This window comes from Tubulanus polymorphus, chromosome 4, assembly GCF_964204645.1.
Source record: "Tubulanus polymorphus chromosome 4, tnTubPoly1.2, whole genome shotgun sequence".
Lineage (NCBI taxonomy): Eukaryota > Metazoa > Nemertea > Palaeonemertea > Tubulaniformes > Tubulanidae > Tubulanus > Tubulanus polymorphus.
The window spans coordinates 19,365,786-19,437,874 of NC_134028.1; the positions used below are offsets into that span (position 1 = coordinate 19,365,786).

General features: G+C 36.4%; 4 protein-coding genes across 5 annotated transcripts; 3 read left to right on the forward strand and 1 right to left on the reverse strand.

Moving 5' to 3' along the window:
* Nucleotides 1-22,383: 22,383 nt before the first annotated feature.
* On the forward strand, nucleotides 22,384-26,891 carry LOC141904368 (equilibrative nucleobase transporter 1-like). The gene is made up of 10 exons (XM_074792953.1): nucleotides 22,384-22,487; nucleotides 23,234-23,280; nucleotides 23,391-23,467; nucleotides 25,185-25,277; nucleotides 25,421-25,673; nucleotides 25,770-25,952; nucleotides 26,031-26,132; nucleotides 26,211-26,400; nucleotides 26,475-26,595; nucleotides 26,681-26,891. The coding sequence occupies exons 1-10, from the start codon at nucleotides 22,384-22,386 to the stop codon at nucleotides 26,786-26,788; spliced, it is 1,278 nt and encodes a 425-aa protein (XP_074649054.1). The 3' UTR covers nucleotides 26,789-26,891.
* A 7,429-nt stretch (nucleotides 26,892-34,320) lies between these two features.
* Nucleotides 34,321-54,557, reverse strand: LOC141903810 (thioredoxin, mitochondrial-like). Of its 2 annotated transcripts, none has more exons than XM_074792134.1 (4): nucleotides 54,308-54,557; nucleotides 43,764-43,985; nucleotides 42,800-42,923; nucleotides 34,321-36,389 (listed from the first exon to the last, which is right to left on the reverse strand). In XM_074792134.1, the coding sequence occupies exons 2-4, from the start codon at nucleotides 43,973-43,975 to the stop codon at nucleotides 36,279-36,281; spliced, it is 447 nt and encodes a 148-aa protein (XP_074648235.1). In that variant the 5' UTR covers nucleotides 43,976-43,985; nucleotides 54,308-54,557; the 3' UTR covers nucleotides 34,321-36,278. The 2 variants fall into 2 exon arrangements, with proteins under 2 accessions (XP_074648235.1, XP_074648237.1); XM_074792136.1 differs by having other exon boundaries at nucleotides 54,268-54,324.
* LOC141904369 (uncharacterized) lies at nucleotides 46,137-46,913 on the forward strand. The gene has a single exon (XM_074792955.1). It carries the CDS (start codon nucleotides 46,137-46,139, stop codon nucleotides 46,911-46,913), a length of 777 nt encoding a protein of 258 aa, XP_074649056.1.
* On the forward strand, nucleotides 47,226-49,408 carry LOC141904370 (uncharacterized). Its single transcript, XM_074792956.1, has 2 exons — nucleotides 47,226-48,664; nucleotides 48,898-49,408. The coding sequence occupies exons 1-2, from the start codon at nucleotides 47,226-47,228 to the stop codon at nucleotides 49,406-49,408; spliced, it is 1,950 nt and encodes a 649-aa protein (XP_074649057.1).
* Nucleotides 54,558-72,089: the final 17,532 nt, after the last annotated feature.

Here is a 72,089-nt window from a genome sequence, read left to right on the forward strand (position 1 = left end):
TAAATTAGAACTCAATGGATTGATAGCAAAAAGTTTGATAGATTATAAATATGCAATAATGATTAATATTTTATATCTTAGCGATGTCATTGTTTTATAAAAATATCTGTACGAAAAGCACAAGTTAAGAAGAATATATGAACGTTGTTTAAATTTTTAAGTAGAATTCCTTCATTTCATGTCGACAGCGCAAAATGATTACGATGATTGAAACCGAATTCGCGAGAAATTATGTTTAGTGAAGATGGGTCTAGACAGGATGAACTAGACCCCATTAAGAGATCTTTACGAGAAAGTACCGTCAGTGAAGAGGGGCAAAGACAGGATGATCTTGTCCCATTTGAGGTATCTTCACGAGGATTGCGGGTAGTGGAAATAAGTATAGACAGGATGATCTAGAACCCGTTACGAGATCTTCACAAGTAATGTAAATAATTGATTAAGTTTAGGGAATGTCGGCTTAGATTTTAGATGCATATATATGTAGATATAGTATTAGAAAACTAGTTAAATAATGCAAAATGTTCTTAAAGGCAAGATCGATGAGAATTAATGGTAACGTAAAATAATTCATGAGACGAAAAGTAAATTAGATATGACTTGTAAGTAAGAATAAGATGAGTGCAGCCTATCTGGGCTCAATTATGTATTTAGTTCATCAGGTTAAATTCATGTGTATCTTCTCGATGTATCAGTAGTTTAATAGTGTCCTGTCACCTTTTGGCCGGGGCAGTGTCGGGTTCGCCAAACCGATAGCGTGAGATTGTTTGTTTCATCTTTCTCAGGTCAGTAGATAATAAGACACATGTGTAAGAGTGGTGAGCACGACCCCCATGTAGTAGGTCGAATGCAATTATGAGAGAGAATAAAATTCAGTTCATCTTATAGTAACCATCAGTGTTGGACGTGCTGTTGGATCTGCCCCCATCACGACGAGAGATGACTCCGGTGTACCCTGGCTCCCTAAATACTCTAGACGGTTTTGACATTTTAATTCATTGAGGTCCATCAATCGACATATTACGAAATCCTTTATATACATGGTCCTCCTCATAACCGTCCTCGCGGAAATGTGTGCGGATGCACGAAACGACACAAGCAGGCAAATTTCTCCTATTCTCCTTGCCCAAATATCCCCAACACCACCCAACAAATGATCTGTACGCTCTATGTCGTAATTTCGCATTTGCTGGCCCTTCAAAACTTTTCTGTCCATACTGCCGTTTAAATTCCGTCCACATCAGCTGCAGGACCCAAGGGTTCGAACAGATTGAAGCGAAATCGTATCGAATGCCGTATCCGTCATGCAGGTCTCTTCATTTTGTCCAGACTCCTCCCAAACCCATTCCAGTCTTTTATTCACGACGTCAATCTCCATACAGCACACACACTCCTGTCTCTAAGATCTGACAATGTCCACTGTAGCGTTTGTACAATTGTTATTATTAAAATGTATTGTATTGTATTGAATTGAATATTTAGAGGGGGGGTTAGGCATGTTATATGTAAATCTATTTACTGTTGTTTAATTTAAGATGTTTACTGTTTAAAGATATTGTGTATTGATATGTTGTATAGATGGGGGGGTGGGATCACTTACTTAAATTCGTATTTTCAACCGGTTAAATATCCGTTGATTTCATTCATGCTGGTAGTGTCCGTAGCACGCGAGTGGCGGCGCTATCAGCTGGTGTTGGTTTGTTGTCATGCTAGTTGTTGGGCTAGCGGGGTGGGTTGCTAGGCTGAGCTGCCCGTTGTCATGCTGGGATGCTGGGGTCAACCGTTTATCATTATTTAACGATATTAACTGTTTTACCGGTCGTGTTGACTCCCATCATCTCAGTTTGACAATTGACAGACAGACCTGGTTAGCATTAGTTGGTTTGTCGGTCAGCTCCGGTCTTTGGCCGATAATCGTGATCGACAGCTTGCTCTGCTGATATATTTATTAAGATCTTAGTCCCTTAGTTATACGTGGTAGTAAAAGACGTATCGTCGTACCTCAGTCGTACGTTTCTCTTTATTTTTAAAGACAGGATATTTAGACGGTTTAACACTACGCTACTAAAAAGAAACGAATTTTGAATAGAGCGATATTTTATTAGGAATAATGTAGATTTGTAAATATATAAATATTGTGTACTCTCATTATTAGAGTATTTTAAATCTTTAATAATAATTTCATACAGTATTTCATATGCAGCTTTAGACTAATCTATTAGTGATTGTCAGAATCTAACAAGGACTGAGGAATTATTCTTTTCGTATCAGGCCGTTTTAAGATAGATTTATATCTATCAGTGGTAAAATGCCACGGTGGAGACGAATAGCAGAGGACTATTTAGTAGGGACTAAGAGCCTACAGCCCATGAGGAAGGAGAATCTATGGTAGAATTTTGGACTGCCATTAGTATGAAGGGAGGGTTACGAGATTATTCTAAAGACCGGTCGAATGTAGGGTAGATCCAGGTATAATTCGGGGTGGCCAACCCGATTATATGCTGTGGGCCTTACGGGCATGTAAGAGACATGTTGCAGAGAATAAGCATATACCGGAAAATAGGTTATTCATGCTCGGTGTGCACGATCTGTATACACTAGATTAGAATTTTCATATCGCGGCTATTTTTATATATTTATCTCTCTCGGTTTCTCACGAGGATCATCCCTTGCGGCGAGATATTAGTAATTTCCCTTTTTGATTTCAATATCAGAAATCATTCGACATCAGCGAACTCCGTAGCAGGCTTAGAAGATAAGATTTTTACCTATTTAGACATCCGGACAAATTAGATGGTTGCCGATTATATCAACGAATTTATGAGACGAGCAGAAGAACGACCGCCATATTCGAAGAGAGAGGGCAGCACCGCCTTGCCCCCCTTTTCCACTATAATTGGTGTCAACAAGAGGGGGCGGGTAGTCCGAAAGCCACGCCGCTGGATAACCGAAATGTGATTTTATATTTTTTAGCTTAAAGAAAATGGCTCCTACTTTCGAGAAATTATGGAAATGCTCGTACTGCACGCGGTCGTTATCGGAAGGTACGAACAAGCGAAGGCATCTAAGAAACTGTAGAAATAAATCATCTAGGATGGAAAATACATGTATACCCAAAAACAGAGTATTCCAGTGCAAGCTGTGTGAATTCAATTCACACAGAGTGAGCCTGCTAAAAATTCACCCAAAAGATCTGAATGCAGTCAAAGGAAATTCAGGCAGATTTATACGCACAGTAGAACCGACGGAACAATATGATGGCGAATTATTACCATCAATTCCTCGTTCGATAATACAAAAAGTACCAACAGACGCTAAAATAACTCAACCGGAATCCGTTATAGAAGTACCAGAAATCTCAATCGACGAACTTTTAGAGATAACCGGAAACTGGCAGGAAGAAAGATCAGTCGTAACACCAAGTGTGAGTCCTTTTAACAGCCCAAAGAAGACCATTAGAAAAGAAAATTTACAACCAAAAACTTCAAATCAAGACGCAAGGCCATGGACGATTCCATTGATACCGGTAGATGTTACGTCCGACGGACCCGAGAAGGAAGATGGTTGAGCATCGGCACGTTTGAGAGATGTTTGGGGGGGAATTTGTATTAGTTTATCCGGTTGGAAGCAAGGTAGAATGTGAATTTTGTACCATTTTGAAGAAGTTTAAATTAAATTGTCATATAATGTAATCATTTTCTGGACGAGGACGTCCAGAGCTGGAGGGGGGTAGTGTAGCATTTGTACAATTGTTATTATTAAAATGTATTGTATTGTATTGAATTGAATATTTAGAGGGGGGTGGGCTAGGCATGTTATATGTAAATCTTTTTACTGCTGTTTAATTTAGTATGTTTACTGTATAAAGATATTGTGTATTGATATGTTGTATAGATGGGGGGTGGGATCACTTACTTAAATTCGTATTTTCGACCGGTTAAATATCCGTTGATTTCATTCATGCTGGTAGTGTCCGTAGCACACGAGTGGCGGCGCTATCAGCTGGTGTTGGTTTGTTGTCATGCTAGTTGTTGGGCTAGCAGGGTGGGTCGCTAGGCTGAGCTGCCCGTTGTCATGCTGGGATGCTGGGGTCAACCGTTTATCATTATTTAACGATATTAACTGTTTTACCGGTCGTGTTGACTCCCATCATCTCAGTTTGACAATTGACAGCCAGACCTGGTAAGCATTAGTTGGTTTGTCAGTCAGCTCCGGTCTTTGGCCATTTACACCATCCTACAGAGACACTCAGAAACCGTATATGAAATACAGGACGTGCCGAACTATGCCCCTAAAATAGTACATTACGACCGACTTAAACCATACGTGGGAACTGAATACCTGGGTCTGAATCATGACGCGACCGAGCTTATTGTAGTGGACGCCCCTACTACTCGGAGGAGGAGTTCACGTGTTCCTTCGCAACCACGGAACGACTCATTTTTGTATCTGTAGGCTAGAAAGGGAACCTGTTATAAAACCAAACCAACCAAACCCCATTTTCTTTTCTTGCAGGACACGACAGAAGTGCCACGGTTGTCACGATTATTTCGCAGACTTATCGTTGCACCAGGAGAAATGCGACTGCATTCCCCGGGAGGGGGTTTTGTACAAATTCGGCGCCACGCTCGTCGAGACCACAATGATGGACGGCGACACACCATGGTGAAGGTCGTCGAGGTTCCGATTCGTGATCGAACGCCCGATAGACACCAGAGTACCGGGGAGCCGTCGACGAAGAAGCGGAAGACCAGAGATGAGAGTGAGAGAAAGAAGGAAAGCGAGAAGAAGGGGAGCAGAGAGAAAGTGAGGGAGAAGAGAGAGGAGAGCAAAGAGAAGAAGAGAAAAGAGAGCAAAGAGAAGAAAAGCAAGGAGAGCCAGGAGAAGTGTGAGAAGAAGAAAGAAGAGAAGATAGTTGAAGAGCTGGAGAGCGTTTAAGTGGAGCTGTTGGAAGAGAGAACAGATGATGAAGTAATGAATAGCGAAGATACAGAGAAAGAGGAAGTGAAGACTGGTGAGAGCGTGGAGAGAGCAGGCCCGGGAGAGTGTGTCAGCGTGGAAGGCGGTGCGAGTGAAGCGGGGAAGTTCATAGAGGAGATGACGATAGTGAGCGAGGAGGTGGTGGATGTGTGGACGGTGGGCGAGAAGAAAACGGCGGAAGCAGAGACGAGAAGGAGGGAAAAAGAAACTTGGGGTCAGCGGGCTGCACGGATCGCAGCAGCCAGTTGGGAGCGGCGGAATACGTTGAACACCGGCGGGAAGTGGTAGAGGAGAGGGATAAGCAGCGGGAGCGAAGGAGGAAGCTGGAGAAAGAGGAGAGGATGAAAAGAGAGAGAGGAGTAGATTAGAAAACAAGCGGAAGCAGGAACGGGAGAGGCTGGAGAAGCAGGAACGGGAGAGGCTGGAGAAGCCGGAGCGGGAGAAATTGGCGAGGCGGGAGGAGAGAAGAGATGGAGGCGAGGTGTCGGCGTATTCGCCACAGAATGGTGGGGAAACACGACACCCACGTATGTACCCACTGCTATACATACCACCACACCTTCCCCAGTACGTCCAGTCGAGACCATGGACAACGCGACAGTAGAATCGGTGCCCAGCGGAGTGGCCTCAGCACCACGGGCGAAAACATTACTTCATAGGCATCCGACAGGTTATGGGCGGCCTGCCACTTTCCGGGGAACACCCGGCACCCCTGTACAGTGCCCGTTTTGTAGGAAGATGGCTCGAGCGGCCGGCATAGAGTGGACCCCCCGACGAGAACATCAGGAACCAACTTCGGCGAGATGCACGCACACCCGTTGCAACACGGCGACCTAGTCTTGTTTGGGTTCGACGAGACCCAGTTTTATTGTATCGCCTGCGAGATTGAGGGACTAGACGAGTGAATCTGTGCATCTATAGTGTAAGAGTATGTAGTCGAGCCTCGTTGGTGGGATCTGGTTTTCTCCGGAAGCCTCAGTAATACGATGGGTTAAGAGATTCGGGTAATCTTTCAGGTAGTAATTTTCTATAGAAGTGTTTGCTTAGTACGATCACGTTAATACGGGATTCGCTGGGTGTAGCGATTCCTTTTATTTCCTTTTTAGTATCGTGCTAGCGGGGTTCGACTATTTTATCACTTTTTGATCCTTTTTTCTTTTTCCTCACGCGGGACGCGTGAAAGTTGGGAGGGGGTGGTGTAGCGGAAATTCCCTTGTGATTGCTCCGAGGGCGCCAAATTCAAAATCAATTTCCTTTAATCCCCATAGATAGCATCACGAAATAATCGCCACAGATAGCGTCATAATGTCATAATGTTATAACTACTTTATCAAACCTTAATCATCCGTCTTGTTCCTTTATGGCTGTAATATATCCGGGCCAAATTTCCAGTTTATGCTGCGGCACGAACTCGCGTCCGGTCGAGTTGTGTTCGGTTAAGGATTTCACCCAGACTATGTTCTTACCGAGTTTTAAACTATCCGGGGAATCACTTTACCGCAGTTGTTAAACCGCGAGGAATAGAATCCTTATTTCTTGAATCTTCTTATACTAGACCATTTTAGTCGTCAAATTATATTGTGAAATAGAATTACGATCTGAAGGCCGAGTCGCCCATATTTTCGGGCCGGTTCAATTCGGCACTCCATGGTGCGGTCCGTTTGGGTGCTCCCTCTTCTGGCGGTTATTTTTCAACTATTCGAACGATAAATCCTTTCACGGGTAATAAATCCCTCCTTTTTTAAGGTTTAATGCTCGGTTCAGGCCGGAATTCTTATTAACTAATTTATTATGGAAAAGTTAGATCGAGCGTCGTTGTTGACAAACTTTATCACGTGTGATCGTGACGTCACGTGTTCCTCGTGACCTCTAACCAATGAGGCGCGTCGGGGACAAAGAATTCTGACCAGTGGAGGGCATCGGGGACAAAAACTTCCATCCAATCAAACGTCGGGGACTGGGAGCCCTATATAAGGCGCGCAGAACTCTAGTTCCGGATTCATTTTCGATTGGCAATCGCCGCGGAAAAAAAAACAATACACACAGTTATATAACAAGCGACTCTCGAGCGACAAGTATACGTGACACGATCTAAGCGCTACCTTTCACGTCCCGATAGGGACCCCCCCGTCTTAGGGGATGTGATCTTGTTACTACAGTTAAGATAGTTGATATATTATTATTATTGCCTTGCAGCGGCATTGATTGCCCGGTTTTTGCGGTTACCGCCATGTTCTTTTATCCAAATTCCTTATCCTAATCTATCATTATTAGAATAACTTATCAAGGGTTGCTCCCAATGACGGAAGTGAAATTACTGTCCCGGGTGGGTGGATTTCGGCGACGGTGGCTGGTGTTCGGTAGATGTCCTCACAGTATCGGTTTGCCTTCAGCCGATGGTACTAGATGGAAGACAATGGCTACTGGTGTGGATGGTACAGCCGCCCTGAGGGACTTGCCGGTGTAAGATGAGGTTTGGTGTGGAAGATTCAACCGCTGACGGGAATGGTTCATTGGTCCTTGGAACGACGAAGAATGAAGCAGACCTACGCTATCCACCCAATGATGTCCGACGAGATTCTGCAGATTCTGCAGGCTGGCCGGGTACCGACCCTGTCGCTAGATCCATTCCCCCTCTTACCTTAATCCTTCCTTTGTTATTCGGGGCTTATCCGTCCTATATCTCATATAGTATTATCGATCGACGATCGACCGTTTTAGTATTAAATTGCAAAGTATTAAGTATTATTATTGAGTCGCCACATCATTGTGATGCTGGGACTGGGACACGGCGAGGGTTATCCCTTTCCCTCTCCCAGTCGCTCATATTCCGAGCTAGTCTAGTTCAAACTTGTGACAGCCAGGCAGTTAGCCGTCTGACCGTTAGTATTATGAACCTGCGGGATCTAACCGTTCAGGCTACCTCTCGCGTAAATCCGCGTATATATCATATGGGTAGAATTAACCCCTTATTATTTTAGTCGGGTGGCGTCAATGGCCTTAGTGCATTTATACCCGCAAGCAAAGCTGCGTGCGGTATTTTTTCTAGCTATTAATAGAGAAAGGTGTGAGAGTACTCTTCCAAATGCATTACAATTCGTTGGTTTAACTAAACCTCTTGAGTCTCGGAATTTGTTGGGTGACGATTAGCCATTCTGCCAGTGGTAGTCCAGGTCGAAACCAAGTCTTCCCTTGATGTGTTACTTCCTAAGAGGACCGGAGATGAGTGTCCCGAAGAAAGAATGGAGGGCCAGGGAACTGATCAGTCCCTGCGTCGGACCACCAGTGAAGGCGAATTCCAACCAAGATAAATAATCCCTGTAGTGGTAGTTCAAGAGGAGGTGTTATCGAGTTGACCCTGGGGCCGGGTTCAGATATTGCGATCTGTCTATCATCACTGACATTTCAGACTCACCGCTTCTGACTCAAGCCTTTTATTTATTTAATTTCATAGTTGCACCTCTCACCCCTCTCTCCCCCTAGATGTTCTTTCATAGCGTGAGTTAACCACATTTCGTACGAAATATTAGTTGAACATGATTAGGCTGACGAGCCGTCATCGAGTGAGATATTGTGACCTTATCCTAGGGGTCTACTAGTATTACAAGTATTAAGAGTATTACAAGTATTAAAGGTATTACGAGTATTAAAAGTATTACAAGTATAAAAGGTATTACTATGAATGAGCACTACGAGTAGCGAGCAACATTCCATTTATAAATTTTGCGTTGTTGAGGCAATAAACATGTCAACGTTACGTTTTACGAATAACGGTCTTATGTCTTTATTGAGTGGATTTCTGAGTCCGAGTCAGTTCAACCAGTTTCGGGGACAACTCTGGAACCGATAAGGACGCGCTACCCAGAACGAAGGAGTCCGAGTTGTTGTTGGTCGCCTTCAGGTTAAGGACGATTGGACCCGAAGACCCACCTAGAATCGATAGGAGGCACGACGTGTAGAGGGGATCCCCGACGAAGTTATTTGGCCCGGCCCGTGCGTCAGGGAGGCCAAGCTGTAGACCAGTACATAGCGGCAGTATATTGTCTGGCGCAGCCGTTGTGGAAAATCTGGCCAGGAGAGCCAGTCGGTTACTGTGCCCGGCCTATTCGGTTACAATAATCTATATAATAATAGATATTCCTAGATAAATTTAGGGCAAACATAAACTATTGATAACTAGTTATTCTATCCCCCCTACATCATAAGTTTTGATAAAACATTGATATTTTCATTATTTTACCATTTTTCGGCTGGTTTCCATGGAAACCATAGGCATTTGGGATCTGTCAGATAAAAATTTTGGGTCTCTCAACTGTCACCTGAAAGTGCTATGAGTGTATAGCATTTTAAATTTCTAGTCTACCTCTTTTAGTTTAAGAGATATTGAAGTTTGTTTACATGAAATATTGCCTTCTTAGATCACAGTTTTTGCGTATTGAAACATGAAGTCACTTTTCGCTCAAATTTTCAAACTTCAATTTGCGATATCTCGAAAACTACTGAAAATTTTAAAAGCATATTGTTATTTGAGCCCGCTTTCTTTCAGTATTATTGGAGCTATTTGAATTTTTTATGGATATAGCTACCTGTGGTACAGACTACCTAAGTCTTCGGTTCAGTGATATCCACTGTACAGTATATCTGTGACTCGAAAAACGGCTTCCCTGATGGGGTATCCCCCTTTGAAATGCTCTGATTGGCTTATTTTTGAGGATTCCTACAGGGTTATCCCAATATGATGTCATCAACATCCGGGTCAGCAGCCATGTTGTTGAAATTTTTAATTAGGTGGAAGTTCGCCAAAGTTAGCCGATTTTGAAGTTTTACCTGTTTTTCAGACGATTATAATATATTGAAGGTAAGTCGGTAGCCTTTTAAAACCATAATAGAAGTAAAGAATAATATGTTTTCTTAATGTTTATGAAGTTTGAAGTTGATCTGACCATCAGAACATTGTTATTTCTATTCCGGAATGGGACATGTCGCCAGGTTTGGAGCGGCCATTTTGTTGAAGATTTCGAATTTCGTCGAAGTTTAGTGATCAAAATAGAACCATTTAAAATACTTATGATATCCTATAAATTCAATCATTCAATTAAGAAATGTATTAGAAATGTAATGTGTGTATTAATTTAGTGTTTAATAATGATTTCATCCACAAATTTTGATATCAAAAGTTGTTTACGTTCGCCGAACCAGCGGTCACGTGACTTGAAAACGTAAACAAAAGCACGTGGTTTGAAGAATCAATGAGTCAAAACACAGAAAAATACATTTATCTTAAATATTTTTTTAAGTTTAATTGATGATAACTATAATTACGAACATATTCATTCATTGACAGCTTTTTATTTTTAGATTTTAAGAAAAATGTCAACATCAGGACAGGATGAAGACGCACCGTCATCCGGGTTGACAAAAAATAAGAAAGGTGTTGCACGGGAGTATCTTGACAGTAACTGCAAAGATATGCCAGAAGTTACTACCAGCATTAAAAATGGACACATCTTCCGATTGTTTCTGGACAATAAGAGAAGCATCGCGAAAACAATCAAACTGCTAAAAGAAAAATATATAACAGACAATATCGATGCATACCAAACGAAAAAACTGATCATGTCGAAGTATGACAAACTGTAAAAGCTGACAAATACCAACGAGTTTGACAAATTTATCTGCCTGTCAAGTGAGAAATTCAATTTTCAGCCTACCAGTAGTGTAGCAAATAGTAACGCTTTACCAATACCTGCAGTGGAGCAAGTTATAGCAACAACGTCTGTTGAGAAACACCCCCAGTCTGGAAAACACTGCAGGAAATGTGTATCACTTAAGTTACTGCGTTACAAGTTGAAAATGAAAAAATGCACACGCGTGCTTCAACAATCAGTTAAGCGAAAAACCAATCTAATCAACAAAGCAAAAAAGAAATACACCGAAACTGAAGCCTATGCACAACTAACGGAAGCTAGGAGACAAATTCGAAGTCTGAAACGTAAAAGAACTAGGCTAGAAGATGATTGGGAAGAGCAACCTGAAGTCAAAAGACTGAAAGCAACCATTGATTCTCAGAATAGTGAAATTGAAAATCTCCATTTACAATTAGATATTTCACAGAAGGAAGTGTCTGATGACTTCAGTAGAGAGAATAAGAACATGAAGATTCCCATCTCAACTAGATTGTTTGTGTACGAATGTCTAATTAATCAGGTCCCTACTGCAAACACTAGGAATCTTTTGAAAAAGTCTGCAGCCATCTTCGGCATGAAACTTAGTGAAAATGATCTCCCACATCAAACAACTGTATCTCAAATGTGTCGCGAGTTGGGGGTCATAACCGACATCCAGGCTGTAAGTCAGATCCTGAAACACAAAATTTAACGATGGGATTCAATGCTACCACACAGGATGGTGATCATGTAAATGTAATTCACCTAACATTTGCAAAGGACCAATGCCAGGTAGTCGCTGTTGATAAAGTACCGGGAAGTACAGCAGCTGATTACTGTACACACACTGTTAATTCATTTGATAATCTTGCTAGAACTTATAGTGCGTATAAAAAAATTGATTTTTACGATTGTCGAAAGGATATTATCAGTAGGATTAGCAACAGCATGACAGATCGTCTAGTTACAAACCATGCCACAATACTGAATAAAGCTTGGGATACATGTCTTACAGAGCTGAACTGCCATCTTCATCCTCTGGACACTATTGCGTCATCTGTTCGTGAGATCCTGAAAAAAACGGAGTCAACAAAGGGAAAATTGTTTGGTACGGACTGTTTATCTGGCAATGTTGTGCTTCAGATGAACAAATCTCGTTATGTTGATGGAAAAGGTGACCCTAGAGGTTTTAAGAATATGCTGCTAAAGAATAACTTGCCTTCAGGTTACTTATCTCGTTATCGTGGAAATCGTCTTCACATATATTTTAATATATGTGGAAAACTCTTCTGCAATTATAAATTGTTCGAAGAGTTTCTGTCGTCAGGAACTGACTGTGGTGGGCTACGCACTGCTCTGCTTGCAGATTTCAAACTAACGTCAACCATTACTCAACTCCAGGTAGTTGGCTACTTTGGAAAATTACTTACCGGTCCCTGGATGATCAAAAAAAATGAGATCAAACATCTTGCAGGGATTAGTGTCGTTAGAAATGTTATTGCAGCAATTAAAGCGCAACGAGATGACGCGAATTCTTGTATTCTTTCAAGAACAACAGATTTCTTTGGCGATCCATTGACACGTTCTGCTAGTGCCACTGGTGATTCGAGTAACGAACGCGAATTGAGGCGTAAAGATGAAATTCTTCATTCTTTAAAAAGAAAGCCCATTGACCCTGTATTGTTTGTCAACTACATGAATGCCTGTCTAGATAAAGTTGTGATAGTTCTAGAGAGACAGTATGCACGATATTTCAGTCTTGCCATCACGCCAGATCTAATTGTTGAGACTGAGTCTGCAAGCTCACACAATATTGATTCGGAGGAGTTAATGGGAATGTTTAGTGCTGCCAAAAAGAAAGCACCAAATGCAACAATGGCTTTTCTCTCGTCTAAGCTGAGATCCCAGAAAAATGGTGTTTCGGATTTTCTAGATAATTTGGAGATGTCTGAGCGCAGTGAAATGATAAAGTTTGCTATTACTTGGGCAAGAAAGTCAAATACCGAGAGTCGTAAGAATGCTAAGAAACTTTTAGATGAAATATCAGTGCGGCAGGGTCGTAAGACTCAAAAGCGTCTTATGTCAGATCGGAAAAAATTACAAAAAAAAGTACGTGACACCCCATTAGACGAATTGGAATCTGAATTCAGTGATTTGGACTGTGACCAACTTTCCGATCTAATAAGTGTGCTATCTGGTGACTGCGTTGGAAAAGATGTTTGGCATGACACTGACAAAAACACAAAAGTTATATATCACGGAAAGATGGAGAAATTTAAAACGAGAAAAAGACAGGGCATTGAAATTGATATTTACGTTGTGTGTTACTGGGGGGAGGGAGAGAATTATGAAGATGATGGAGAAGACTTTGATCTGACCAAATACAAATTGGCAGTTGATTTAATCTTGGGAGATCTTGTTATGTTGTAACTATATGTGGAAGTGATAGAAACTAGAATTTTAATCTTTTATAAGTGAATATCTGAATTAAAATCATCGAATTAAGCGTGTTATACTGTATCCATGTATTAATATAACTACAAATCTTGTGTTATCTTTCAAAGTATCTTTACAGCTATCTCCTTGCAAGATTTTATGTAAAAATATCAAGTATTTCCAAAGTTATGGAAGTTTATATATTCTAGTCCAGCCGAGTGATAAATTTTTAATTAATATATCTTAATTGATCTGTATTACATGTATATATCTGTATCTCTAAAATTCTTGTATAATCCTTTTAAGTATCTTTACAGCTATCTCCTTGCAAAATTTTATATAAAAATATCAAGTATTTCCAAAGTTATGGAAGTTTATATATTCTGCTCCAGCCGAGTGATAAATTTTTAATTAATATATCTTAATTAATTGATCTGTACTACATGTATATATCTGTATCTCTACAAATCTTGTATAATCCTTTTATGTATCTTCACAGCTATCTCCTTGCAAAATTTTATGTAAAAATATCAAGTATTTCCAAAGTTATGGCAGTTTATGTATTCTGTTTCGGCCGAGTGATAAAATTTTAATTAATGTATAGTAATTAATTAATCAATTACAAAGACAGAAGTAATTATGATATCCAGATAATAATTATATATTCTTATAAAGCATGTTCTTAACTATTATCACTGTAAATTTTGTGCAGAAATATTAAATAGTTTAGAAGTAATGAAACTTTTGCCTTGCGTTTTACACGGTTTTATCAGTTTTCGATCACGCTTACCCTTCTGTTTATCAGTTAACAAACGGGTAAGATTTTCGACCGTTTTTCAATCTTCAAATTTACATAATTTCTTTCATACTTGAGCTACAGGGATGAACCAGATAGCTCTTTCCAGCTGTATAGGATTCAATTCAATTGGACCAATTTGAAATTTTCTGCCACATACCTAAAAGTTTAAGGGGCTGTCTCAAAAATTCAACACGTCATCCTATTCGAATAACCCGCGGAATGGGGGAGGGGGTTTAAAGCTCACCGCGGATACTGTGATTAATTGGAAGTGACGATCCACTCATCAGCGGGATTCGAACGCACAGCTGTTTTTCAAATGCGGAAGTAAAACAAATCAGTGTATATTCATTGCCAATAACGAGAGCCAGGTGCGCATGCTTACTGAGAGGCTATCGTAGCTCAATGGGCGTTCCGCAAAAGGTAGAAAGTTTCTTTTGTCCAATGTCGTATAGCGCCGCCGCGGTCGAAAATCGAACTAATCTGTCAAGTCGATAATTTTCTAAGTGAGAAGACGCCGCGTTCAGTTCGCGGTACACTGTACGTACAGTTTTTCGATACACTGCTGTTCAACAAATTTGTTTTGAAGTTGAAGTTCACAGCGCGCTATTCAGTTTTCAGAAGTAGAGGGCTAAAACAACATCATTCGTAAGATCTCAGATTGAATATTTTCATCAGATTCAGAGCTCAGTTCATTGTATAAAATGTGTTATTTCATGTTTTAGACAGTTACTTCTATTACTCTGACAGGAGTTTTTATGTCATAATTTTTTTTACCTCATGTGTAACTCAATTATAGCAGAGTTGATAGTTTAATTATCAATCATTAATTTATAAATAAATTAGTATTATTAATCTAATTATTGGATTGATTATTATTAAGAGATATGACATTATAAACATATATATAATGCACAGATATGGATGTTATATATAATGCACAGATATGGATGTTATAATGATAATGTATTTCTACTCGCATAGAAATGAGACTAAAGTTTTCCTGTTTGGATATTCTAAAAGCTTATAAGTCCTTTGCCAAGGATATGAATGGTTTGTGATGATATTATGTTAACTAAATTCATTTGTTGGTTGAATGATTTCAATTAATATCGCAATATTTAGCATTCGTGATATAATTAATATGATAGAGATATGGCCATTTGTCTATTGTTTATGTTAGCAAAAGATTGCATTTGATATAGAAGGCTTTAAAATGTTTTGATGTATGGTTGAGATTTTCAAAATAAATGTTATGCTTACATGAGATAATTGGAACTAGATGTTTTATTTCATTTTTATCAAGTATCGATGGATGAGAAGTCTTTCGACGATGTGCAGTTAGCCCATTAGAGTTTGCCTTAAAATACTTTACTCTCAGTCTAAGCTGAATTTAATTCATACCGCCGTTACAGTACCATAAAATTCACACAAAATCTTTAGCATCATTGGAATAGGACGTCCCCTGTTTCACATCCGGCAGGTGTGTTGATGGTGGGTAAGTTTAATAAGGTACATCAAATCTATTAAAACGATCGCTATTTTAAAATCAAATGATCCCGAAGAAATTGGGGATTCGAACCTATCGGATATATTCTGGTACTCGGCGTCTTTCCACTTAACAAAACATCGTCAATAACATTAGTTCTTATTATTGCTAAGTAGCGGCGCTACCGGTACTGTCGATCGGACATTAGAAACTTTCTACCTTTTGCGTGATTGAATAGTATTCATCGCCTGTATAAAAATGCCTGTGCAGGTTAATATTTTTGGCCGTCCCGTTAAAAGACATAAACTACAGTGTGTTTACACAAATCCGACAACTCCCTACGAGAAATATATCGAAGCATATCTTCAAGCGTAGGAGAATGGAGAAACATTCGCAAATAGCCGGCAATCAACAAGGCAACAGGTATGCTTTTTTTACTGATATCCAATTCAATCAAAACAAAATATATTGTGACTGTAGGCCCAATTCAATTTTTTTTGTGTGATTCCTTTCTAGTTAGTGTTTTTTTATAGGCACTATACTATGGTAGTTTTTACAAATTGAGACACAATGTACTAGCTGTATTTAAGAGTCAAATAGGTATGAAACTTAAAGTATTCAAATTTGAAATTGGTACAAAGATAGTGGAAAATCCATAAAATATGCCCAAATAGTACTGGTTTTTAATAGAATTTAGGACAAAGGAATTATATCTGATTTTAGTGCAATGAGTCTCAAGGCCTATGGGATCATTGTAATATTTCTGGTAATTTAGCCTATCAAGTGAAGTAGTCTTATCCTAACCCCTGTACGCCCACTTTCTCTTTTTAGATTGTGTCAAATGCACAAGCAGAATGGAGGAAAATTAAGAATAATCCAGATGCAAGGGATAGTTTTATTGTTCTCCATCTACCACCCGATCATCTAGGCCTGCAAGCTCAACCCGAGAAATCCAACGATGCTGAAGCACCCACTACATCGGTGAAAGAGGGATTTTTTTACAAGTCAACTGCAGCTGTGAACCCATGCATAGAGTCCTCACTTTTCCAGAACCGAGATGACGAGATTCACACTCACGGTGAGTACCAAGTATCTTATTCTTTATTCTATGATTTTCTTTTCAGAGAAGAATATTGTTGTGGCAATTATTCATTCCAAGAAAATCTCATGTTGGCCTTGGTTGGGCCATGCACTATTTATGCCAACGCTTTTGAAGAAACATTTTCCCTATTTTGCAGGACCTTCTCCAAAAGCGGCATGTCCAGAGCAAACATCTTCCAGTAATATTAGTGAGATGTTGACTCGACTGTTTCATGTTGATGAGAAATCTTTACTCAGTGACGACGTGACCAATAAACTAACATTCATGGCAGCTCTCAACGACTCTTCAGCAGTTTGGTGCATGTATGATGGAAAAGTAAGCGATTATTTTAGGCTTAAAAAGCGTTCATGGAAGAAATCACAAATTCAGGATGGATTCAACAGTATTACCAATCTAGTTAGTGAGATATCTGATGAACTTTCTTCAATAGCATGCATACATGTGACAATTTCTGAAGTGCTCAGCCTATCTGGGGCAAAGAAACTAAGTTCAAAAAATGAAAAACTTTCGTCTGTTACGGTGAAATGGACTCAATTAAAATATCTTATGGAAACCCAGATAGATAGACTTGTCAATCGTATAAGACAGTGTCTGAATTATAGTAAAAGCAAAGTAGACCCAAATAAAGTATTTTTGAAATCGAAGAATGGCACAGGTATCATGTGGAATGATGCATTTGAACGGCTGAATGATGCTATTATCACTTCAGGTGAATTTACATCCAGCAAGGAGATTTTGTCACTCGAGGAAATTGTAGAAATTGGACATGAGATTTTAGAAAAGAACACTGTTCTTTTGTCTAGTGTTTTGCCCAGTACTGCTCAGAAATACCCAATAGCTGCCTGCAATCTGCTTCTTGATTGGTTTCCACTCATGGTTGCCCAACAAGGTAATATCAGAGTCCTTATTAATTGTTCAGAGTTTAATGTGGATGCTGATATAAACAAATTTTCTGAGCTTCTGTTGTTGGATAAGACATGCTCCCCTGAAATAAATGATACATGTTCAATTGATCCTCCAAGTTCTTCACATGAATTTGAGGAATTTAATGAAAAACCCCGTGGCAGACCTTCAAAGAATGTTGCTTACCCACAAATTGTAGAAGATGCCATGTCATTCATACAAAATCATGGATTTGCAGCACAAGAAAAGCGCCGGTCAGATACATGTAACAGCTCAGGTGTTTCTTTGGCACAGCTACAAAAACATCTACTTGAAAATGTAGAAGGCCTGAAGCAGAAAGGAGGAATCAGCAGGGACACTGTTCACCGGTTGATGCAGCCCCCAAGAAATAAAACAGTGGCCAGTCGTTACTATAAAAGTTTAATTAAGGCTAGTGTCCCAGCAAAAAATAACACAGGCCTATACAAAAACCATCAAGATAGGCAATTTTGTGCCAGCCTAGTTAAGGGGTTGGCTGAGTTTGGTAGGGAATTCAGTACCGAAGTTTGTTCTGTAAGTGCTGACAACATGAACGAAGTTCATACTGGCACACTGGCAGTTTCCAGATACCACCAAATTTTTCCTTACATCAGATCAACCAATTTACAAGGATCATGTTTTTCCAAAATCAAATGCAAAAATTTCTCCAGCTGGCTATCTTGTTCTCAAAGATTCTGAGAGTACGCCTAGTACAACTTCAAGAAGATCCCGTTCTCTCAGCCCGTGCAAAGTTTCTGTGGTGAAAAAACGTTATAGAAGTTTGTCACCAATCCCAAAGGAAAAACAAGGAAATGCTACATTCTACAAAGATAAATTGGGAAGGTTGCACTACAAATATGTTCGTTCTGGGCAAATTCATGTTTACCCCCGTGTGTGCAAGTATGCCAAAATAGATGCTCAAACGCATTGTAACGACATGTGCCAGCTCCTTAAACAGGAAGGAAAACCTGGTGCCTTGTTTATTGTAGATGGCGGACCAGACTATTCGCCTAAATCTGCCTTGGTGATGCATAACATGGGAAGGGTCTGGAAAGGATGCAAGTTAGATTTCCTCCTCTGCACTTGCTATGCACCTGGTGATTCTGCGAGGAACCCTATTGAACATGCCTGGTCACCTCTTTCAAAAATGTTGGCGGGTGTGACTCTACCTAATGCCTCTGGCTCAGATGAAGAAATAGAGGCGTTTGATGAGGCCAATAAAATCTTGGCGTCATACTGGCAAGGAAAATCATTCACTGGGTATCCAATACAGGTGACTCCAATCCCTTGCAATGATGTTTCAGGAAAATTCTTGGATAGTGATGACTTATTGGGTTTCTTTAAAGCAAGTAGTAAGAAAATATCCGAGTTTGATTCTTTTAAAAAGCTTCAGAATGAAGCAAAGTTTCTCAATAAACACTGAATCAGACTCAGGTACTTGCTTATTTTTGTCAAGTGTGAAGATAAGACCTGTGTTCACTGCTCAAAAAATCCTGTAAGGGCATTAGGAGCAATAAAACGAATTAGAGAAACAAACATGCTCCCATTTCTTCCAATCCCAAGTCAAAAAAACTGCACTCATTTCATGAGCTATTTGGAATATGTCACTGCAACTCCGAACCTTAAAAAGAAATTCACAATAAAGGACTTCAAAAAATATTGTCCTTCCCTGGAGCTGGTATTGGATTCTACAGCCTTCTGCAAATTGGGCTGCAAACTGATGGTACACTCCAAGCTTGATTAAAACCTGTCACAACCGTATCATTCATGGCCGCCCGACTGTAGGTAAAAATCTTAGAGGTGTGCAGCTCTGCCTCCATAAATGTACTTACCAGTCTTGTGGGAAAATATTCCGCACAAGGTATCAGTTGTGGCAACACAAGACAACAGTTGGTGTTGGGCATGTGTTATCACAAGGTACAAAAAAGAAAGTTTCTAAATAATTATCTACCTGGTATGCAATATGTGGTTGTGCAATAACCATATGTACATGGACTCATACAATCAACAATGTTGCGAAATGGTTACACTAATTCTAGATTTTATGATGGCAATTTTATAAAAATGTTTTAGGCCTACATGTATTTTAAAATGTCGTTTCAATTTAGTTGAATATTTTATTTTAGGTTTGTAGTTCATTAGTTAGTTTAAGTTCTTTAAATAAAAGCAGAAAATCAAACAGAATGAATGCCTTCATCTAGCTTCTTTTTTGGGTATGAAAATCATCACTTCCAATTTGCCACAGATTCAAATAGGCCATGGGGGAGGGGGTTGAAATCTATCAGAGGGTTATTCAAATAGGATGAAGTGTTGAATTTTTGAGACGGCCCCTAACTTCCCTCCTGCTCTGCTGACCTGAAGGAATTCTCCAAAAGCTGTGTGCTTCACCGATTAGTTTCGACTTAACCATATAATTACTTCACCCAGCACTGGCAGTGGTTGTCTCCACCAGTGATCTCCGTCGCTCTACGATCCTAGTGTAACCAACCACCCAGACGCGTGCATTCAAATTCGCTGTACAGTTGCCGACCAGAATTTGGTCGGCATTTTTTTCCGTGTTCAAACTGCGATAATATCTCAGCAACTAAACAACCGATTTTGATAAATAAACTATCTACACTAACCTTATGATGTCTTACGTTTGTTCATTATATCATTTCAGATGATAAATCTGATTTTAGTACGATTAAATTTAAGATACAAAAATGATGCGCTGTTTAGCGATAAGACACGCATCCCTCAATTTGTCTTGTTGCTAACGAACTAGTGTTACAATACGTAGTTTCAAAGTGAAAAAATGGTGTCATTTTTGCTATAGGCCTATCTGTATCTTTATCGCATCAAGCACAGACTATGATGAAGGTAGTCAGTAACCTGTCTGTGGTTTAGTTTCACAATCGGATATTTTCACAAACCACAGTCAGGAATGGGAAGGTCATTTTTGTATGAAATCTTCGTCAGCCAATTTGACTGACGTGTAATTTGCCTGGCATTTCATTGTCTCTTAAGATATCCGTCTATTTTTTGTTGTAATCGACGCACAACAGATTCGTAGTTTGTCTGATACCTATAACACCTCACCTGACGATCTTAATCCATGTGCAAATCGGCCGTAAAGTGAGAGTAAATTTCCGTCGGGTCAACAGCTGCCATTTTGAAAATTACTGGAGGTGCTGGCACCTGTGGACTGAGGCGAGGACAACAGCACAAACTAACGAAGCGAAACGACGAAATTGAAAAAAATTAAGAAATCAACACTTATTCACATTTTTCTTTTACCAGAATTTATTATTTCATTATTTATTATGGAAAACACGAAGATTTGAAATATAAGTTGGAAAACCATCAAAAATAAAAATTGTCGTTTCGTCTCGGAAGTTTTATATAAATCCTTGTAGGTCCCCTTGTCTTATCATGCCACATGTGCAATACAGAGAAATGGCGGCCAATGGCGAAATTGGTGGAGAAATTAATTAATTTCTCAAAATAATGTTGATTAACCACTCGAAACATACATAAAATTGGATTATTTCGAAAGGTACCTGTGTTAGTTTGTGAATTAAGCCATTAATTGTGGACTGAAGTGAATAGAAAGTATACTTTTGAAGTGTTACTTTTTTCAACCGTGTTTTGGTCCTTGTCATCCCTAACGTTGGTATAAGCCCATCCGATTATAAAAAGCTTACCACCAACGATTAGGTAACTAACTATGATGAAGGAACCTCCGAATGAATATAATAATAAGAAAACTGAATGTTTGAGGTTTGTAAAGAGAGTTTATTTTTCAAAATCGGTTTAGTGCAACTGGATTTCTGGTGGTTTAAAGTCACAGTGATTTATTTAAGAGTATTGAGAAAATGTCATTCGCATCTTATTCTTAGTGTCTGTGGTACATCAGACACTAAGATTCTTGGTGAAATAATTACTACATACCTGATAAGGTCTTATGACCAACAAAGATGGGCAGCTGAACTAAATGTTCATCCAAAAAAAGATCGCTCCAGTTCGGCCTAAAGCCATACGGCCCGAATCCAAAACAGGGCATCCAAATCGACACTGATTCCGCATGTTCCCGGGGTTTCATGACAGAGACAACTGTGAACATTGCATATTTTCGGAGTTATCCGGTAATAGATATATCAATTCACTTCGGTATTTATTTGAAAGAAAAGTAGCAACGTGTACATGTGAGGTTAATCTCTAATAACAAAATATTAGGCCTACAGGTTTATTTACACTTTGAAATATAGCATGTAGTAGGCAATAAATGATACTACATGAAACAAAATATCAAAGATTAATAAAATTATTATGAATGACGGCAACCAGTCTAATTATAATTCGAACGACGGACATCGGGCAAATGATGATTTTGAGAGTGCCACAGCTCTGGATAGGCCTAGCCTAGAGGGGAAAGGAAAGGGGAGACATTCTCAGTGCACCGGTTGTAAATCATAAAAAGTAAATCGAAGTCTACAGGCATTGATTTTAGTCTAATGTTTGTTACACGAACAAGGCATTTGAATTTTGTTCACTGATTACGATATTCTCGGAGCTACCCCTATTGCAATCTAAGCCCATGCGTTTTTAAGGTTGATGCGGAGACTCAATTCAATTTAATTAAATTCCCTCTATCGTGTACACCGAGGCGTCTGAGATGTCCATGACAAGAAGAGAACGAGTTTTTCGACTGATAACATTTCTATTCGGATGGTTTGAGTGCCTAGTGTTTGCAGGCTGTCTTTACGGTTGGGTGGCGTTAGTTTTCGTTTTAAAACAAGATGGAATATACAGTCATTTATGTGATGAACCTAGTACTAGTAGTAGTAGCAGTCGTCAAAGTGACGTTGACTTTTCCTTAAATACTACCTCGTCAGAGAGGTATAACACGACCTCACCCGACTCCTCGGAGAGGTATAACACTGTCAACACCTCTTCCTCTGAAGGAAGCCTGGTGTTATACAAAACATGCACTCGACAGAATGATAAATTGATGCTCGCTTTTACTGTCGGCATTTTTAGTTTAACCGGTTCAACTGTTTTCGTTGGATGGATTTTTGATCGTTTCGGAACTAGAATAACTCGAATTATATCCATGTAAGTTTGTTCCCTCAGCTCTCCTAGTCTGAATACTCGTCTCGCCCGCACTTCAATATACTCGAATATCATATAGTCACTAAGCATTGCTCTCTCCCATCATTGCTGTTTTGGCTTGAGAGCGCAGCAGTTGGCCTACCTCAGTCAGTTTTGAGGGTTGGTACATACCTGATAAAAGTCTTATTAGGACCAGAAAGGACTGGCAGTTGAACTGAAACATTGTATTGAAGGATATCTTGATCCTACTAGGCCTAATGTTTATGTTAAGTTAACTTTGCTTGAGATGATCGATGTCAAGTCAGATGGCCCAACGAGCAATTATTCTAATCTTTTTCATACTTTATACCTGATAGGACTCAAAAGATCCAGTACAAATGGACAGCTGAACTTAAACATCATGTTGATAGAAATTCAAATTATGGGGTCATTTTTCTCTTTCAACCCCATTTTCAACCACTTTATGGCAGATCTTCAATATACAGTGCGAAATGGATTAAAAATCAATGTTTCAGTTCAGCTACCCACCTGTGCTGTCCCTATTAAGGCCTTTATCAGGTACATGTATGTACTATTAAACAAAACTGACTGAGCTAGGCCATCTGATGTGCTCTCAAGTCAAGTCGAAATAGACATTAGTCGTACAAAACTGACTAAACTAAGCCACACCTGATGTGCTCTCAAGTCAAGTCGAAATAGACATTAGTCGTACTGTTGACATAAAATGAATGTATTTCTATCTATTTCAGGATCTTATTTTCAAGTGGAAGTTTAATGTTGGGTTTTGCTAATTCAGGTAGTTGTCAATAGATTAAAAAACGTGTCATAGCAAACTATTGGGCCTTATGTGTTTTGAATTCGTTGGCCTGTCCGTATTTCTCATTATTAGCTTTACCCATGTTTCAGATATTCCTGTGCTGATATTTCCTGGTTTGTGTTGCTTTGGAATTGGTGGAATAATGTTACTTGTTACAAACATGCAGGTAAAAATATCACCCCTGTGACCCCAGTCCTACACCTCTGGCAGGTCCTTGCCCCTTCTTTGAGGACTGAAGGACCCCCTTACCCCTCTGGTGTGTAGGAGTGAAATCCATAACTATGTAGTTTGCAGGAGATGGAGACCAGTGAATACACCAGTGAAGGGGAAGGGACCCCTTACCCTCTGGGGTGTAGGTCTCTTACCCTCTAGTTACCTGGGTCACTACTTGCACATAGGGATGTTTTCGGAGACAATTTTGTAAAATCAGGTGCACCCTGAGCACTTTCCTGGTAGAAATTAAGAATGAAATACGGTCGACTGCGCTTTATTTGGAGCCGATGTATTTTCACATATTTCATAGATTTTTGCTAGTCTTCAATGCATAATTCATTTTTAGCCCACTTGGGACTTAGGTAAGTTCACTTTTCGTCGGTTCGTCTTTAGATGGAATCCCGTTATTTTGGGAAGTTTTGAAGACGCTTCAATGTAATGCCCTTATATTTGGGTTACATGTGTATCTATCCTAGACACATCTTCAGCCCAAAAACTGGCCCTTTCAGATTCAACATGGCCGACTGAGAGCCATTATTGTTCGCCAAATGAGCACTTTTCACACATTTCAAGTTTTCAAGGGAAATTTTGAAGACGCTTTGATCAATTATCTTGATCTTTCATATGTATTTGTATCCCCAATGGTTTATCAGCATGAGAAAAATTGGGTCGATCGGACACAAGATGGCCATCCTGTGACCGTTTTTGTGCCCAAAAATGTTAATTTTGGCCAAAATTCTGAGTCCTGTAGCTACTGGTTTGCGATTTTTCATTGAAATTCGTGGCGGCTATTCTATGGAAAGGGATCTTCAATAGCTGAGACAGGGTAATTTTTTATCAGCCAATTATCACGCAATTGGTGGCCATTTTGAACTCAGTATCAGTACTCATTCATAGGTGGAAAAAAGTTTTTCCACATTATATTGATACCTAACCATATTTTGTAACCACAATCAATTGGAAAGTTGTCGCTCATAACATGTTCTATGGTTGTAGTGAGTTTCAAGGTCATTGACTTTTGTATCTGGCCACCAGGAGGCGTTGAATAATACAATAAATCAGTATATTCGATATATATGATATTCATACCTATGCATATTTTGTTACCACAATCAATTGCAAAGTTGTTGCTCATGACGTGGTCTATGATGGTGGTGAGTTTCAAGGTCATAAGTTATTCTATATGGTCACCAGGGGGCGTTGACTTGAAGAATAACTTAGTATTTCTTTATTATATTGGTACCTAGGCATATTTTTTTACCATAATCAATTGCTAAATTGTAGCTCATCACATATTCATCACATATATATGAGTTTCAAGGTCATCGGGTTTAGTATATGATCACCAGGGGGCGTTAATTAGTAGAATAACTTAGTATTTCCTTATTATATTGGCACGGAGGTATATAGCCCTATTGTTATCACAACCAATTGCAAAATTGTGGCTGCTGACATGTTCTACGAATAACAAGAATGTTCAATGAATGTGGTGAGTTTCAAGGTCATTGGTTTTTGAATATTGAAAATGTTAGATTGTTGAGCATTTGAAACCACTTTCCAAGTGGTCACGGTGTCCCTGAACGGTATCCCCTTAATATCCTTCAGTGTGTAGTGGAGACGCTTACCTGATGTGTATGATATTGTAGGCCTATATTGCATACGTTTTTCAGATCGGTAATTATTTCAACGTGGCTCGTTTAACAGTCGTGACTTTATACAACGCTACATTTGACACTTCATCATCAATGCTGTTGATGATAAAGGTACTGTATACATCACTCACCGTCAAACCATACTACAGTCAACCCTACATGTGAGCAGGATATCGGGGGTTGACTGTATACCATCATACCACACCATTGTACCATACCAGATCAACATGATTAAACTTGAGTATCATTTACAGGTGCTGCATGCAGCTGGTGTCAAGAGATTACATTGTTTTATAACTCTGTGCATATTGAATGTGGTTATTGTATCAATCAGCACATTCGCTTTACTTCCAAAATTCAAAGTTTTCCCGAAAGATCGAAAAGATAAAAGGAACAAAGTTCTAGTCGAGTTGATTCCGAATGAAGACGACACCACAGATGGAATCAAAATGGGGAAATTATCAGAAATATCAGAAACGGTGAAAGAAAAAGATTCATTGACACCAGGTACAATTTTAGATAGAGCAGATGATAGTTTAAATACTGCAAAGACAGTGCTTGAACTCTAGTTAAATCCATCTCATTGTACTATTTTTAATAAAGTTGATGTCGAGATGGAGCCACTTCCCACCATGATGACAGTAAAAGGGTTAAAGGATTATCTCGTCAGTAGAGTGTATCTATTTGAATTGATGTGGCACGCGATCATTCAACTACAATTCAATTATTACATGGGAACCTTAAATACAATGATTACTGACATCACTAACAATGACACTTATAAAGGTATACTTCTCACGCTTAACATTCATTTTATTTGCAAACGATATCTTACTCATGATGTTTACATTTTATTTCCTATAGTGAGTTTTCTGACTAATGTATTTTCCTATATTCTGATGTGCGGTATATTTTTCGGACCTCTGGAAGGATTATTTTTACATTTAGAAAAGAAGCGACTCCAGCGTAAGTACATGGGAGGGGATGGGTCTCTCAGAGTATTGATATTTCTAATAGGCCTATGTATCTTTATGTATTTTCTAGGTGATAATCCTAGTTATTACGATCAACTGAGACCTGCCGCTCTACCTCAAGCACTTTGTAGCACTCTTTGTCTATTATTATCAGTATTGGTTTTAATACCCGTTGAAAAACTACTGTATCTGCAGTTCATTAGTTTAACGATATTCAGAGCATTTCTTTATGGAATGAATTCGGCATTCCTCTTCATGGCGTAAGTTATTCATTCAACCCATCTTGTAATTGCCTTTTTCAGAAATTGTTCCAATAATTGCTGAATATTTGCAGATTCCCAGTTGAACATTTCGGTCGATTGTTTGGTGTATTGATGACGGTTAACGGTATTATTGGAGCTTTACAATATCCATTGTTTAAGTGGGGAGAAGGTCCTCCTAAAAACTATCTACCAGTAAGTAAAGTGAATGATGAATAGGAGCCTGTTAAGGTTAGATAACTACGCGACATGTGTATAATGGTTTTCTCTCTAATTTCAGCCATCAGTGTTTATGATTGTACTCGTTTCATTGTCATATTTGCAACCCATTGCAGTGATGTTTGGAGAAAAAACTGATCAAATCTTCAAACGTCTTCGATGCAAATAGAATACCTCTACCCTGTTGGTATATGTACAGCCAGATCTCTGTTAACAGTAATCTCTCTTTATTTAGTGTTTTTTACATAAATTCTGTTTTCAGATATTTTTGTATTGAGTGTTTAAGTTTTGATGTGAATCTCAGTTTTAATTTACTCTTAAAGGGTAACTGATACTTTTTAGCCCACTTGGGCCTTTACTCCCAAAGTGGGCTATTGTCTATTGTGTTCACTTTTCGTCCGTCGTCAGTAGATGGAATCCAGTTATTTTGGGAAGTTTTTAAGACGCTTCAGTGTAATGTCTTGATATTTGGGTTACACGTGTATCTATCTACCCTACACACATCTTCAGCCCAAAAAACTGGCCTTTATCAAGATGGCCGACTGGCAGCCATTGTTGTTCGCCAAAATCAGCACTTTTAACACATTTTTTAACTTTGAGGGAAATTTTCAAGATGCATGATCAATTACCTTGGCCTTTCGTATATATTTGAATCCCCCAAGGGTCCAGCAGCATAAGAACTAGGGGTCCAGGGACACCATGCTCACTTGGGAAGTGATTTCAAATGCTCAATCTTTTTATTTCAATGAATCAATTGCAGATCACAATATCCGTGATAAAACGATACGAGTAAAATCCCACAATAAATGAATTAAGTGATAAAATGTTTATTAAAATATATGAGAAATATTTCGGGTGGTTACTACCACCCTTCTTCAGTGTAAAATGACTTGCCGAATACAGCACTGTATTCGGCAAGTCATTTTAGACTGAAGAAGGGTGGTAGTAACCACCCGAAATATTTCTCATATATTTTAATAAACATTTTATCACTTAATTCATTAATTGTGGGATTTTACTCGTATTTTTATTTCAATATTCAATGTCCCCTGGTGACCATATATACTAGGGGTCTAGGGACAGCATGCCTAATCTAACAATTTCAATATTCAACGCACCAATGACCTTGAAAAATCCAATGACCTTGAAACTCACCACAATCATAGAACATGTCAGCAGCTACAATTTAGCAATTGAATGTGGTAACAAAATATGCCTAGTTACCAATATGATATGAAAATACTAAGTAATTCTACTATTCAATGCCCCTGGTAACCATATGCAAAACCCAATGACCTTGAAACTCACCATAATCATAGAACATGTCATGAGCTACAACTTTGCAATTAATCATGGTAACAAAATATGCCTATGTACCAATATAATAAGGAAATACTACGTTATTCCACTATTCAACGCCCCCTAGTGACAATATAGAATAACTTATGTCCTTAAAACTCACCACAATCATAGACCATGTCATGAGCTACAACTTTCCAATCGATTGTGGTAACAGAAAATGCATAGGTACGAATATAATATAGAAATATTAAGTTATTGTTTTGTTCAACGCCCCCCTGGTGGCCATATACAAAAACCAATGACCTGAAAACTCACCACGATCATAGACCATGTCATGAGCTACAACTTTTCAATTGATTGTGGTAAAAAAATATGCTTAAGTATCAATATAATGTGGGAAAACTTCTTTCCACCTACGAATGAGTACTGATGACACCAAGATGGCCACCAATTCGTCATAATTGCCTCATCTAATATACCTGTCTCGTGTATAAGAGATCCCTAAATGATATGTGGGACTAGCTCAGATATGTGATATGTGTTGTCCGTGAAATGATTGTCCGTAAAATAAAGAAATGACCACTCGTGAATCCTTTCCAAAGAACACCCATCACAAATTGTAATGAAAAATGGCAAACCATTAGGAAGCTACAGGATTCACAATTCAGGCCAAAATTGGCATTTTTGGGCACAAAAAAAGGTCACAGGACAACCATCTTGTGTCCGATCGACCCAATTTTTCTTATGCTGATGGGCCCTTGGGGGATACAAATATATACGAACGATCAAGGTAATTGATAAAAGAGTCTTCAAAATTTCCCTCGAAAACTTCAAAAATGTGTAGTGCTGAGCAACAATGGCTGCCAGTTGGCCATCTTGAATCTGACAGGGCCAGTTTTTGGGCTGAAGATGTGTCTAGGGTAGATACACGTATAAACCAAATATCAAGACATTACCTTGAAACGTCTTCAAAACTTACCAAAATAACTGGATTCCGTCTACGGATGGACGACGGATGAAAAGTGAACGCAATAACCCACTGGGACTAGATTCCCAAGTGGGCTAAAAAACCAATGACCTTGAACCTCACCACAATCATAGAACATATCAGCAGCTACGATTTTATAATTTATTGTGATAACAAAATATGCCTTGTTACCAATTTAATTTGGAAATACTAAGTTATTCTACTATTCAACGCCCCCTGGTGACCATATGCAAAACCCAACGACCTCGAAACTCACCACAATCATAGAACATCTCATGAACTACAACTTTGCAATATGATCAAGGTAACAAAATATGCCTAGGTACTAATCTTATAAGGAAAGGCACCAATCTAATTAGGAAATGTATTCTACTATTCAACACCCTCTGGTGGCCATATGCAAAACCCAATGACCTTGATCATGTCATGAGCCACAACTTTGCAATTGGTAACAAAATATGCATAGGTATAAATGTAATATAGAAATACTAAGTTATTGTATTATTCAATGCCCCCTGGTGGCCATATACAAGAACCAATTACCTTGAAACTCACCAAAATTAAAGAACATGTTATGAGCTACAACTTTCCAATTGATTGTGGTAACGAAATATGCTTAGGTATCGATATAATGTGGAAAAACTTTTTCCCACCTTCGAATCAGTACTGATGACACAAAGATGGCCACCAATTGCGCCATAATTGGCCGATAAAAAATACCTGTCTCAGGTATAAAATATCCCTTTCCAAAGTATATCCATCACATTTTGCAATGAGAAATAGTAAACCAGTAGGAAGCTTCAGGACTCAGAATTCGGACCAAAATTGACATTTTTGGGCACTTGATAGGTCATAGGACGGCTATCTTTTGTCTGATCGACCCAATTTTTCTAATGCTGATTGGCCCTTGGGGGATTCAAATATATACGAAAGATCATGGTAACTGATCAAAGCGTTATCAAAATTTTCCTCAAAAAGTTCAAAAATGTGTAAAGGGCGGATTTTGGTGAACAACAATGGCTGCCAGTCAGCCATCTTGATTCTGACAGGGTCAGTTTTTGGGATGAAGATGTGTCTAGGGTAGAAACATGAATAACCCAAATATCAAGACATGACATTGAAGCTTCTTCAAAACTTCCCAAATTAACTGGATTCCGTCTACGGACGAACGAAAAGTGAACGCATTAGCCCGCTGGGACTTAAGTCCCAAGTGGGCTAAATACTAAGTTATTGCATTGTTCAACGCCCCCTGGTGGCCATATACAAAAGCCGATGACCTTGAAACTCACCACGATCATAGACCATGTCATGATCTACAACTTGCCAATTGATTGTGGTGACAAAATATGCTTAAGTGTCAATATAATATGGAAAAACCTTTTTTCCACCTACGAATGGGTACTGATGACACCAAGATGGCCGCCAATTGTGTCATAATTGCTAATATTCTTTTGGAAAGGGATCTTTTATACCTGAGACAGGTATTTTTGATCAGCCAATTATGACGCAATTGGCATTCATAGGTGGAAAAAAGGTTTTCCACATTATATTGATACCTACAGGTAAGTTATATTATGTTACCACAATCATTTAGAAAGTTGTAGCTCGTAATGTCTTCTATAATACAGTCAACCCCGCATAAGTCGTCATCGAATTAGTCGTATCGTCACATATCTTGTATAATTAATTTGGTCCAAATTTTCTTCTTTAAACCTTATCATATTATGCTTATAACCCGTACTTCAAATGTCGTATTTTCACGTAATTCGTATCAATTTTAGAAGCCAAATCTTCTGATTCCATTCAAAATACATCGGGTAAGTCGCGGCCCGAAATGCCGGCAGCAGATAAATAATATGCTACAATATTGTCAGTGTAAGGGTTCAGACAGTTACAATATAATTTCTTGTGACGTTGTCCGAGTGGTACACGTGACAGCTTTGATTGATTGACCGATATAGGATCTGCTCATGATACGACCAGGAACATGATGAACCATGCTGGAATCTTAGCGTCGTATATAGCCACGACCACACGAGCATTTTTGGACCGGGCCAAATTTCCTATAAAATTTATATCTTCTATAATATTTATATTTTCCTATAAAATATCCGGAATTCCTATAAAACAGCGACTTAAAGATAACTCCTAAAAGTACGACTTACACGTAACTCGTATATCACGTAAGTCGTAGTAAAATCCTCAGTCCCAAGGACTACGACTTATGCGGGGTTGACTGTATTGGTGAGTTTCAAAGTCATTTAGTATTAATTTTTCTCTGCGAGAAAAATATAAAATTTGTATCGAACAAGGCATCGATTTCGAATTGTTCAAATTTGACAATTGAAAGTATTTAAATGGATTGATTTATCGGAAATTATGGTGATTATCTGGAATTGGATTTAAACTACCTTTATTTAGGCTATGTATGTGGATTGGCGAGCGATGTGGTAGTTCTTCATTTAGTAAGATCAAAATCTGTGAATGCTTAAAATATCACTTCAATTTGATCGATTTAGCCTATTCAAATTACTTGATTCTCTGAAATAAAATGTAGGTTTATTACACAAAAGACAATAGATCCCCCTACCTACCTGGCCACACTTTCAAAGCTATAAAACAATCTGGCATACACAGAAAATACACGCAGCTTCCTCAAAATTCAATGCATTTCTTTAGACACTATTTCTCAGCTATACCGTTTATGACTTAGCAGCGTGCTCCTGCTGGTTTGGGACCATTCATTTATTTATTTAACATATGCACATTAGGGGGGAGAGGGGGTTATGTCTGTTATACAGCTAATAGCTACTTTACGATACTCGGCGCTAACAATCAATCTAACAATCAATCTGACAATATTGTACCGCGAATCTGTCTGAAATCATGTTCACATAAAATTGGTCTTTTTGCATTGTTGTCTTACTTCTTATTAATTAATTAATTTTTTCTCACGAACGTACGCAGAAGGGAGTGGCTCTGAACGTATGTGAAAAATCTGAATTTTATGAGTATGTAATAAATGAATGGTCCCTTTAGCCGATGCTGAACAGTAAGCAATGTAAACAATGAAATGAGGTTTTAAAAATCATGTTAAAAAATTGTGCTTAAACTAAACATTTCTGAACAAAACCGTTTAAGATCAGTGTATAGATCAATAGAGTACATCATATAATGAAATAAAAAAAGTGTCAGTAACCCTTTTATGAAATTTAAGCCAGTAGGTACTTTGTTCTATGTATGTATGTATATATGTACGTACTTATATCTGTCTAACATAAAATACATACAATACGTTTTGTACCTGTACTTACAATTGTAGATATATGATGTATTGTAGCACAGTTTAATAATGTATGGCTTAATTTAATCATTCTATAGTATAAACTATTTTAGGGTGTCTACATGTATTTCTGTTTTATTTGAATTAATGTAGTTTTATGGATTGGTTTTATTGAAAGCAGATTTATTTTCCTGATGAATTGTAGTTTAGTATCGAGGAAAAGCTCTAGAGCCATGGTGTTAGGCAGGCGGCAGCTTGAGGCAGGAAACAGTGCAGGCCAACGGGCAGATACAGACCGTGTCACAAGACCCAGCCAAAATGATTTTCTGTCCTACCAGTTGGAAGAACGAAGCTGGTATTTTCTGGACTCGATAAATATGTTGCTGGGACAATAGACTCTAAAACGAATAGTCCATGTTGGGAACAATGAATGCTCTTTTTCAGTGTCTTGAAACAGGTATATTAGCGAGCTTATAATGGGGCTCTTATTGATGATGAAGAGATAAACCTCGTCTACACTAGCGAGTTGTACCCGGGTTTCAGCGTACCTGGGTCCAACAAAAACATGCGTTCGCAGTGAGTAACGTCTACACTTAACACAGTTTCGGTAGTAAGAAGCAACATCTGTAATGCAAGTTCAAGGTCAATTGTGGCGCCCAAACCCTGCATTGAACACGGGTTCACTGTCTACACTAGCAAAAAATGCCAAGTTTTAGACGAACGCAGGTTGAATGCGGGATGTTCCCTTCTTTTTCAAGAAGAGTTTCTAAAACCCGGGGTTTGCGGAAAACTCTACAGTGTTTCGAGCGTAGTGCAGACGCGTAAGCCCGGGTTCAAAATGCTAGTGTAGACGTAGCTTTAGGTAGTTGCTTTTTCTCATACCGACATCACAAGCTATGTCTATACTTGCTTCTTATACCCAGGTTACGCATCTAAACTACGATCAAAACACGGATTCAATGCAGTTTTCCGCAAATCCCGGTTTTTGAAACCATTCTTGAAAGAGTAGGGTACACTCCACAATAAACCCACGTTTGCGTAAAACGGGCGCCACAATTGACCTTGAACTATGAATGTGGATTGGTACAACTGAAGCTGAGTTAAGTGTGGACGCTACTTGCTGTGAACGTGGGTTTTCTTCAGCTACATCAAAACCAAAGTTCAATGAGCTAGTAAAGACGTGGTTACAAACTACTTATAGTCTACACTCATTTGACGATCAGTGGCATTCCATTTTTGCCAGCATTCAGAGTGAAAATTACCTTCATTTAGCTGTGTCGCATTCCTTAATTTCCGTAAAGTTTACGTGAGCTTCAGCGCTCCTTATCCCCCTCTTCCTGATAGGCCTGTTTCATGCTCCAAAATGCTGATTGGAACCAATAATAACGGCACAAAAGGCTTTCAGCAACAGGGAAATGTGTTTGTTTGTGACACTTGGCTAATATTTCTATGGTCCATACTGGAGAAGATATGGCCTGTTTGAACAGTCATTGGGTAGGCCATACCATTTAGTGGAAATTTTTATTAAGAAAAAAAGGTAGTCACTCACTGAAACGGCGAGCTGCCTAGTGGCGCCCTCCATGAGCCTGGGGAAACCCCATCAAATTTTGAAAAAAGGCTTTGAAAGATGCGTTCTGAGAGCCTCTAGAGTACCAAATTGAGACAAATCATATGATGCATAAATATTCATAACTACAGAACTCTGGGAGAAATTATTGGGACCCAGTTCCACCACCCCTAACATGGTTTAAAGAGCCGTCGGAAGGAATTTTTCAGTGGCGAGGCTTATTTCTCAAGGGGGTATGGGGGCCCTCCCTTAGAAAAATTTTGAAAATTCAATGGCCGGAGATGGCCGGAGATGCGTTTTGGGGCCATTTCAGTCTCATTCACAGAAGCATGAGAACCCGTGAGCCAACCACCTAGTACAGAGAACGACGAGCTGCTACGCGGTACAGTGTGCTTTTGAAAAAAATTTTGTTAAGCAAAAAAGTGGGGCGGCTTTGGCCACCCCTGTTGCGACGGCCCTGTTTAAACTAAGGTCCAGATCCACCCCTGACTAGAGAATCTGCAATCAGTGAATTTGTCAACATTGAGGGAAACTTGAAATGAACAACAAACTTCATTATATTCTTATATTTTCATAAACCAATGAATATCACTATTTGTATCAAAAATTACATTCTAAATTGGGTAGTCAACCTCAGGTAATCCATAACACTGTGCGGATGAAGTGATGTTCAGTTAGGAGATAATCCTTTTATTCTATGAATTAATAATAGTAACCTTACCAACCTAACTCATAATTCATAAGCTTGTCTCTGTATTATCAAAAATTAGTTATTTTTGCCCTTTAAATTAGGACTACAGTCATATCTCGATACACCGCCAACCTCTATTACTGCCCACATATTTCAAAATACTGAACAGCCGTATCTCAAATGCATTACAAAAATCCCGATTTACCGCCACCGCAAATGAATTTCCTTCCTACATTCCTATACAAACACATACATAATCCATTCGATATTCCGTTCGCCAGTGAAAAAAATCGATTAGGTTATGATATACAATACAGTCATGCCTGAACCATAACTCAGTTCTAAGGTACAATCTACGAGCGAGATAGGTAGGTACAACAATACATTAACAAGTAGAGTAGTGATAGATGGTGCTGTGGCTTGAATGTCCTGATACCGATCCGCCATCTGAACTAAAAGTGCGCTGCAGTAGTACTGTAGGCCTTTTCCGGTTAGCTCGTGAGTGGATATGTGGTGCCTGCCGTGTGTACATGGCAATTGATTTTATTTATCATTGAAAACTTAAACGTTATTAGACTGATATGACAGCTCTTGGGTCATCTGAATAAGATACAGACCGTGGGATTCAAACCTGATGGCATTGAGACACCGTGGCTAGCGAGTTTAGCGATTCCATCAGGTTCAAATCCCTGCCCGGGGTAGGATGAAATGATGGTACAGGAATGGAACGCTTGTAATAAATACCCCGATACACCACCATACTCGCTATACCGGCAAAATCACGAATCCCCGATGTGGGCGGTGTATCGAGATATGACTATATGATATGCCCTATTTTGGGGTGCAACCCGACCTAAATAAGATCCTAGATCTGCCCTTGTAGTCTGTATGAAGAATGATTTAAGCCAAAAACCAGTATAATAGTTGCATAACAGATGTATAATTTGCCTCTTGTGGCTACATTTAAGGACACTAGAAAACTATCTGAAACATCAGGCACCATCCACGGAGAAGAAGGTCAAGGACACCCGGTGCATCTTATTTTAGTTCTTAGAATAAGTACAGTGGAACCTCGTTACAACAAACTTTGGGGCACCAGAAAATCTGTTTATTATAACCAATACAGTAAACTCTGCCTAAGTCGGATCAATTTGTACCCGATCATTTCGTCTGACATAGCCGGAATCCTACTTGGAAGATCAATTTTTTTAAATATTTTGGAACTCATTTATTAAGGACTAATATAAGGTTTATTCACTGTAAAAACTGTTATATGCAGAAAAAAAGTAAATGAATTATCAAATGTGTACTATTTGAATAAGTTACCTCAGTTTTTGCCACAGGGGCTCATATTAGAAGTTTGGGGGTGAACTGTTGCTTAGATCCTCCAATATCGAAGACCAAGGTACTATATATATCTTTTTATATACTTATGGTGCCGTGCAAGATCAATATCAGTGAAATGGTCATCAGTAAGTAGTAAGTAACGAAAACGACATTGCTACGAGATAGGCGATTATCCGACTTGACCGGCTATGGCTTAGGCGAATACGAAAGCATTACTTCATATAGTAAACAGAAAATTCTTTTTATATTGCACCGAGTTGAGCGGTTATACGACTCAGCCGGATCCGACTAAGAGTTTACTGTAGTGAAAACAGAAATTGAAAGGGAATAACATTACAATGTACTTACAAATGGCTCCTGTCCTATTTATTAACATGAAATTAGCGCTTATATGGTTAAACCTGGGACGCAATTACCAAGGTTGACTGTATCTTACATTAAAAACACTAATCCAGATCACACCAGAACAGACGATCGTGTACTATAAAATCTTAGCAATAAAATCATCGATTACGTCTTCCTCTTTCATTCCAACAAATCGGCCAATTTCTTGACCTGCTTTCATCGCTATCACTGTCGGTACTGCTTGAACCTGAAATAAATCACACAAATTATACCATCACCACAGTACTGTAGAGTAACAGTTCTAGGTCTAGTCTAGTACCTAGCCTTCGTTCCACAAACAACGTCTAGGGCGAAAGTGCTCGTATAATGTTAATTTTCATCCCTCATTTTGAGGGACGAGACTTCAAGCGTCTATTTCACCTCTTAAAACATGATCAACTTACCTCAAAAAGACTGTTCTGTAATCCGATGGAAGTTAACTATTCTTTGGGCATAAATTTATAATCCTAAATTGCTTTTGATGATCGTAGTAACTCAAAACTGACTTTTGACTAGTCGCCTCAGAAAATAGTTGAAGTGAAGCAACATAACAAATATGGTGGATTTCGTGTTGCATGATGGGAGGGTAATACGGATTCGGACTTAAACTAGGACTGACATTGATGCCAATGCAGACTGACATGATTTTAAATAATTTCACGATAGGATTGCATGTCAGCAGCTACGATTTTGTAATTGATTGTAATAACAAAATATGCCTCGTTACCACTTTAATATGGAAATACTTAGTTATTCTACTTACTATTCAACGCCCCATGGTGACCATATTCAAAACCCAATGACCTTGAAACTCACCACAAGCATAGAACATGTCACGAACTATAACTTTGTAATTGATCATGGTAACAAAATATGCCTAGGTACCAATATAATAAGGAAATACTAAGTTATTCTACTATTCAACGCCCCCTGGTGACCATATAGAATAACTAATGGCCTTAAAACTTGCCACAATCATAGATGATGTCATGAGCTACAACTTTGCAATTGATTGTGGCTACAAAATATGCATTGATACGAATATAATATAGAAATACTAAGATATTGCATTATTCAACGCCCCCTGGTGGCCGTATACAGAAACCAATGACCTTGAAACTCACCACAATCATAGAACACGTTATGAGCTACAATATTCTAAATGATTGTGGTAACAAAATACGCTTAGGTATCAATATAATGTGGAAAAACTTTTTCCCACTAACGAATGAGTACTGCTGACACCAAGATGGCCGCCAATTGCGTCATAATTGGCTGATGAAAAATACCTGTCTTAGCTATAAAACATCCCTTTCCAAAGAATACCCATCACAAATTGCAATGAGAAATGATAAACCAGTAGGAAGCTACAGGACTCAGAATTTGGGCCAAAATTAACATTTTTGGGCACTAAAAAGGTCATAGGACGGCCATCTTGAGTCATATCGACCCAATTTTTGTTATGCTGATGGGCCCTGGGGGGATTCACATATATCCGAAAGATCAAGGTAATTGATCAAAGCGTCTTCAAAATTTCCCCCAAAAAGTTCAAAAATGTGTAAAAAGTGCTGATTTTGGCGAACAACAATGGCTGCCAGTCGGCCATCTTGAATCTGACAGGGCCAGTTTTTGGGCTGAAGATGTGTCTAGGGTAGATACATGTGTAACCCAAATATCAAGACATTACCTTGAAGCGTCTTCAAAACTTCCCAAAATAACTGGATTCCGTCTACGGACGGACGGACGAAAAGTGAACGCAATAGCCCGCTGGGACTAAAGTCCCAAGTGGGCAAAAAATGTGATGCTATCAGTAAATCAGCCATGTGGCGAACACGGAAGTAAATTTCCGCATTTCGAAACCACATTTTCGTCAGATATCTTGATGCAACGTTACCTTATTCACAGGATATCAAAACTAGATGAATCATTGAACACATCGCACACAATAAATCGTTATATCATACGCCTTGAATATCAGTATTCGCGCTAGAAATGATGAATATCAACCTATTCAATCGTGCCGCCATTTTGTTTGTGAAATAACGCGCACCAGCTGATCCACCTTGTTCAATGTTATGATGTCGTGATGGAAGTCAAAACCGTATCAACACAAATATTATAGAACCAAGATTTTGTAGGGTTTCGCCTTTGAAAGCCCATAACTACCGAACCAAGCGTCTCATCTTGGCGATATAAAGTTCTTCTGACGCAAATAGCATTGAATTTTCACATGTGTTATTTTGGACGGTTAAAGATGCTGCATAAAAAAACGTGCTCAAATTAATCAAATTTTTGAAACTTTTTGTTAAATTTCTCAAAAAATATGAAACCCACGGCTTTCAACTTCGCGCAAAAGAAAAACCAATTACGAAATACATTTAATTTACAGACACTCGAAAGCTGGTGGACTCCTGCATTAAGCACTTATACGACCCCAGTCGTGTAGTGGTAGGAGCCATCATCTGCGGCGTCAAAGCGTTCATTGCGTCAAGACGTGGCTGTACCCTGTCGAGACCCAGGTTCCGGTCTTTGTCGAGAGAACTAAAGTCAATGGTTAACGAATGTGGTGGGTCAGGATCTCGACCCGAAGCTTACACGCCTCGAGGAACGGGTAGTTGACTGTACAAGGGCTGGAAGTCACCAGATGTTTTCCTGATTGCCCATCCGGGTGAGGGTATCGGCGGTCTGATCCAGACCGTACAGCAGAGTCATGTTACCTGTTCAGCGGTTGTGTTCAACCACGGTGTTAACGACATCCGGGATAATTGGGAGACCACCGAGCACCTATACCAGTTATATGCCATGCTGGCCAAACGATATTCTGGTATTCCTCTTTTTCACTTGGAAGTCCCGAGGTCGTCTCCCGGTATACGGAAAATCGGGGAACACATTCGTCGGACGGATGCATAAATGTCCACTCGGTAAGAGCAGGTTTCATCCAGATCGACCACCTTGACCTGAATGACAACGACTTTGTAGCAGAGATGCTAGGGCCAAAGTACCAAAATTCCGGAATTTAGAACGGGGGGGGGGGTCTGAAAAATTCTCCCCCAGGAAAAATTTTGCGTTTTTGCATCGCCGGAGATGCAGTATCACGATCGGCATCTTTCATCTGAAAATATGACGGCAGGCATTCGTTGTGCTTCACATCCCTCGCTGCCTTCTTATGCCGCGCGCTATCCGGGTGACGAAGAATATCTTTTTTCCCGCCACTACCGTATTTGACCTGGTCTTTACAAACGACGCAGTACGCCACGCCAGCTAAGTCTAACTTACGAATGTAGTTCGATAAGTAGTCCCCGTTACTGTCCTTACACTCTAGCCAGTGCCAGTTAAATTTATTTTTTATACCGCTGTCAATTGCCTTTATATCGGCCGACTCCCGACTGACAATCTTTCCGTGCGTGCTCATTTTGCAGACCGCCCCGCTTGACAGCTGCAGGCAAAAAGAAAGTTACAAAGCTGCGTGCCTCAGGACATAGCACGCGCATGGTCATAATTAAGATGATATTTATTAAATATCATCTTAATTATTACCACGTGCATCTTCACATTGTTGGCCGTCAGCGGGACGATGTACAACGGCGCGTAAAGATAATTGTAAATGGCGTCACAACAGTGGCGCTCCACCTACGCACGCACAGATACCACCACAAGCACACATATATACATTGTAGCAGAACATCCTTGGAAACGGAGACCAAGATAAAATAACACAGAAGCGACGACGAGTACAAGCAAACGAACGCTTTTACGGTCCGTGCCATTACTGGTTGCCGCGAGGAATTCTCACCCAATTTCCGGAATTGACATCGGCGATCCTAAATTTCCGGAATTCCGGATATTTCCGGAAAACTAGCATCTCTGTTGTAGGTATACACTACCGCAACAAGGCGATGGAGATCGTAGGCGACCATGTAGTCAGGATGGTGAAGGCGCATTTAGATGGGACGTGGTACCCCCACCACACCTAATTGGGGTCAATTTGGAATTGCATTGGTATGCACTGGACACCTGCCAATGGTACTCCGCTGCATTCTGCTTGCTTCCCAGTTGCCCTACCTGTTCGGACACCTAATGGTACCCTGTTGCGTTTTTCCTTCGCAACCAGCCTTACCCTGCACATCTGTGAACATTTTGTCTGCCGAGTGTTTTTGCTATTCATCTTTTCAGGTTTCCTAACCGGATAGCCCCGGAGGGCTCCACACGCTCAAGTTAGGGAGTTGCCGGACAGGGACCATCAAAACCGAAGTTGTTCAAGCGTTGAGATTGTAAATACCTGTATATAGCTGGAGTAACGTGTAAATAGTGTGTAGTGATTCGCAAGGATGGCCAACGCGGATTGCAATACCTCTCGTGGTTGCATCCCTGGGAACACCTTTTAATGGTTGCCCAGGCTTTATCCGTTTGTTTCACGTTTGTAACGACCCTGGTGGATTTTCGATAAGGATCAAGTAGGTGGTACGTCGGTGGCCACGATGGAGAAGGCATCATTTACCACGGCAATGGAGGAAACGGCATCCATTGCGAACAATTTAGCAGAACATTTAAATTTATAGGACTGTGCCGGTAATCCGAACGTTTAGTTGTATATCTTTTCCAGGAGTCGAGCCACGGCCTCGACTCATTTTAGGGAGGGGGTGGTGTGACAGACTAGGCTTAACCGAGTCCGTATCCTTTGTTTAGTTTAGTCCGTATATGTATTTTGATGTAAACCTGTAAGACCGGAAGCGGTCCCTTACAATCGGGTGAAGAAGCCATTGTTGTATCCTATTGTTCATGTTTATTGATGGAAATCGGTCCACAAAAGGAGGCATCCCATCCACATTTGTAAATTGAGGCGACCGAAGAGATTTGTTACACTTGTGGTAGAACCAAAACCACCCATATTGCAAATGCCAAAGCAGATGATATTTCAGTTACGAACATTAACTTTTTGCGTCATCAACCGTTTGTCCTTAGAGTTGATGGGTCTACTGTCAAAATGACAATAACATAATCCATTAACAGTGGGTAGAGGAACTTAGTTGTATAGAATATAAATCATCCACCAAATTGAATTTTCTCTGCAGGTTCACTATTTTACCCAGGGTGATGCTTCAAGTGTTGATTATACCAGTCTCGAATGCGCAGTGCGAGAGAATCTTTAGTATCGTTAGAAAGAATCGAAACGACTTCAGAGCCTCATTAGGGCAAAAGACAATGGAAAGTTTGGGTAGATACATGTGTAACCCAAATATAAAGACATAATATCGGAACATCATCTTCAAAACATCCCATAGTAACTGGATTCCGCTCCGACGAACGGACGGACGCTATGACAGACGAAAAGTGAACTCAATAGCCTGCTGGGACTAAAGTCCAAAGTGGGCTAAAAGCCAATACAAATAATTCGCCCTCCTTCATCACTCATCAGTAAATATTCTGATGAGAAATTAGGGTATTTCTTTGTATGGCCTTATCTAATAGGATTTTGTGTGCAGGCCGACAACTTTCGACAAATGATTTAGTTCTGCTAATGTATAATTCATAAGCAAATATAAGGCACAAACAACTATTACAACATAATGCATAGTTTCAAATTTTTCATTTACTTAGATCTTGGTTAGTATATAAGTTCGTCAAATTTTCAAATTTACTTTGTTGATTCTTAATATTTATCCATTGTCGACAATATAAGGCAATATATACAGGGCTCAAAATAAGGAAAACCACTCACATGCCCGAGAGGCAAGTTACATCTCTACTAGCCCTCCAGATATTCCACTAGCCCTTCTCACTCTTAGTGAAGCCAAAAAAATTGACTGTTTAAACATGAGAAATCCCATAGTAATTCAGCCAGCCAAAAATGCTAAGTTCTTGAATATAGAAATGTATATATATTTGAGTAACGTTTAGGCTAAAAACGATAAGCTATCATCAGGCCAGGCGTACTGAATATGAATGGATTGACAAGATATTTTATACAGGAATGTAACAAAGGAACTAAGTGAGTGATTATAAGTTGAATACAGATTAAAGGAATTAAAAACAATGTCCTGAAAACAATAGTAAAGTACAGAGTAGGTAATTGACAAATTAGAGGGGTAATAGTCTTTAGCCGCAACGTCGCTCAAATACATATACATTTCTAGCCAAGAACTTTGCATTTTTTGGTATTATTGTTGGACTTTATCGCATTTATTCATTATACACAAATATTTTTAATCTTATCGACTCAATTGACTGTTTCACGTAACCCGACCAACCCTATGGTAATATTGCCAGCTCTGTATCACTTTTAAGTGATTACTTCTGTAAAAGCAATCTTAAAATTTTATGAAGGTGGGCATGTGTGCACTGCATCATTACGCCTACATGACAGGCATAAACTGGTTAAATATATAGGCCTATTTCAGGAAGAAAATCCCTCATATCTATGCTTTGTGCTTCCAACAAAAAACCCACTTGCCCAACAGGCAAGTGACATTTTGACAACGCACTAGCCCAATGAGAAATCTACTCGTCCGAGCTTATTTTGAACCTCATACATACATACATACACATATACATACACATACACATACAATGTTATTTCTAAAGGCATCAATAAACTTTCAAGTAAGGGTTTTTGTTTACCTGATATTTGAAAGCTATTTCTTCATTTTCATCGATATCTATTTTCGCTAGTTGTAACTTGCCATCATGTTTGGTCACCAGTGATTCTAATCGTGGTCCTAATAGTTTACACGGACCACACCAACTACAAACAAACAGCATACGTGCACAGCGGTGATATATCAATACACAGATCAGAGATACAGTCAACATTTGAGCAATTTATCAAACACGCACATAAGCGATATGTAAAAGGACTGGACATGGGCGTCCCTAGGGGAGGTTCGGTCGTTCGAACGAACCCCCTTTTTGAATCTTTAAACGTCGGCACATTGCTAAATTAGCAAAATAAAATCAATATATGTTAAGTAAACTGTGACCAGTCTACTTATCGGCCGAAGATTGCACCAGAACACACCTGCTTGCACGAAATTTTCAAAAATTTTCCGGGGAGGACCCCCTATTTCTAAAATCAAACTCCCCCAAAAAAATCCTGGGGACGCCCATGCTGGATTGCCAATTTGGCATCCTAAGTTAACACTTTTTTGTCAATGCATAATTTCTTAACTAGGCCTACTGGTCCAAGAACACTGTACTTGACAATTTGACCTCAATATTCAAGGCCCTCGGTGTACAGCAGAGTACCGATACGCTTAACTCAGTCAATTCCCCAAGTACCGATCCATTTGGGAATAATATGTACAAAATTTACGATTGGGTCAGATTTCATAAGTCGGAATAAGATATCTCAGTCCTTTTAAGAAATTGTAGTAGGCCTATATTTTCATACGGGAAGCCGGTATGTCTAACTCAGATAAAAATGTACGTAAAATTACGAAAAGTGAACACAATAGACGGATGGGACTTAAGTCCCAAGTGGGCTAACAGGTTAAGTCCAAAATCATATGCATTAACTGAGGTTGATCGTAGACTATGATAAAAAGGCCTAGAGCATTGAATTATTGAATGAATGTAAGTTACATACGTGGCGTGAAAATCAACGATGACTGGAGTTTTACTATCGAGAACTCGATCTTGGAAATCATCAGAATCTTGAACATTAAACGAGATATTTCTGCTGTATATACTGTTGCAGAGGTATGCAGCAGAGGGGTACGTCGGGTTGCGGAGCCTGAAACTGTTGACGCCGCTCCGGAATAACTGTATCAATCCCTGTCTCATAGCAGCACCAGCCATCTCTCACTGACTGAAATATACAATGAGCAACTGCACAGTGAAACCGAGAGTCTGAGAGATAAGAAGGCCCACTCAGGCAACATGAAGTATGAGACCGCTGAGGCTTGTCACATTTCATTCACTTATGTACTGGTCCAATCCCGAAGACCGATCCTTAAAATCGCAAACATAGATAGTGGTCATTAGTGTGGATCAGTCATCATTATCATTAACATATATATTATTGAATGTGACAAGCCCATGAGAGTGAGACTGGGCAAGGTTGACCACAGTCATTCTAGAGAAACTGAAAGTAAAGTGATCTAGTTTGTAGCACTACCACTGCTGCTATGTCGGGAATTGTTATATGTCAGTTACCAGTAACGCACTCCCCTCAGTTCATGTAACCCCGCCTATGTAAGCCCCGCATGAAGTTATGCTGTAGCGAGTAGATAAATAAATCAGAGTTTACTTAGACACCAAACACATCGGTCGTTGTTCACCTCTCCGGCGGTCTTGCTTATTTTACTCAAACCTGGACCATTTAATGTGGCAATCATAGCCCACATTTTGGTGCCGTGACCAGGATATACAAGCAGTAAATTCGGAAACTCAGCCAAGATGCCGTCGAAAGAAGAGATAATGCGAAATGCGCAAATTCGACAGATGACGAAACTTTTTGATCAGGCGAGGGAGTTACTTCATTCGGAAAGTGACGAAAGCCTAGACAAATTGTCTGGCGTCATAACTAGAATACGTACAAAATTGGAAGTTATCGCAGGATATGATTCGGAACTGATTGCGAACGCAGAGTTAGGGAAACTCGAAGACCTCGTGTGTGAAACCGATGATTATATGAACGCAATAAACATCGAACTATCAACCTTCATCGGATACCTCGAACGGAAAAAGAATCAAATCGAACCGACAACGCGCATGAAATCCGAGCAACAAAAAACTGCGAAAAGACCGATCCAGTTGCCGAAGTTATCTTTGCCAACATTCGATGGCGATATTCTGAAATGGCAAACGTTCTTCGAAGGGTTTTTCTCGGCAGTTGATAGTGATGAGAACTTAACGAATATCCAAAAGTTCCAATATCTATCCGCACAGCTAAAGGGCGACGCTGCAAAAACGATCGAAAACCTGAGTTTAACAAACGAACATTATAATCAAGCTTTGGAACTTTTGTTAAACCGGTACGGGACACCACACAAAATTGTGGCCGCATACATGAAAGCGTTGTGGGAGCTTTCACCACCGAGTGATCGCGACAACTCACTTCGGAATTTCTATGACTCTCTGGAATCTTATATTCGTGGATTAAATTCACTCGGAAAATCCGAAGAATCGTACGGAGATCTGTTAGTACCCATCATAATGGAAAAACTACCGAGCGGAACTAAACAACAGATTACCAGAGACCACGGCAACAATGCTTGGAGCCTGACTGAACTAAGAAAGTCACTCCTTAAAGAAATTGAGGCCTTCGAGGCTAGTATCGAAAGCCTTACGATAGAGGATGATTTTCCCGCCAATTCGCCGACCGTGGGAGCGTTCGCAGTAACGGCGAAAAACAGACAATTTTTCACGGGAAAACGATCGAAAATGTGCGTTCTGCAAAAAGATCAATCACGTTGCGGTGGACTGTAAAACGTTTCCAGATGCTGAAAAACGCAGAGAAATTGTTGCTAGGGATAATTTATGCTTTAATTGTCTCTCGAGCGGTCACAAATCGACGAAATGCTTATCGAAAAACAGATGCAGAGTTACAAACTGCGGCAAAAAGCATCACACATCAGTTCATTTAGATGCAAAATCAACCACACCTGTGGTCGCAAAATCAACCGATGAGAAAGCTGACAGGGATTGACATCAGTATCTGGGCGCCGCCGATGGAACAGTGTTATTAAAAACAGCTATCGCGAACGCAAAAAGTCGCGAAGGCGTAACGACTAACGTAAACATCTTGTTCGACGAGGGCGCTCAGCGGAGTTTTATTACTCAAAGAACAGCCGAAAGATTATATATAAACAGTGAAGAAACCGAAACTATATCGATCAACACATTTGGCGCGAAACAATCAAGTGCGCGGTCACTGATTGTTGCGAACTTTACACTATGTTCTGACGAAACCGACATACCGATAACGGCGTTAATTGTTCCACAAATTGCGTCGACAATGCGAAACCAAACCGGCAGATCTATCAAAGATTTACCGTATCTGAAATGTTTGAAATTAGCGCATCCGTTTTCTACCGAATCACACTTCGAAATCGACATTTTAATCGGTGCCGATTTCTATTGGTCAGTGGTCGGTAACCACACAATCCGCGGAAATGGACCCACGGCAGTATCTTCGAAATTAGGGTATCTTCTCTCTGGACTGCTTAGTGATTGTGATCCAATAAATTCCGCACGAGTTTACAACGTGGATGTTACGTCACATCGTTCGGAGGAAGTCAACCTCCAAAAATTCTGGGATCTCGAATCCATAGGCGTAACTGATGCAACAGATGCGGCTTCAAAAGAATTCAATCTACTCGACTACTGTCAATCAAGCCTGACGACATCCGACACGGGACGGTATACTGCGAAGTTGCCGTGGAAGAGTGGAAACGCCCCTCTTCCGACAAATTATTATGTTACTCGAAACATAACACAATCGATGATTCGTCGGCTATCGCCGCAAATTCGAAATGTTTACCACAACATTATCATGGATCAATTATCGCGAGACATCATCGAAGAAGTCACAGATGATGACCGAAACATAGGTCATTATTTACCGCATCGCGCGGTCAAGAAGGAATCGTCAACAACCCCTATCCGTATCGTCTATAACGCGTCTTTATCGACCGCGGGAAACCCTAGTTTAAATGATTGTTTGGAGACCGGTCCGACGCTGCTGAATGACCTCGGTTCAATCCTGATCAGATTCAGGTTGCATAAATTCTGATTGTCGGCGGATATCGAAAAGGCGTTTCTTCAAGTTGGTCTGCACGATGATGATCGCGAGTATACGAAATTTCTATGGTTGACTGATCCTAAGAATCCAGAAAGTGAACTCAAAACCTATCGCTTCAAGGTTATATTGTTCGGCGTGGTGAGTTCACCCTTTATATAAAATGCTACTGTTCGTTTTCATCTAAATAATTATAATAACCATGTATCACGTGACTTAGTTAAAAATATATATGTCGACAACGCGATTAGTGGATGTGAATCTGAGAGCGATCTCATGAAATACTATACGAATATCAATAGCATAATGAAAAACGGCGGATTTAAACTTCAGTCTTATGCTTCTAACTCTTTGTTACTAAAGGCCAAAGCAGATTCCGATGATTTATCGGACGAGAAAACTATTGTTTCTACGCTCGGACTCCAATGGGATACGGTGAATGATACGCTGTCATTCAAAAACAAACAAGCGTTCGCCAATCCTGACTTGATTACCAAACGCGAAATCGTTAAGGCTGTCTCGAGCCTTTATGACCCGTTAGGATACGTCTCGCCTGTCCATATTAAGTCGAAGATGTTCGTACAGCAGTTGTGGACGGAAGGTTATGAGTGGGACGAAACCCTACCCGAGCGCGTAGTCGAATCGTGGATCTCGTTGATAACGGAATTGCGTGAAATTAGCGAAATACGCGTTGATCGACGCTACTCGAAATCGGAAGCGAAATCGGAAGCTAAGTACGAATTGCACACTTTCTGCAATGCGAGCCAATTTGCATACGGCGCTTGCGTCTATCTAAAACGTGGAGATCAGACGGTACTCGTCATGTCTAAATCGCGTGTGGCACCTGTTAAAAAACATACGATACCGCAGTTAGAATTAATGGCCGCGTTAGTCGGAATATGTAACGTAATAGATCAGAACGATTTCACTTCGTTAACAAGGCTATTACGCGTAACCGCGCTAGTTCGACGATTTATTAAAAAGTTAAGACGCGAAAACCATGAATCGGATGAAATAACTGCTAACGAAATAGCAAAATGCGAAGATCTATGGAACAAAGGTGTTCAATCGAGTTACTTCAATGACGTGAAAGTTAGTTTAGAACATAAATCTAAGAAAAGGCCATCACCCGTAACGAAACTTCGTTTGTTTTTAGAAGATGATATCATTCGTGTTGGAGGCCGTCTCCATAACGCGCCCATCGGATACGATGCAAAGTTTCCGATATTGTTACCTCATTGTAGATATAGTGAATTAATCGTACTGGATTCCCATAATAAGGTCAAACACCTCGGTACAGAATCTACTATAACCGTAGTCCGACAAAAGTATTGGATTACTCGTGTTCGTCAAGTGGCTCGGAAGTTGTTGAGAAAATGCGTCATATGCAAATATATCACCGGTAAACCGTACTCGTTACCAAACTGTGCTCCGTTACAATCTTCGCGTTTGAAAGAGGCTCCACCCTTCACCGTCTGTGGTTTAGATTTCACCGGTGCACTACATCTTCGGTCGAAATCCGGGGAGGAGTCACTCGCGTATATATGCTTGTTTACTTGCGCGAACACGCGTGCCATCCATCTGGAAGTGGTAACGGACATGACTACGTCAACATTCCTACACGCGTTGAGGAGAATGGCTGCCAGACGTTCGTTACCACAGAAAATAATATCGGACAACCAATCAACCTTTATTGCGAGTAACAATGCTATCAAAAAGATATACGAATCGATCGAAACCCGAAAGTACTTCAGCCTACACCGATCAGAGTGGGTCATGATAACTCGTCGAGCCCCCTGGTTTGGTGGATTTTACGAAAGGCTAGTTGGAATAACAAAAACCGCGATCAAAAAAGTTCTGGGGCGTGCGCGAATATCCCTGCTGGAATTGATTACGATCGTATCAGAGACTGAACAAGCTGTAAATAATCGCCCGATATCGTACTGTTCATCGCGAGTTTACCGCATCTGTTCGTAAGTTACGATGAACTGACCGACCCGACGCTTGGAAATGTGCCGTCAGAATTTGAAAAACGTTCGGTGCGAATCGGTTCATTAAAACAACATCTGTGGAAACGTTGGGCTGAGGAATACGTAACAGCCCTACGCGAAAGACACATCCAATTTAAAAATCGCGGATTAACTGGAAATACCATCAGAAAGGGTGATGTCGTGTTAGTACACGACGACAATCATAATTCGCGTCTGAAATGGAAACTAGCACTGGTCGAGGAACTCGTTCCGGGGAACGACGGCTTAGTTAGAACCGCTGAGATCAAAATTTCGAATGGCAGGACTAATCGACCAATTAGCAAACTCTACCCTCTTGAAGTGCGCGCCGCAGATCCCTCGAACACGTGCAAACCGGACTCAAACGTAAATTCTGCACCCGTCACACGTCATTCGACGAGAAAGGCAGCTGCCGAGGCTAGAAATAACATCAGTAGATGGGCTAAAACGTGCTGTCTGATACATGTAGTAGTTAATTAATTGATAACCGCTCAGGTCAACGCTAGGTCACTCGGACCTAAACAACAAACACAACGCAATGTAATAGACTGTATTATCTTAGTTTTAGAATTAATTTCAATTATACACATCATTTTTAGTTGTCAGTAGTTCCTTATCTGACTATCATAAATTTATAACAATATACATGCATCATTTATTCGAATATCGATATTATTTAGTTGTAGTAACATTTTTCTTAATTACATCTATCTAGTAATTTTCTGTCGCCCGGGAGAATGTCGGGAATTGTTATATGTCAGTTACCAGTAACGCACTCCCCTCAGTTCATGTAACCCCGCCTATGTAAGCCCCGCATGAAGTTATGCTGTAGCGAGTAGATAAATAAATCAGAGTTTACTTAGACACCAAACACATCGGTCGTTGTTCACCTCTCCGGCGGTCTTGCTTATTTTACTCAAACCTGGACCATTTAATGTGGCAATCATAGCCCACATGCTACTCGTGAAGAATGACCAAAGGCCACAGCAACAAGCAAATTTGAATGTAAAATAAATCGTAAGAGGTCAGACTTACTATTATGGGTGTAGGCCATGGGCCTGACAAAAAGTTTTTGACCCCAGTATCCTTAAGGTACTACATAAAACTAGGAGTCCAGGGACATCATGGGAAGTGGTTTCAAATGCTCAACAATCTAACAATTTCAATATTCAACGCCCCCTGGTGACCATATACAAAATCAATGACCTTGAAACTCACCACAATCATAGAACATGTCAGCAGCTACAATTTTGTAATTGATTGTGATAACAAAATATGCCTCCTGTAATATGGAGATACTCAAGTTATTCTACTATTCAACAACCCCTGGTGACCATATGCAAAACCCTATGACCTTGAAACTCAACACAATCATAAAAAATGTCATGAACTACAACATTGCAATCCCTTTCCATATAGAATACCCATCACAAATTACAATGAAAAATAGCAAACCAGTAGGAAGCTACAGGACTCAGAATTCTGACCAAAATTGACGTTTTTGGGCACTAAAAAGGTCATAAGACGGCCATCTTGCGTCCAATCCACCCACTTTTCTTATGCTGATGGGCCCTTATGGGATTCAAATATATACCAAAGATCAAGGTAATTGGTCAAAGCGTCTTCATAATTTCCCTCATAATGTTCAAAAATGTGTAATACGTGCTGATTTTGGCGAACAACAATGGCTACCAGTCGGCCATCTTGATTCTGACAAGGCCAGTTTTTGGGCTGAAGATGTGTCTAGGGTAGATACATGAGTAACTAAAATATCAGATTCAGATATACCTGGATTCCATCTACAGACGGACGAAACGGACGAAAAGTGAACGCAATAGCCCGCTGGGACAAAAGTCCCAAGTGGGCTAAAAAAGATTTCCCAAGTCCCAAGTGGGCTGAAATGCCAGCAACTGAGCAAGTCTGAGAGTTTACCCAGTCCAGGCACTCACCAATGGGCTTGGGATACAGTTCCTGAGACCAGTTGCACAGTTGTGACTTACGTCCAAAAGTGGTCTTAAATCTTAAGTAGTCTTAAGACTGGTCTTAAAGGCCCACTGGCAGTATAAAAGCCCAATCAATGTCAGACATGGCAGTATCTTTGAACCCGTGGAGCAGTGAGGAGCTCCAATGGTGGAAACTGGAATTCTCCTATTTTCTCTGTCAGTTATCCGATTTGGATCCTCCTTTTTGTCAGACATATATACTAATGTATAATATATCCATTTCTGCAGTTAAAATTATGTTTTAGACCCTCCTCTTCGAGTAATTAAGCAATTTCGTTGGTATTTTCTTCAAAATTTGAATCTTTGAATGACGTAAAGGGAGGAGTTATCCAGTGAATCAGCGTAGCTTGCATGGCACAGTAACAGTAACATGATACCCTAGATCATCACTACACATAAACAAAAATATAGGCTAATTCATAGTACCAAAATCTCACTACAACAAACTTTTTTCCCGATCAAGGAATCAGTCTGAAATTTCATACACTTGTTAAGTGTTATGCCCAAATTTCATCAAAATCGGATAAAAAATTCTTTAATCTTGGTCCTTTGCTTACAGAAAATGATCACAAGCTTCAGATTTTCATCCCCAATAAGACTGCACCATTTAAAAGTACCTCAGAACTTTATATGAAAATTCATGAATTTGTCAGATATTACAGTGTGTGACCTCTACAGTTACAGTTGTAACCCACCCTTACTCACTGTAAACATCATCAACATGTTACTGTAGCTAGTGGGACGGCCCATCTCAAGTGCTTACCACCCGGTTTACTACTGCTCATACCAATGGGCCTTTAAGTAGTTAGATTGGCTATAGAACTAAGTTGGTCTTAGACTGGTCTTAAATCTAAGTCATGACTATGCAGCCAGCCCGTGGGGTTTTTGATAGTGTATCTGTGTTTTGAGTGGTTATTCTGCCATAAATCCGAGAAAAATGTCTAGGTACTGATACGTTTAAAAGATAATGGCCATTGGCACCACACAGGGCGACCTCACAAAAAACACTAACAAACTTCGTTTATCAATCTAAAATTAAAACTTTTATTTTATGACACTTACTAGTGATATGAGTTAAGGTCGGTATCAGACGGTTTTTGTCTGTATTGGACGGTTTTGGTCGGCGTTTAGAACTACCCCCTGTGTAGGGTGGTTGCTAGTCTAGTACCTAGTCGTTGTTCCCCAAACAACGTCTAGGGCGAAAGTGCTCATATAAGGTTAATTTTCGTCCCTCATTTTGAGGGACGAGGCTTTGAGCGTCTATTTCACCCCTTAAAACACCATCAACTTACCTCAAACTGACTGTTCTGTAATCAGACGGAAGTTAACTATTGTTTGCGCATAAATTTGTAATCCTAAGTAGCTTTTGACTATCGTAGTAGCTCAAAAAATAGTTGAAGTGAGCAACATAACAAATATGGTGGCTTTTTGTGGTGCATGAGGGGAGTGTAAATTACGGATTCGGACTTGAACTTGGACTGACATTAATGCCAATGGAGATATTATTCTTGTTTCAAAATCTTACTGTTAAAATTGACAAAATTTTTATAAATCAACAAAAATTAACATTTAGAGTAATTTTAGAGAGACATTGAGAATTTTCACATTTTATTAATTTAGTCCGCATTGGAAATCCCGATTGTGGCAATCAATTTAATTCAAATCAAATCAATAAATTCTCTGGTTCGCGATTTAAATCATCAAAAATATTATTATAAAACACGTTTTCAAAGTCAACAAGGTAACTAATTAATTTATTTTAGTACAAAGGTTTGATTTGACACTAAAATCAGTTGTTGCATTGCAATTAACAGGAGTAAACCTCTATATGATACTTGAGCGTCAGACGTTGTACGGAACCGTAACAACGACTGGTATTCAGACTATAGTCTGTCACACATGCTCTTCGTGCGACGTTTTGATCCGTAATTTCGTTAATAATCAGTTGATCTGTAAATATTATGCATCAATTTGTTCAGTAAGGAATTTGCATACAGAAATAAATCATGAACTGGCAGAAATTTGTTTGTGTTTTCTTCTATCTGCGATAGTTTACCTAGCATACGCTCGCGTAATGCTGAAAAACGGCTTTTATGGCCCGTCACGTGGCGCCACCTGCTGTATTTTGATATGCTAATGAGCAGGTGATGACGTCACTGTAACGTTTTCCGAGCGTCCGCGGAGCGGATTTTTCAGCATTACGCGAGCGTATGCTGAGTAAACTATCGCTCATAAATGAAAACAAAAACAACTTTAGTGATAAAGGTAGATAAACCAATTATTAACGAAATTACGGACCAAAACGTCGCACAGAGAGTAGGTGTGACAGACAGTAGGTGGTTGCCATCTTCACCCGTCAAGGGATTCGAACCCACTAGGCCTACACTAAAGCTGTTCCCCGAACCCCTTGACCTCACGAGTCGTTGGAGTCGTTACAAGCTTGTTACTTCTGTTGGTTTTCCTGTCAAATGGACCAATCAGCGAACATTTTACGGAACAAGGAAGTATTTCGCAAATCGATATATGACGTCATGCGCAACAGCGCCATGATGAAATCACGCTTCGTGGGGGCTGGTGGAAGCTAGTTCGGGAGTGATACCGGACCCCTGGCAAGCGAGGATGGGTGGTTGCAGGTTGGCTCCCTATGCTATAGGCCTAATGTCTATTTATTAATTGATGAGACCTGTTTTTCTTGGATATTTTGCTCACTTTTTGGGGTACATACCTCATTTATGTCTTAACAGAATGCCAAAAATCGCGGACAACAACTGAATATCCGATATATTTCCAGTTCTGTACCAATTAGATGGATTGGCAAAAAGACTCCTTAAGTCCAGTTGAATGAGAGAGAAAATCCTCCATTTTGTCAAATTTCTTGGATTTGAACATTGTTACCATGCCTACGCCACCCTGATTTAGTTGTTGAGACCCCACAAGAAAAATAACTTCATTTCGTAGGCATGGTGACAATGTAAAAATTCAAGAAATTTGACAAAATGGAGGATTTTCTCTCTCATTCAATTGGACTTAAGGAGTCTTTTTGCCAATCCATCTAATTGGTACAGATCTGGAAATATATCGGATATTCAGTTGTTGTCCGCGATTTTTGGCATTCTGTTAAGACATAAATGAGGTATGTACCCCAAAAAGTAAGCAAAATATCCAAGAAAAACAGGTCTCATCAATTAATAAATAGACATTAGTATGTATAGCCTTCTTCTTTCTTGGCTTTTTGGGGGTCAAAAAATTTTGCCCTGTTGTGGCGTAGGTTAGGTAAGCTTGGGTCAGATTATGAGACAGTTATCATCAGAATCTACTGCCCTGAACAATAGTTACATTAAATCTTCAACAGTAATCAATCACGCACGATACCCACCTTCCTTCGATTATCGTGAATTGAATTGAATATCATGTACTATCAGAGGACATACGAGTTATAACATAAGATATACGAGATACGATTGTTTTCAAGTCCGTCCGCTAGCTCCACCTAGGTAGCGCCGATTACAGTCATGCATGGATAACCCACAGGGGCTCGTATCATAAGTTTGGGGGTGAACTGTAGCTTGGATCATCCAGTATCCCTGGTTTATATATATAGTACGAGGGATACAGGATGATCTAAGCTTGTGGTAGAGATTCCACTAGAAACAGGATCGAGAACAGCTGGGAAGAATTCCGTGTGTACCATATAAGAAACTTTATTAGAGTGCCAAGTGGCGGGAAAGGGGGCTGCATGCAGAGTTACATATAGGTCATATTGATTGACAGTTCAGTCATATATATATATGAGCCATCCACGTTCCCGTCTCGACCCGTTACTGTCTCGACCCGTTCCCGTCTCGACCCTACCGTACAATAGCGCCACCACAGTCGATTATTTGAACTAAAACACTACGGCGCGTATCGGATTCGTTTTTCGCATGTGAACCTACCAACAATTTTAAAAAATCAAATTAGATTTTTGAAAACTTTTCATTGAAAAGATCGAATGATGGAAACGGTATAAGCTTAAGTGCAGATCCGCACCTCCCCGCGTAAACGGTTCAATCAATTACATTTAATATCAACACGTATTTCAGATTCAAAATTCAGCAATTCAGTGGTTTGCCATTGGTTAATTTTTAGATATCTTCACTAGAAAGATTTTAGCCTGGATTCTGTCATTCAGCAGATTGCGTCAATCACGAGAGGTGTGGATCTGCACTTACCAAGAAAACGCCTCCAATGTCAACAGAAGTAAAAATTCAAGATGCGAAGTAAGCAATTTCCCGTCGAGATTTCCTCCCAGAAATAATATATATTTACTGGTAAAGCTAAACTAATTTCAAATATAATCTTGAATGAATTACACGAGTGTAATTATTTTGGTTTCTAAAAAATAAAATCAACTTTCTTTAAATCTCTCAAACCGTTTTTTTCAAAAAACGACCCGGCCCGGGGCATTTTGTTTGGGGCATGTTTATTGCCATTAATCAATTCGAATTCATCAAATTTATGAAGAAAATTAATGTCTGAATTTTGCAAAAAAAATAAAGATGATTGTTAAATTCATGACGCGTTATCTTTCTCTACAGATCCCGTGGGTCTTTCTCCATGGACCCTATGTTCCTGTCTCGACCCTTCAAACCTGTCTCTAGTCTCTACACAGTCCCGTGGACACTATGTTCCTGTCTCGACCCTTCAAACCTGTCTCTACTCTCTACACAGTCCCGTGGACACTATGTTCCCGTCTCGACCCTTCAAATCTGTCTCTACTCTCTACACAGTCCCGTAGACACCATGTTCCCGTTTCGACCCTTCACACCTGTCTCTGCTCTCTACACAGTCCCCTGGACACCATGTTCCCGTCTCGACCCTTCTAACCTGTCTCTAGTCTCTACACAGTCCCGTAGACACCATGTTCCCGTCTCGACCCTTCTAACCTGTCTCTACTCTCTACACAGTCCCGTGGACACTATGTTCCCGTCTCGACCCTTCAAATCTGTCTCTACTCTCTACACAGTCCTGTGGACACCATGTTCCCGTCTCGACCCTTCTAACCTGTCTCTAGTCTCTACACAGTCCCGTGGACCCTATGTTCCCGTCTCGACATTTCACACCTGTCTCTACTCTCTACACAGTCCCCTGGACACCATGTTCCTATTGGGGTGATAAATTAGTAGTTTGCATAGAGGGAGGGAAGCCAGAGTTCAGGGCAGTGGCTGAAGTTAGTAAACAACCTACGTAGATGCTTACGTCGCACACAAGACACTGAATAGAAGATAGGTGAAAGTGAAGTGAGTATCTGCGTAGGGTTGCTGGTTATAGCGGCAGCCTTGAGCTCTGGTATGGCTAGGAAGTAAACAAGTAATAAACTCGTGACGTAAGTAATAGGGATAATAGGCTTTCAAGCCAAAGGTCGAACGGTCGAGCTCGTAAAAAATGAAAAACATAAAAATAATTACAATTTCTACTTGAATTACTCGCGAAACTCATAAAAATGAAAAATTAATTCTCACACGCTCGAATTAATTTTTCATTTTTATGAGTTTCACTCCTAATTCAAGTAGAAATTGTAATTATTTTTATGTTTTTCATTTTTACTCACCCGCCCGTTCAACCTTTAGCTTGAAAGCCTATTATCCCTATTACTCTTAAAATATTCATATATATGAATAAAATATAAATCATTGAACTTCTAAAATCAATTTTAATAAAAAATATAGTATTAAAATGGAAGCAAATAAATACTACTGCCCAACATGTAATATCGATATAGATAAATCCCAAAAAGCAAGACACAATAAAACTAGAACACATTTGTTTTTAATCCAGTTGGCGGACGTTAGCGAATCACAAATCTCATAATTTACAAGTATCAACGCGCTTTTTAGATGTTTCTGGACAATTAAGCTCTAACCAATCAAAAGTCTCATAATTCGCAAGTCTCAACACACTTGTTCTAGATGTTTCTGAGCATAGAATAGTATAAATAGGCGCGCACATCAGACGCTTAACAGAGCTATAGAATAAATCTATAAATTCACAGCTGTTACAGCTGTTACTATAACGCCGAGATATTATGAATCATAATCAGAAACGTGTAGAATATTCTAGAAAGGCGCGCCGGAACTAGATGACGTGGCATAATCAACGACGTGTTCATTCTAGAAATCACCCCCGGAAATGGATATACGCTGTAATATTGTGCTCAGGATATTCTATCTTTCGAAACGAAATAAGGAGTTTATAGTTTACAATTATAAATCTAAATGTAAGTACTGTTTGTTGTAGTTGTTAGGGCTATTAAATATGAAACCTTTAGATATATTTAAGCGTATTTAGTATATCTTTTAGATAGTTAGAGTTACCGCTAATATCTTTTAGATTAATAAAAAGTCATACGCATCAAGAAGCGATAGAGAAACTCAAGACTGAGGAATCAACAGCAATGGATATCAAACCAATAGAATCACCAAAAGATCGAAGAAGAAATATAAGAATTTCAAAAACATTAAGACTCCAATGATTAAGTTTAACATTTATTGATGTAGTTAAATATTTACCAGCAATTGAAAAAATGTTTGTAATTATAAATTGTATTTATAGAAATCAAATGATGTATTAGAAGAAATGACTGAACAACTTGTATAATGTATTGTGTAAATCTGATTTGTGAATTTTTATGTTCAGTCGTTTCTATTATGTTTAACGCATGCGCATTGATCAAAACCGGCCATAAATGGCCGCATGTGACACATGTAACGCATGTGACGAGAACATGAATGCGTTTGAATTTTCTATATTCAGTTGTTTCTATTTTACAGAATTTATAGAATGAATATACAATTATGATTAACACATGTGCATTAAGCAAAACCGGCCATAAATGGCCGCATGTGACGCATGTAACGCATGTGTTGTTTCTATTTTACAGAATTTATAGAATGAATATATAATTATGATTAACGCATGCGCATTAAGCAAAACCGGCCACAAATGGCCGGCCGCTTGTATTATTTAGATATCAAGGAATCGAAAAAACTTATCAAAAGCAGCGAGGAATGAAAAAGGATGACGTTGGTCGAAGAAATGGAAGAGGATTCTAAAATTATTAACCAATTTAGTAAAAAATATTTTTATTTATTTATATTTTGAATAGATCCGAATAGAAATTCTTTAAATTCAAATAGCTAGTATCAGTAGTCAATACTAGAATTCTTTAGCTTTAACTATCTAGTATCATTTGAAGAATACTTATAATACTATTTTTATTAAATTTCTCTAATATAAATGTCAAAGAAATCGAATAAGAATAATATTAAAGTTGAAAAAACTTTGGAAGATTTAGGTCTAACAGATGATAATGATAATGTGGCAACTAAATGTGATAATAAAATTGATAGTGATATTGATTATGAATACTATTTATATTGTAAGCATCATCTAGAACTATTGATTGCGAGTGGAAAAACTAAAGAGTTTATTGGTAAAACAATAACTTTTCAAGAATTAGATAATATGAATAAAGAAAAAGTAATAAAATATTTTAAGATTTATGAAGAGGCAAGATTATCTAAAATAAATGATTCTATTTCTAATGGTATTGTCAAATGTTATTCAAAGTTATGTAACCAGTTAATACCAATTGATGATGACAATAAATTATATAATGATTTGAAAAATGACTATTTAGTTATGACTGAATTACAAAAATGGGTTGGATATGCTTCATTTCAATTAGGATCGGTTATGACATTAATTTCTACTGGTGTCATAACATTTTCGAATATCAAACCTATGGAATATAAATCAGGTAAGAACGAAACAGATGTACTACAACCAAACAGTGAAACAGAAAATGAATCAGAACAAAAATTAACTAAAATAAATGAGTGATGGAGTTAAGAAAAAGGCTAGATCCGAGAAACAAATTAAATGGGCAAGAGAATTAGGTAAAAGATCTTCAGAATTAAAAAAAGCTAAGAAAAAGAAATTAACTGATATAAATGAATCACCTGATGGTGCCGTACAGCACCCACACGGTGGTATTGATTCAAATAATAATCCATCTAATTCTTCTAATGCTGGAAGTAATTATAAATTATATATTACAATTGGATTAGTAACACTTATTATATTATCCGGTGTAATATATAAATCAAAATTCAAATCTGATGATAAAGATGATTCCGATGATAAACCTATCATACCAGAAAATAAATCAAATGAAACTAAATCTAAATTATTATTAATGGATTAAAATATGATGAAAAAAGAACAATATTTAAGAGCGTTATATTACAACCCAGAAAGTGAAGTATCATATTCTAACGTTTCAGAATTATGGAATAAAATTAAATCTGATAATAGCAATGGTGCCGTACGGCACCCACACGGTGATATAAAATATAGTGAATTAAAATCATGGTTACAAAATCAACCCACATATCAAATTCATAAAAAGATGGATAAAAAATATTTAACAAGAAAAGTAATGGTTTCATATATTGACCAACAATGGCAAGCTGATTTAATTGATATGAAAAACTTAGAAGAATATAACAAAGGATATTTTTGGATACTGAATGTTATAGATATATTCAGTAGATACGCATGGAGTATCCCGATTAAAAATAAAACTGGTATAGAAGTTACAAATTCTTTCAAATTAATATTTAAAGAAGCTATCCCAGATAAAATACAATTTGATGAAGGTAAAGAATTTTATAACAAACATTTTAAAAAACTATTAACTGATAACGATGTAGAATATTTTTCAACACATTCAGATAAAAAAGCATCTGTTATAGAAAGATTTAATAAAACATTGAAAACTAGAATGTGGAAATATTTTACTGCTAACGAAACATATAAATATATCAATGTATTAGATGATTTAGTTAAAGGTTATAATAATTCAAAACATAGTTCTATAAATATGAAACCTATACAAGCTAGAAAAGAAGAAAATTCAGAAATAGTTTGGAATAATTTATATGGAGCATTTGTTACACATGATTTTGGAGAACCTAAATTTAAAATAGGACAACATGTTAGAATTTCTAAATATCGAAAAACATTTTATAAAGGTTATACCCCAAATTTTACTGAAGAAATATTTAAAATTAAAAAGATAATATTAACTAAACCATTTGTTTATAAATTGTTTGATTTAAAAGATGAAGAAATATTAGGTTATTTTTATGAACAAGAATTATCATTAGTACCAAATCCAGATGAAATAGAATACAAAATAGAAAAAGTATTGAAAACAAAAACATTACGCGGTAAGAAATATTCTCTGGTGAAATATAAAGGATATGATGATAAATTTAATGAATGGATTTTATCTAGTAAAATTAAAAGAATAAATGAATAAAGATTTATTTATATTTGAACCTCATAATATGTTAGTTACTGGAGTTACAAATTGTGGTTAAACACACTTCATATTATATTTATTAGAAACTATTTATAAGAATCATTTCGATAATATAATATTATTCTGCCCAACTTATGAAATGAATGAAACGTATAATAGAGATATAGTTTTTAAAGATAAAAAGTTTATTATATTAAATTCTAAAACAGTGAAAGATAATTTAGATAATTGTATAAAAATTGCATTAGATATTTATAAAGGATCAAATACATTATTTATTATTGATGATTGCGCAAATTTACATGATTCTAAAATTAGAGAAAGTGAGTTATGTTATTTAGCTTTCTCTGGTAGACATTTTGGGATAACAACATGGGTTTTAAATCAGAAATATAATTCAATTGTGAAAGATTTTAGAGAGAATATAAGATTTCTAGTTTTATTCTACAACAAAGATAGAAAATCTATGCAACAATCATTGGAAGAAAATCAAATTATACCTCCTGAATTACATGATGAATATATGAATAAATTAAAGAATAATAAAGGTTCCAAATTATTAATGAGATTACAATTTCCATATGAATATAAATTTATAAAATAACTATTTCTATATCTATGTATTAGATATGTATTAGATATGTATTATATACCTCCCCCTAATGTCTTTATTATCTTTAGTACTTTAGTACTTTTAGTACATAAAGAATAAATCTTTATTTTATTAATACTTTAAAAATAAAATAGAACTACTAAACTACTAAAGATAATATAGACATAACAAACACACATAGATTTATTATTACTGAATCAAATATATATAATAAATATGTTAGATAAATAAATCTATGATATTTATTACATCTATATGTGTTTGTTATATCTTTATTATATTTTATACTTTTAGTACATAAAGAATAAATATATAAATAATTTTTATAAATGATAAATCTATGATATATATAATAAATATGTGTGATAAATAGATTTAATTATTGAAACAGTAATATATAAAATCCATCAGATGAATAAATATAATTATTGAAACAGTGTTATATATATATTTATGTCTTTATTGTCTTTAGTAGTTTAGTAGTTTTAAAAATAATTTTATTCACTACTTATAAAATAAAGATTTATTCTTTATGTACTAAAAGTACTAAACTACTAAAGACAATAAAGACACAAGGGGTATTATATTCATATTTTAAATTACTTTTCTGATTCTAATTCTGAAAACAATTTGCTCCATGCATCTCTTAATTCTTGCGATCTTCTTTCACCTAACAGTTTAAAATGATAACCATTACCATTCAAACCCTTAACCCAGAATTCATAAGTTAAATAAATATATTGGTTTAATTTGTCTTCACTTATATTTTTATATTCATTTTTTGCTTCATTTCTTATTTTATTTATAACATCCTGTGAAAAATCTTCATAACTGTAGTATTGAATTATTTCATCAAAGTTATCACTTATATTATCATTAGCAGCAACTTTTTTCAATTCTGTTAAAAAATCTCTACTTTTAAATTTGATGAAATAATATATACCCCAATAATTATTTAGATCAATTTTTATAATCGCCCGATAAATTTTAATATCTGATAATACTTGTTTTGGATTATTTCTTACATAATCGATAAAAATTGATCTATATAATTTCCTATGATCATTATTTTCGATATCAAAAAATACACTTGGTACTCTATAAAGGATATTTAAATCAGCAGCTTTTATTGTATGTTCAAAAGAATTATCATGTTTAATTCTATCTTTAGGTAATACAACAACATTACACTTTTCACATATATTTCTTTCTATATTATCCAAATGTATCTGTGTTAATTTATGCTTTGAAAAATTACTACGACTTGTATATTTATCACATTCTTCACAATATTTATCTTCTTTAACATTATCATTATCAATTTCACTATCATTATCATTATTCTTATTTTTCTTATGCTTGAGTGAATTAAGATGAGTTGCCCAATTCTTATAACTTTTATACTGTTTACATACGTCACAATATTTTTCATTTATCTTTTTTGATTCAATATCATATGTTGTAGAGGGTATATTATAAGATATATATCCTGTTACATCTTCTATTTTATATTCAATATCATTCTTATCTTCTACTTTAGTTTCAATATTATTACTATCTTCTATTTTAGTTTCAATATTATCTTCTATTTTATATTCAATATCATTCTTATCTTCTATTTTAGGTTCAATATTATCTTCTATTTTTGTTTCAATATTCTTATCTATTTTACTTATTCTATATTTGAATTGATTAAAGTAATCTCCAAAATACTTACTGTATTCATCATAAGGTAATATATAATATATATCTGATATCATTTCACTTGGAGTTTGTATTTCATATATTCCACCTTCCATTTAATATAAGATTTTTTATTAGTTAAAATTTTAATACATAACACTATCTAATTGTGAATTTACAATATTTAATTGCGCGTCAGATATAATATAAATATGCATTTTAAAATTTTTGATTCCTTTATTCTTTGTCATGAATAATTGTATTCCATCTTTAGTGTTCTGTAGTTTTTTTCCAGAACCATGTAATGAATTATCCTCTGTTGTTCTAAAATCTAACCATAATGCATATTTATTACCGGTATAATAATCAATTTGATTAATATTACAATTTTCAAATGATTTTACTTTTTCATTCATAAAATGTTTTTTAATTTCTACCCATTGATCAATCATTCTCATTCCTTGACAAAATATTTTATTCGCTATTCCTTCGATAGTTATTTCTACTTTTGTTATTTCAGGATTATAATAATTATCAACATTTATTGCACCATTAGAATATGTTGCAATAGTAAAAAATATTAATATACCTTTAATAGATCTTCTAGGAAAGTTAATATTCTCATTAATTATTTCATCATTTGCATTAATAGTTACAGTTTTAAATTTATCAATATAATCATATAATAATGAAAACCCTTGATTGTATTGAGTTTGAATTATACTTGAAATATTTTCATCAGTTACTGTATCATATTCTAAACATATATTCGATAATTTATAACTCATATCTTTATTAACGCTAGATAATACAATTTCATTTACAGGAGCAAATGTTATCTCAAATATAATATCTTCTTGAATTGCGTATTTATATAAAGGTGCATTATTATTTATCAATTCAAAGTCTAATGGAATTTTATATTTGCTTCCATATATACTTTTTATCAATTTATCTACATCATTAGTTAATATTGCGCTATTAGCTTCTGATCTTAATTTATTTTGGTTTTCTGATTGAATACCCTGAAATATCATATTATTTCTATTTTCTTTAGTTAACCATAAATCTTTATAATGTGAAAATAAATTATAATCATCTAATGAGAAAACTGTTTCTGGACCAATCTTTATTGTTAACTTTTTAATCAAATATCTTCCAACATTATCAACAACATAATTATTATTATTACCGATTACTTTTATATCGGCTGATAAATAAATACTATTTGGAACATAAAAAGTATTTTGTGTTAATCGAGGGATTCTAACATATAAAGTTTCATCGGGATTAATATTTGAAGGGTTATGAGTAATTATATGATGTGATCTTTCTGCTTTAATAGCATTAGATATTCTATGATTCTTCGAAGGACTTATATAACTCCCACTCATTTATTTAACAAAAAAAATTAATTATTTATTTTTAATCATGTTTACTTGATATTTTTTGATATCATATTTACTAAACCAAAAATAATAGCACTTACAACTGTAATTAAAAATAAAATAATATGTTCAGCAGCAAAGTTAATAATGTTTCCTGCTGATTTCAATATAAAACCAACAATTGAAGCAATAACTCCTGGTAAAGCTGCAGCAGATTTCTTTGATAGTTCCCATAAATATTTTGCTAATTTCTTTAAACCATCCTTAACTTTATCTTGTATAGAATTATTACCTGGAGGTTTATCTGGTTTATTGGGAGTAGGAGTAGATTTTAAAGCATTTGATATTGCTAAACCAATTGTTGTAAATAACATAGTTACAGCTGTTACAATTGAAAGAATTGTTATACCTTCTAATTTAAATAATAATCTTATTCTGTCTTTTAATGATATTTCAGAATTTGGTTTAATCAACAAATCTTTAAAAATAACTTTTAATCTATTAATATTATAATCATATGATTTTAACAATGTATCTCTTTCTTCTTTTTGTAATTCTTTGTTATATTTTAAATCATCTATTTCTTTTTCTAAACGTAATTCTTTTTGCTTATATTCTATTTCATCAATTACTTGATGATCTAAATCAGACATTAATTGTTCTATTTCTTTATTTTTATCACTTAATTCTTTTTCTAAAGTTCTAATTTTAATATCTCTTATACTTTTATTATGTACAATTTTATCAGCTTCATTTCTTATACTGATAATTTCTCTAATTGCTTTATCAGAAAATATACTTAAAGCTTCTATTTCTTGATCTGTTGCATCAAGTAATCCATTCGGTAAAAGTTTTTCAGTTTGAACTTCAGTGTTTGATTTAAGTTTACTAGTTTTGGAAGTTATATTCTGTTCAGAAGTTGTTTCTGTTTCTAAATTATTATCGATTGTTTCAAATAATTCATTAATTCTTTGTTTAAATACTCTTTTATTTTTAATAATTTCTTCTTGTGTTACATCTTCTATTTCATTACTATTTCTTATTCTCTTAATTCTAGATAGTAATGAGTCAGACTTAAGCAAAGTTGATTTTGCTAATATTTTTTCTTCTTTTTCATAAGAGATATCAATATAATAATCATCTTTCAAACGATAATAATATTCACCATCTAAAAACTTTAATTCTTGTACTAAAAGTCTGGCACCTCTGTAATTTATATTATATCCAGAATCTTTAAATACATATTGAAACTTATATATAAATCCAATATTTTCTAAATCTTCCTTTTTTAAACCTTGATTTTCATTTTCAGGATTTATTCTCGATCTAGTTCTTCTATCAAATTCATCTGTTGATGGGGCTTTAGAACCACTATCTGCTAAATTAGAATTATATGCTGATTCATCATCATTATCAATATTAGTTTCATTAAGATTAGCGCCTGCATCATTATAATCATCATCAATATATCCTTCATTATTATTTCCCATGTCATCCAATGGAATATCTTCTCCACCTTCTACATCCATTTACATAATAAAAAAATTAAAATTTAAAATATAATATTCCTCCGATTACAATTCCTATACAAGTTATAGCTAATTTAGTATTTTCATGTGATTTATTATCATCATTTAGTTTAATTATATCATGTTGAATTTTATCAGTTTTTATATTTTCTGATGTATTATAATCTTTTATTTTAGAATCATTAACCAATTTAATATTCTTAGTTTTAGTTTCAGTTGATTGAATATGTTTTTTATTTTTTTCACCTTCCATTAATTTTGGAGCAGTAATAATCTTTTTATTTATATCATTTAACCCAAATGAATTATTTATTGTTGCAGTTTTAATTAGATTATTATAACCAATTATATTTCCCATCTTCAATACTAAATCATTAGAAATAATTAATAGATTAGGGCCTATACAATAATTAAGTCTTACATGAGATTTATCTAAATAATTTTGATATCTTATAATGTTTTCTGGAATCGATCTATTTTTATCATTATGTATGGAATCTTCAAATAATACTTTAAATTGTTTTTGTGTATCGAATGATGTATTCAAATTTCGAATTATCGGTGATCTTGTTTCAACTTGCGCACCTAAAATACAAATTAAATAAGTTCTAATAGATTGATTTATTCTTTCTATACCTGATTTAGTAAAACCTTCACTATTTTCTAAAATAAAATAAACCCAACCATTATTGTTTTCTTGTTTTAAATGATCATAAAATTTCGGTAATTTATTGAAATTTAATGTTTCTAAATCCTTTGTTTCTATTTTACCATAACCTAATTCATTATTATAGATATTATAAAAACTATTAGATGGTATGGGAAGTGCACAATATTCTGCAATCTTTCTAGGGCATGGAAGTGATCTTATTGTTCCAATTTTTGTTCTAAAATCAGAATTATTTATATCTATATTAAATTCATTGCAAATTTTATAAAACTTTGATAAATTAATATTATTATCTAATTCTTTGAAATACCTAGATCCTGGTAAAGCGCACTCTAATTCATTTAATATTATTCTGATTTGAAAGTATGTATGAAATCTAAATAAACTTTGAATTAATTTATATTTAGAATTATTCAAATGATCATTCCAACTAATTCCACATCCTGTTGTTGCACAATAAACAGCAAAATTTAATTGATTCTGCCAATACTTCATATTAGATTTTAATAACCATTGTTTTTCATCTTTCAATTTTTTAAAATTAATTAAATATACATGAAATATATTTTCCATCTTTGCATTAAAATTATTAGTTTCAGTAACATAAATATATAAATCAATTAATGAATCTAAAACTTCATTTCTATATGTAATATCTTCATTAAAATCTATTGCTGGAATATTATATTTAATTGATTTATTATATTGGAAAGCTTTTGGAAAACTATCTACCATTTATATAACTAAAAGATTAATAATCAACTAATTCTTTTAATAATTTATCTTGTTCTTCAACTGTTATATGACCATTTAAACTTATTATATAATCTAGTGTGTTCTTTAATTTATTAATTTCTTTTATATTAGTTTTAATTTTTTCTTTATTACTTTTTATATTTAATTTTGAACTTATACCAGTTAAAACACTTGAACTTAATCCTAATACACCAATTGATATAGCTAAAGGTGTTAATGGACTGAATATTGCTAAAAATGTTATTACAGAACTAATTGTAACCGAACCACTTATAATCAAATAATATATAATTTTACTTTTTAAATATTTTTTCTTTTTTATCTTTAAGTCACTTTCAAATTCTAATATTTGTTTTTCTAAATATGTTTTTAATTTAGTTTTATTTATATCATGAGGAATAATATCAATACTATCAACTTTATCTTCCATTTATTTAGAATAAAAATTACTAATTAGTAAACTTATAAGCAACAAATATAACAATAACTGTTCCACCTAAAATCCATATTATTTCATATTTCTGTTGTTCTTTACTTGGGGTATAATAATCTGATAATTTAGGTTTGTATAGATGTAATTTTTCTTTATTTGTTACTGCGTTATATAAACTCATTGCATCATCAACTGATTGAAAATCTCTATGTGAAATCTTCTGATCATATAATTCTTTATTGATGTAATCCATATAGTTTTGTCTCTTTTCTCTATATTCTTCTGCAGCTTTATTGTATTTCTCTAACGCTAAGTTATGTCTTCTCTGTTCTCCTAATGAACTATTTTTATCAATATGTTTAAATAAATAACCACCACCAGTAAATGCTAAAGCGTTAACAATTGCCGATCCTATAATAGTTATAATTGCAGAAGCCATTTATTTAGCAAAAAAATTATGCATTTATATGGGAGGAATATATTTTTGTTTTTCCAAATAATCAATAGTTAAATTAGATAAAGTAACTGCTAATGTTAACTTTAAAATATCACTATATCAAATCTATCAACATTAACACTTCCCATTTTGAATACTTTTTTTAATACCATTGAATAACCAACCGTTCCAACTGATAGTAATGCGCCATTATATAATCCAGTTATTATCCACTTATTATCACTCATTTATTAATCAAAAAAATTACTATCTTCAAAATATTTAGTTAACTTATTTATGATTAATTCAACATTTATTTTATTACTAGTTTTATGATTATCATATATTTTGGATAATATGTTTTTAATATCTTCAATAATTCCATCTTCATTTAATTCATAATATTCTAAAGGTGATTTAATTAAATCAATTACTTTTTCTATATTATACTTTTCTTTATCAATCATTGATGCATTGTTAAATGATTTACTTTTTATATCAGTAATTACATCATTTAGTTTAATTCTCATTTCTTTACCATGTTTAAAATCAAATCCAAAACATATACTCGGTCCAACAGTTATATTCATTTATATAATGAAAAAATTACTCTTTACATCTTATAACTAATTCATAAATTACAGGAAAATTATTTAAATCAATTAAGTATCCATTATGATTTCTAATTTCTAATCTAAAATTATTAAAATGAGGAATGCAAGGTTTGAAATCACATTCTGTTAAATTATAATTTATTTGCGTTCCAAATTCTTTAACATTCTTCAATGGTAAAATGTTTAGTAAACCAGAATTACAAGTTATATCTTTAGTTGCTTCGAATGTTTTTGTAGGATCGATTAAATTGCAATAAATATAAAAATGTGTGTAAGGTATTAAGTTTGGTGTAGTAGCGTCAATATTTGTAAAAGATCTATCTGGAATAATTCCTAACAGTTTAGCTATAGGTTTTTTTACCATAAATTTATGTTTTTCACTATTAGACAACCTTATCTTTATTCTATCAGAACTCTCATTTTTTAAAAATATAATACTAAACCCAGAACTACTACCTAATTTGTGCCAGGCTTTTCTATTAATTTCTTGTGCTAATGTATCTAAATTATATAACCCTGGTTTTAAATATATATAGACCCATTCATTTTTATTTTTATTAAAAACTAAAAAGGCTCTATGTTCAATAGTTTTATTCGATATATTGTAAAAAGAATTACATAAACTTATATTTACTAATTTCAAATCTACACAATTCTTGAATTCTCTATCTAATTGTACTAATAAATTATGTGATTTATAATTTGTAAGTTTTCTAGAATCAACAAATATTCTGTATTCTTTTAATTCCGCCATTTATTTTACATATTTTCTTATTCGAAATCTATTTCATGGTGCCCTTTTTCATTCTTACCTTTGTATACGAAATAGAAATCTCCAGAACATAATTCTTCTAGATCTTCACTTGATAATCTATGAAATCTATCTGGTAAATAAGTTCTGAATTTATATGTATTTCCTTTTAATCCTTCATATTCTAAATGAATTACTAATTTATCTCCATATTTATTAGTAATTGTTTCAATGTTAGTAATTAAATATTTCTTGTGAATTGTTAACTCAGTTAGTTTTTTAAATTTATAATCTACAGATTTGACGCTTGAAGTATCTTTAATTCTATCTAAGAATTCACTGTGTACTTGTTTACTCTCCATTTATTATACAAATTTTTATTGAAATTGATTAACACGTTAGAATCCTTTTCATAATCTCATTTTCTTTTGTTTCTTCTCTTTTGAATTTTATATATTCATCTAAATTGCAACCATAGGCGACTGTGCGGATTCCATCATCTAAAATATATCTTTTATCATCAAATGGGTTTAGACTTATCTTCTCTATTTCTTCAATATACATTTCATGATCTTCAGATCTTAAACATTTCATCTTATGTTTTCTAACTTCTTCATTAAATATACAATTGATGTAATCTTTGAAATGAATATTCTTTTCAACAACGCTTTTGGTAATTCCTTTTAACTTTTTAGCTTCATGTTCTTTAGTTTTATATGAATACATTTTAGATCTAATACCAATGAACTCTATCATTTCTTCACCACCTAATTCATCCTTAAACTTCCCAGGAACTTTTTTATTATCATTGCTAAACAATTCATGATTTTTAGGATAGTTACTGAAATCAAAATGATGTTTTAATGTTTTTAAATCATCAGTTATGTTATCAGTTTTTATCTTTAATATGTAAGAATCTGTATCAAAATATAAGATTTCTATGTGTTTTTCCCCAAAATGGGGTTGTAGTATATTATAGTAAAATTTATACATTAGGAATTTTGATAATTTTAAAACTGCAGCTCCAACATAAATCGGTTTGTTAAATTTCATACTTGTTCTTCTCATTTTAACTGCAGCTAAATGTTCATCAAATATTCTGTTACCTATAAACTTAGGATATGATTGTAAATGCCTTATCCTTTTACCATTACTAACTAACTCAATATCATTTCTATTTCTAATATTTTCACAAGTCTTACCATAGAACGCATTATTCATTAACTTGAAGAAGTCTTTTTCAAAATCAGTTTTAGATTTAGTTCTCTGTGTAGTATTAAAATCTATATATTTTTCTAACCATTTAGATTGACTGAATGAAATATATCTATGTACTTTTTTAAATATCATTCCTTGTCTCAAATAAAACTTCAACATTCTATAATGCACAACGTAATTATATTTATCTTCTTGAGTTACCATTAACTTTTCAGTATGAATATGATTTTCGGGTTTAATTCTTTTTTGATAATTTGATAATTCTTCATGTTTAACAGTTTTATGTTCGGGACAATATGCTAGATTTCTAGATTTGAATTTAATATTTTCAGGGTATTCTAAATCTACAACGAAGAAGTAACCAGTATCTGAATCATCTGCAATATCTAGGATTCTTTTCTTCCAATCAAATTTATCAATTTGTAAAACTTCAGTTATTTCAAACATCCCATAAGGTTGTGGTTCCATTATTGCCCAACCATAAAGATTATTTGCATCTATGTATAATAATTTATATCCAGGATTATCATTTACATTGAAATATCTATCACCCAATACACCTGAAACACCTCCTCTTATAGATTTTTCAAATAATAGTAATTGATCTATATTTGTTAACAAATCCATTTTTATATCTGTAAATTTTAATCCACAATCCCATGTTAAACCTGGACTAGAATAACAAAGACATGGATCAATGTTAAAATATTTTAGGTTTACATCTCTAAACCTTTCGAATATATCGGTTAATAATAATACATCTGATTTTAAATATAAATCTACTAATTGCCCATGATTTTCTATTTTGAAATGATTCCAAATATTCAATGTTCTATTATAGACTTCATCTTTAACATATTCATTTTTTAATTCATCATAAAATTGTTCTTTCAATAATTCAGTTATTTTAAAATCATTATGATTTTTATAGAAAGAATATGGAATTGCTCCTTTATATCTCATTAATTTAAAATCATCATTATTTGGATAGTGTTGCTTTAATATTTTTAATTCATCATCAACTAATGATTTTGATAAGTTATCTAATGAACTACTTAAAAATCTATACGAATCTATAAATCTTAAACACCCAAATTGGAATGATATATAATTCTCAGATGTTTTAGCTAACATTCTAAATTTATAAGTTGGTATTTTATCTTTTGATCTATTTGAATTTAATATTTCTGTTTCATTATTGATTTTTTCTATTTTATAACATAGCTGTTTGATAAATAAATGTGCATCATATCCTGATAGATTATGAAATATAACTGGTACAAAGTTAATTTTCTTAGCTTGTAAGTTACAATTCTCATGTGCAGCGCCTCTAAACTTTCCATTCAAATGATCATGGTCTCTTACTTTTTTATCTTTATAATTAAATATCTTTTCACAATAATAACATTTATCTGCAAACGCAAATTCTTCTTTATCTTCTTCTGTCATTATAATTTCTATATTTTTATTTAACTTTTCATTAAATCTTATTTCATATTCAATTAATAAGTCACAAAAATGATTGATAACATTTTCATTTCTATAATGATAATATTCACTTTTAATTAGTTCTGGATAATTAGATTTAATATATAACCCGAAAGCTGCAGCTGATTGATGAATCTTTTTAATTGTATTTGTTATTGGTGGTTCTTCTGAATAATCACTTTCATTAGAATTTAATTTCTTTCTTTTATAAT

Excerpts from the sequence above, each read along its gene's own strand:
- LOC141904368 (XM_074792953.1), top strand. The coding sequence starts at position 22,384 with ATGCTCGCTTTTACTGTCGGCATTTTTAGTTTAACCGGTTCAACTGTT. Across the intron at positions 23,468-25,184 it reads TACTTGTTACAAACATGCAG|ATCGGTAATTATTTCAACGT; the intron begins GTAAAAATATCA and ends TACGTTTTTCAG. Across the intron at positions 26,133-26,210 it reads AGAAAAGAAGCGACTCCAGC|GTGATAATCCTAGTTATTAC; the intron begins GTAAGTACATGG and ends TGTATTTTCTAG.
- LOC141903810 (XM_074792134.1), bottom strand. The coding sequence starts at position 43,975 with ATGGCTGGTGCTGCTATGAGACAGGGATTGATACAGTTATTCCGGAGC. Across the intron at positions 42,924-43,763 it reads ATCGTTGATTTTCACGCCAC|TTGGTGTGGTCCGTGTAAAC; the intron begins GTATGTAACTTA and ends GTTTGTTTGTAG. Across the intron at positions 36,390-42,799 it reads AAATAGCTTTCAAATATCAG|GTTCAAGCAGTACCGACAGT; the intron begins GTAAACAAAAAC and ends GATTTATTTCAG.
- LOC141904369 (XM_074792955.1), top strand. The coding sequence starts at position 46,137 with ATGCGAAACCAAACCGGCAGATCTATCAAAGATTTACCGTATCTGAAA.
- LOC141904370 (XM_074792956.1), top strand. The coding sequence starts at position 47,226 with ATGAAAAACGGCGGATTTAAACTTCAGTCTTATGCTTCTAACTCTTTG. Across the intron at positions 48,665-48,897 it reads GAATCGATCGAAACCCGAAA|TTACGATGAACTGACCGACC; the intron begins GTACTTCAGCCT and ends TCTGTTCGTAAG.